The following is a 72089-nucleotide window of genomic DNA, read 5'->3' on the forward strand; positions in this document are numbered from 1 at the left end:
TTCAGTTATTGTATGTTTCTTGTCAGTTAGTATCAGTTTATGTTTCAGTTAGTGTATCTGTCATTTTTGTTTAAGTTTTTTTTTTCATATTTTAATGCAATGCAGGGTGATGGCTCTTATTCTTCTCTTGATCAATCATCATACAAATTGTACATACCTAAGAATCATTCAAAGTCAAAAATTCTTTCAACACCTGAATTATTGAAGGGGTGGGACTCTGACTATAATTCGGAGAAATCTGAAAAAGTTTCGAGAGTGGAGGAAGAAGGTGATGATTTTGAGGATCGTGATTTGGATGAAATAATTGACAAGATTGCAAAATATGGAGCTGATTATGAAGAGCCGAAAAAAGAAGAGGATGTGAAGGAAGAGATGGAAGACGTAGCTGGTGTTGGTTCTTCTTCTGCACCTGGTTGCAGGCTATCCCTGTCAATAATCATGGCCTAATCTTGTGTCGAAGCTTTGTGTTGCTGGTTGATTATCTCTTCTACAATGAGTTTGACGACGTTTCAAGGCTCTCATTGGATCCAAATTCTGAACCTACAAAGAAGAAGAATTTGATTCTGCGAGATGCACTACAAAGTGATGTCATTGTGGACTTCGAGAATCACGACAGCAATTACTCGATTCAGTTGTACAAGTTCGACGTTGTTAGCATGCCTAGTCATGGTTGGTTGACTAGTGGAGTTATTGATAGATGTGCATATATGTTTAATAGGCAAGAAGAGGAATCACCTTCTGCAACGAGGAGATTTTGGTTTAATTTGATGCCTTATGTAAGTGTTTCTATCTAATATAGTTTTATTTTTTCAGTAAATTTTTCAATTCTTTTTATTTTTCACTTATGTTGATGGTGTACTATGTGGTTAGTGTTATGGCTTAGTTTTATTTGCTCTTATTTTTATTTCAGTTGGTCATATTCTCTTTTCATTTTGTTTTATACATCTGCTTTAAGTTGGTCATATTATGTTTTTAGTTGGTCATATTCTGTTTTCAGTTGGTCATATTCTGTTTTCATCTGTTTTCAATTGGTCATTTAGTATTTGTTTTCATTTTGTATCGATTGCTTGTCTTATTTGTTGTAGAACTATATGAAATCGATGTGTGAAGAGAAGGAAAAAAAGGTTGAGTTTGATAGTGAAATTGTTCAAAATGAGATTATTTTGAAGACGTTGGAGGGCACTAGTGAATATGATGAGAAATTGAAAGATTGGGAAGAGAAGAAGAAAAAGATGGTTACAAAAGAAGATGATTTATTCTTCAAGCAATGTAATGACGCTCTTTCTTCATGGGTGAAAACATTTTCGAGGAACGATATTCGACAAGCTGATCTGGTTAGTGGGATTGTATTTTTGTTTAACATTTTTTTTCTTTTGATTTCAGTTAGTTTGATATGTTTCAATAATTGATAGTATTATGCTTACTTCTAATAGTTTTGTAATTGTTTGAGCTAGTTATAGTTTTGATTTCATTTGGTGCTATTTTTGTTTCATTGAATTTGCTTCTTTGTTTCAGTTGACATCCTTTATTGTTTCAATTGAATTTATTACTGTTGTCATTTGGATTAATTTATATTTTAGTCAATGTTTTCAATCTTTCAGTTAGTCCCAGTTTCTGTTTCAGTACTAGTGCCACCACCAAACCCTGGGGCATCTTCTGGTCTGCATTGTGGAGAGGATCCTGTGTTGCAACCTGAGAACAAGTGGCCGAAATTAGATATGTTCCGCATCATTTCCTGGAGGAGGGCCCGGTTTGACTCTTCCAGTCGTACTGCGACCTTTGCATCCACTTCTTCCATCCGTTCAGCGACCTTTGCCTCCACCTGTGCCTCAAGCTGAGAAAAAAGGGACGGCTCATATGGTTGTGAAGAGTCATCTCCTCGCCCAGATGAAGAGTTGTAGTACAACTGATCTCCTTGACCCAACCCCTTCACTTTTCCTCTATTCCTCCCACCAACTGTATGACAATACAACAAATCAGGGTTCGGCTGTGACCCCTGAGTTGTACAATCATCCAGCTTCTTGTTGTACGTCTCCTACATTTGGTTAAATAACGTACTCATATTCATGGATTCTCGAGCAATATGGTCTAAAATGAGCTTAAACGACCTATATTTGGTTCTAACTTGCCTATATTTTGTAACCTCAACCAAAACTACAATCCAACATATTAAACAAAGTATATATATGATGTATGAGGTGTTTATAACTCAAACTAACTTAAAAATACTCATATTCATGCATTCTCAAGCAATATGGTCTAAAATGAGCTAAAATGACCTATATTTGATTCTAACTTGCCTATATTTTGTAATCTCAATCAAAACTACAATCTAACATATTAAAATAAGTATATATATGATGTATGAGGTGTTTATAACTCAAACTAACTTAAAACTACTCATATTCATGCATTTTCAAGCAATATGGCCTAAAATGACCTAAAATAACCTATATTTGGTTCTAACTTGCCTATATTTTGTAATTTCAATCAAAAATACAATCCAACACATTGAACTAAGTATATATATGATGTATGAGGTGTTTATAACTCAAACTAACTTAAAAGTATTCATATTCATGCATTTTCAAGCAATATGGCCTAAAATGAGCTAAAATGACCTATATTTGGTTCTTAGTTGCCTATATTTTGTAATCTCAATCAAAACTACAATTCAACACATTAAAATAAGTATATATATGATGGATGAGGTGACCATAACTTAAACTAACTTAAAACTACTCATATTGATGCATTTTCAAGTAATATGGCCTAAAATGAGCTACAATGACCTCTATTTTGTTCTAACTTGTCTATATTTTGTAATCTCAATCAAAACTACAATCCAACACATTAAACTAAGTATGTATATGATGTATGAGGTGTTTATAACTCAAAATAACTTAAAAATCATACTTCCGTGCCCCTTAGGATTAGACATGATTACCTATAAAAAAACAACAAATATATAAATCATGGAAATGTTTAATAGCATGCTTGAAAACACATACTTCCTTTGTTTTAAACACGTGCAATCAAACTCTATGAGACCTATCTTTAGTAGGATTATGGACAATGCAAATGAAAAAATTAATAATAATAATTTGACATTGGTAAAAGGAATCAAGTTATTATGCGTACATGTAACTTATATTGTGATTAATTTTTTTGCTATCCTATCAATATCCTCGTAAAAATTATGTATCAAGAATTTTGATTGCAAGTATTTTGAAACATAGAAAATATATTATAATACAATTAATTTGTTACATGACTTTAATAACCAGTAACATACAAAAAAAAAAAACACACAAAATCAACACTTAATTAACAAAGTTTATTCAATCAGAAGATGATACCATTCTTTTTTCAAAAATTTTCAAACCTTGATACCTCCCTAGCATCATGAGTGTAGCCCTTCAAAGATAAATAAATATTTGGGGATATACAAGGATAAACACAAGGACACAAGGTTACCAATAAATTCATTGCTTTTACCATCCTTAATCGCCACTTATCATGAGGACCATTAGGGCTTTCTAGTGACTGTTGAGGCCGACAATTGAATTATATGTTACAATTATGTCATTATGTGTACCATTATTTATTACATGTTATTTGTTAGCTGCTTTGTGGTGACTGCATAGAGGTGTGATTGTTTGTCACAGTTAGGAGAAACAGGAGCCATATACGCAGTAGTGTTATTGTAGGTTTCTTGAGCAAACTGTCTAAACTAGTAATATTAGCCATAGCTTCCCACCTTGTTTTATGATGGATAATATAAGTAAATAATGTAATAGCAATACTGCATATAACTTTGCACTCTACATCAGTGGAGGATAAAAAGCCCGTAAGTTGCTCTTTGCTTTCCATGTTATGGATTGCGACCAAGAAAAATTAGAATCCACATACAGAGTTTCCAGTATGCAGACGAGCTACACAAATTAATCACAATAAGTAAGGCAAGCAATGTAGTTTTTGTCATCTACGAATTCTTGCCTGATTACATGGAGTGTGGCTATGTTGTCTAGACCATGATGTCTGACAGATTCAAGGCTCTCCAAAAGGCTCCATGAATTGGTGACCAAGTATGTATGCGAACAAAATGTGTTGTTTTTTTTTTTGACATCGAAGAAATTGTGCATTAATGAAACACGAAAGTACAACCTAATGCTAAAAACAACCAAATAAACATAAAAAAACTAAAATGAGCGGAACTCGCTCTTACACAACAACCGAAAAAACATAAATAACATAAACTGAAATAAAGCGGCTCAATCTGGTGGATTACGCTTCTGCTAGTAGATGACGATCGCCAGAAACCGGCTAAACGAAGTAGGAGGAGAGAGCTCATGTCACAAGCGGGGGAACTAGGTACCAGCGAGATTATGAACTCGCGACAAGACCAATGCCAGGGACCTGCTGTCACCTGGAATTCGGTGGTCGAGTTGGTTGAGAAAGTCACATTCTTGTGTGACTTAATACCCTGTTGGAAGGGTATTGCAGGCTTCTCCTGTGAGGAGAAGCTCAAATAAGTTGACGCGCTAAAACCCCAATTGATATATTGGGGGGCCGCCTTCAGATTTCGTTTTGTCAAGTCAATGATAAATGAAATCATTACCGAGCGAGAAGGAAATCTAACCAAGGTTAGATCTCGAAGAACCATCCGATTATGAAAATCACAGAAAACAAACCCCAAACATGATATCTGTTGCCACTCAAACCCTAACCAACGACATAGACAGACTGAAGTAACAATTACCACCACCATAATAAACAACACCAGACGACACCAACCAAAAACCGCGACAATTGAAGCAGTTAAAGCCAGAGAAACTCCAGGAGAAGGGGGATAACAGCACCACCACCGTGAGAAACTACGACCACGACACTAAGGGGGGAGGGGTAGCCAAACACCAACAGCAACACTAAGGGGGGAAAAGGGGAGGGGAAACCCTGTAATTTTGCTTGTACCATGAGATAACACTAAGGGGGGAAAGGAAAGGGGAAGCCCTGTATGATTACTGTATCCTTGAAATACCACTAAGGGGGGAAGGGGAGGGGGAGGCCCCAAAAAAAACCGACAAAAAGGGGAAGGGGGAGGGGGAAACACTAACTAAAATAACCCTAAACACGAAACAGGGGAGAGGGGAAGGGGGAGCACAAACTAAACGGACTCACGATGCACGGTGGAGACGGCGGTGATTGGCTGGAGCTAAGGCGAGCAAGGCGATCGGAAAGACGTGAGCGACGGAAAAAGACCAGGAAAAACCTAGGCGACGTGAGCGAGGGAAAAAGATGAAGCTGAAGCGTTAAAACAAGAAAAATGGATGGAAAACCGACAGGAAAATTCGATGAAAAACGAAGGTTTTAACTCGCCGGAAACCCTACGCGGCGCCGGATCTCCGGCGAGTGCTAGGGTTAGGCAATTTTGTTGTTTGTTGTTTGTAGAGAGAAGGCAGAGGAAAAAATTTAGAGAGAGAGTCTCGCGTTACAAATGCAAGTTATGGGCCAAAATGTGTTGTTATGGCAGTAAAGCTAACTGACTACAGTAGAGAATTAAACTTGTTGTATGTTGTATTTACAGTCTCAAATGTACACACCAATGCGGACTAGTGAAGGCCACGACCTCTCTATTCTTGTGTGATCATTTTGAATTTAACATTCATGAAATTTTACAGATTATATCTAAATACTTGAAAATTATAATTGCAATTCAATTAGGAACAACTATGTGTAATAAACTTCATTACATGGGTTCAATCCAGTTGAGCATAACAAATTCAGGAATCATAATACAAAGTAAAATAAAGAAAAAGAAAAGCAAAACTCAATAGGAACAACAGATTCAGGAACACAACAACAACAACAACAACAACAAAGACAAACGTGAGATTTGAAGAGAGAGAGAAGGTACAGAGTGGACTGAAAGAAGTTGAGCACGCAGCGGCGGCGGCTGAAGGAGAGAATTACGCGGCGCCGACAGTTAATGGTGTGGACACTTATATCCGAAAAACCCAATTTTTAGGGTTTGGTCTGTAACAAAAAAAATTTTAAAAATAAAACATCGAGCTTTAGAAATTACCGGCAAGGAGAGTGAAATGGTTTGTCGCCGGTCGCAATTGGAAGAAAGTTCATTTAGTTGGCAGTTGGAAGGTGAGCGAAATTACCGAAAACGACTGTATTTTGTTTTGTGTTTTGATAATACATGTGTTTGAGTGGGAGGATTTTTTGAAGTCGTAATATTCAACGACGACTTTTTTTGTAACAACGACGGCTTCAAGTGTCGCCTACCTAGAAAAAATCTAAAATAAAAAATGGTAACTTTAGTGACTGTTTTAGACGATCGTTGAGCATGAGCGTCCGTTCCATCCGTCGATGTTCTCCTTAAAAGTCGTCGATACTGACAACGATTTTAAACCGTCGCTAATTTGAAGAAAAAGGACTGTTTGGCTGGTCGTCGCAGTGAAGCTGTCATTGATTTGGCATTTTCTTGTAGTTAAATAAATTACGTTGATTTTAGTTCTCATGAAAGCCCACAAGACCCGACCTTTTTCTAAAGATTCTCGTGGTTTTTATAGCGTCATCAAAGGGGTTTCGGGATACACATCAATTGGTATCATAAGTTGGATGTGGGTTGTGTTCTTGAAGGTTTCGAAGTTTTCAATTCACTCGCAGAATTCCAGTTTCAGTGGTCAATTTGTTTTGCTTCGATCTCCTTCGTTAAGGAAGATTTTAAGGTGATTCTTTTTAAAAAAAACTGGTTATTTTTATGTGTAATTTTCTTCTTTGATGTTTCAGAATTTGTCTGCTAATAAACTGGGCTGCTTCTCGTGAGCTGGTCTCACTAGTAGAACAAATGCTATTTGCTGCGGTGATATTGCTGCGGTTTTACCCATACGCAGCAATATATCACGTAAAAAAAAAGAAAAAATATAAAATAACTATATTGCTGCGGTTTCGGCCGAAAACCGCAGCAATATGGTTTTAAGCGAAATTTTTCTTCACAAATTTGACTATTTGACCAAATATATTGCTGCGGTTTCTGACAAAAACCGCAACAATATATTATAATAATATTAAAATATTATTAGAAGCTATTGCTGCGGTTCCTAGGAAAAACCGCAGCAATATGCTTTTAGAATAAATATTAAGATAGTGAGGTGCTTATACGTTATTATGTTATTAACCCAACTAGGGTTTCCCCTCCCCTCTCTCTCCTCTTCTCTCTCTCATTTTCACGCCTCCTCTCTCTCAGTTTCAGTCACGCTTCCCCTCTCTCTCTCCTCCCTCTCATCCGTTGCTTTCTTCTCTCTCCTCCCTCTCATCCGTTTCTTTCCTTCTCTCTCCTCCATTTTAGGTGCCGTCTTCATCCCCTCATTCTCGTTCTTCGTCGTCTTCAATCCTCCCTCACCAGAGGAAGACTTCGTCAAGATTTCTTCTCGTTGGTCGAAGACATCGGCGGTCGTCGTTCTCAAAAACTCACCAGTCGTAGATCTCGCGCTCAGTCGTCCTTCCTCAAAAACTCACCTGTTGAAGACTTCGCGCTCGTCGTCGTTCAGATCGAAAACTCGACCCTTCGAAGTCCGCGCTCGGTCGTCGTTCCTCGCGAAGCCTTCGTCGTTCCTACAGCAGCAATTTTTCAGTTTCTGTCGAAGATTCACTTGAGAAATATAATTTTTCAGTTTCTTATTTTTTGTTTTAGGGTTTTTTTATTTTCAGTTTTTTATTTTTTGGGCTTTGCTAAACAACGCCCTACAATTTCCTATTAACGCCCTAAATACAGTATTTTTATACTGTATTTATATACTTTGTATTTTTTTCTCTCTCCTCCCCTTAACTCACTTCCCTAATCCCTCCTCTAATTTCAAAAGTTTCCTTCCACCACCAGCAGAACCACCATCAGCAGAATCACCATCAGCAGCACCACCACCAGCAGAACCACCACCAGCAGCACCACCACCACACGAGCAACACCACCACCAGCACGTCCACCACCTTACCTCGCTTCTTCTCCATGTTTTTTCTCCATTTTTTCTGAATTTTTTTTTTTTAAAAAAAATAACGGGGCGCCCACCAAGGACGCCCCACCATCGGTGGAGGCGTCCTTGGCAGGCGCTCCACCACATGGTGAGGCGCCTGCCAAGGACGCCTCCACCGGTGGTGGGGCGTCCTTGGTGGACGCCCCCTTTTTTTCAAAAAAAAAAAAATTCAGAAAATAAGGGGGCGCCCACCAAAGACGCCCCACCACCGGTGGAGGCGTCCTTGGCAGGCGCTCCACCACATGGTGAGGCGCCTGCCAAGGACGCCTCCACCGGTGGTGGGGCGTCCTTGGTGGGCGCCCCTTATTTTCTGAATTTTTTTTTTTTTTTTTTGAAAAAAGCAGAGAAGAAAACAAGGAAATGAGGGGTACTACCTAATTGTCATTGCTGCTATTCGAACGTATTCTGCCAAGTAATCTCGCTTACAAATTGTGTTATGGTTTCTTATAGTGGTTTGTCAAATATTCATGTAACAGTAGGTTGACATGAATGGAGAATTACCCTTTATTGCCTGAAGATATGTTGCTTTCTCTTTGTAACAGTAAGTTGACATGGATGTAATCTCCTTCAGTGCATTTTCACACTGCAAAAACAAGCAATACTACATACATCAAACTCTTGTCGGACTTTCTCTATCGAAGAACAAACTTATTTAAACCAGAAAGGCTAGATATTGAAGTTGGTATCGGTTTTTGAAGGTGTGGTGGTGGTGGTGTCATATAGAAGAAGGTGCGGTGGTGGTGCCATGGAGAAGAAAATGGTGGTGGTGGTGTGTCGGGTTTGGTGGTGGTGGTGGTGCCGTGGAGAAGGTGGTGGTGGTGGTGGTGGTGGTGGTGGTGTAGTGGGGAGTGAACTTTTGAAATTGGAGGTGGGTTTAGGAAAGTATATAAATACAGTATAAAGATACGGTATGTAGGGCGTTAGTAGGAAATTGTAGGGCGTCGTTTAGCAAATGAGTATTTTTTTTAATATATTTTTTGTTATCATATTCTTTGTAATGGGTTATTAAGCTGTAACTATTTTTTATTTTTGCTGTACTTTTTAATTTTTTGTATTATTTATGTAAATAGTTTTTTTTTATTTTTATATATCAATCAGTTCATATGTCATTTTATCTTAATTTGTCTGCGAATTTGGTGGATAGTGGATGAGTTACTTGCTTGGTTTTACTCTTTTCAAATTTGAAAGCAAAAAAAAAAAAAAAAAATTGCCTGTACCAGGGCCTATTGCTGCGGTTTCTAGCCTAAATCGCAGCACTACATTGCGCGTTTTTAATAAAAAATATATATATTGCTGCGGTTCTGGGTAGGAACCGCATCAATATGTTCAAATATTGATGCGGTTTAAAACCGCAGCAATATTATTATTACCTATTGCTGCCCTCTTAATTGTTGCGCGCCCAAAACCGCAGCAATAGGGCACTCTTTGACCGCAGCAAATAGCATTTATTCTACTAGTGTCTAAAACCGGTATATCTTAGACAAGTTTTGGGAAAAACAAAACTGCAAACGAGTGGCTTCTAGTTGTTTTGTGAAAATTTGATCGAGTGTTGGAAACATACAAATCTAAGTGCTATTAAAATTTCAGAAGATTTCGAGTTATTTTGGTCGGGTTATGAAATTTGTAACTTTGTTGTAGTTTAGAGTAAATCTGGTGCCATGGTTTGTATAAAATTGTGATATTTATGTTTGTTTTGACTCGACATATGCAATGGGGAGTAATATAGATGAATTTTTGTACTGTTTTCATGTATTACAATGCACATTCAATACGCAAGATCAAAACTACCAAAAGATGTATGCCATCATGAATGACATAAGATCAACGCTTGAAGCAATGCAACAGCAACAATGCAACGAAAGTAAGAACAACAAAAAGAGATAGGTGTTGTTCTGACGGATCTCTCCAATGAGGACGAAGTTACACATGAAGTTGTTATTGATGATTTTTCTAGCAGCTTGGAAAGGGAAGATGAAAATAAACTATAACATGAATATTTGGATTGTGCAAGTAACAAAGATCTAATGTTGGATGTTAAATATGCGAAGAAAGCTAGAAAGGAGCGTTGGGTACATCATTATGCAACCTCTTCTACTCATTTTTGCTGTCGTGATGTCATTTTTTGTCATACACATCCACACACCTCATGGATTCCACTTCTATTTCTCCTCCGTGTACTCGTTCTTATGGTTCATGGTTATCGTGCGTGGATGATCGCATGGTTACATCAAAACTTTAGGACAAGGTTTTTTTCAAAAGGGAGAGTATGATGTGGAATGAATAGTATCCCTATAACAAATTCTAGTTCTGTTAGGATTTGTTTGTTTTCCCTAATTCTATTTGGAATGGGGCTCTTGAATCACGAATTTCGAGGGAGCACTTTTTTGGACTAAATACCCAACGGGGGGTGCCAAATTATTTTGGATAAATTTCATCAAGGAGGATCAATCTATCAATAATAGGTAGGTAATCAATCTAAGTGCTTAATAAATAAATAAGAATGTTTGCTATTCTATTATTGTGAAAGGAATTGTTTAAGAATACAAGAGTACTAAGTAGAAGTAATATAGTATAGCTAGTGAGAACTAATGTCTTATACTTGGCTACATAAGATCTATCTACAATTAGAAATTTGACTAAGTTACCGTTATTGGTTGTTACAAATGACAAAGATTCTAGCTAGATATTTCCGAACTTATCGCGAGTTTTTCCCTTATTTATCTCAACTGCTCCAACGGGTTATGACTTTGTTCAACGCTGGATTCTACCACGTGCTTGCCGATCATGCAGACGAAATCAGAACATGTCCTCAACTCTCGTTATGTCCCTAAATCTTGTTTGTACAAGTCAATTTTCACCGCACAACAAATTCTAAGTTATTTAGAATTAAAATTCAATCAACCACATAAACTTCATTCACAAAACTTCCGATTCATAATAAAGAAAGTTACTAAACCATAGTGGCACGAACTGATGACAGTGAAAATAGGTCCAGCAGCAGGGGAAAGAACGGAGAGAAAAGCAGAGAGGCTCCATCCGCGAAGGAGAAACCGGCAAGGTCCGGCAGCAGACAAGGAAGGAAAGAAAGGTGCAAGGGGAGAAGAGGTTTGACAGGGGAAAGAAAGGAGCACGAGAAGAGAAAAAAGAAAGATCTCCATCCACCTTAGTCATGGGCCTTCTCTTGATGGGCTTGTCTTTGGACTACATAAGTATCAAAATAATTTAAATAATAACTAAATTAAATAAATTACAAAAATACTTAACGATACGCAGATCGTATTTAAAATTACAAGAATACATCACGATACGCAGATCGTATTTTCCAACTTAATTTGGGCCATACTAGTCATACATAGCAAGTATATCAAGATATAAAAGCCACATGATAATATCACATATTATACTTGTCAACAATTAAAATATCAAATATTCTTAATTAAAGCAAGAGGATAAAGAATTTAAGTAATTCCTAACCACATAAAGATTCTATCCTATAAAATCTAGCCGACTAATTTTAATTAGATTAAAGAATCAAATTATGGATTTAATTTAATGACCAAGTCATTAACATATTAACATAATTGAAATTCAATTAGCTTTCTCAAAATCTGTTTCTAAAATTTCCAAAATAAAAAACTGCATTTGCCCAAATATATAGGCAGATTATTAGTCACGTTTTACTTTAACCAAAAAAAAAATATTTTATAATTTAATTTTTTTTTATAAAAAAAAACGTGAAGCGACAGCAGCACAAGGCTACTTTACATCGTGCCCAGAAGTATGTGAAACCAAAAAATATACCGACGACCCATTCAGGCCATCTCATCGGCAACTTCGTCGGTCGAGTCCTCCTCGAGCAAACGCCAGAGGCCGGTGTTATCACCTTCGGCAGCGAGCAGCTGCTCCGCACGTCGAATGTGCATCGCGCGTGGCTACCGCCACCTACTCCTTTGTCGACTGCCCAACCGGCAGTTGCGCTTCCCTCACCGGTTCCTCGTTGGCAGATCACTGGAGCTGTCACGGTTCGTGGCTGCTCCTCTTCCTCCATCCTTCAATTTTTTTTTATTATTTTATTTGAAAAAAATTAAAACTACAATCTTTTGTAAAGTTAATTTAGTTATCTTGATTAAATTAAACATGAACTCTTTTATGCCTAATTCAGAAAATTAAATTAAAATCTCTATTTTAATTAATTTTTGAGTTATTCATATAAATTAATCTCTAATTCATATAAAACACTTTTCACATTAATTGATTTTCATACATAAACAATGTTAAACATAAAAATTAGATTAATAATATGAATTTAATATTCGAAAATTAGAGATCTAAAACAGATTTTAAATTTCGAAAAATTAGGGTTGTAAGGATGGAATTTTCAGCCACTATTAAGAGAAAATAAGTAGTTAAATCTCCATTTAACCAATTCCAATTAATTATTCAATCCATAATTCAATTCTTCTCCTTAATCAAATTAAAATTAGTCAAACACAAACTAAATTTGACGACCAAAATTTTATATGCAAGAGGCTAAAATTGATACCACTGTAGGATTCTAAGTACTATAAGGGGAATTTCATAAATCTAATTCATAAGCACGTTAAATAGAATCACATGCATATACAATCAAGGATCACATAAAAGTTTAGAATTAAGCTTTGTAGCGTGAATTCTACAAAGCTTGTTATAATCCGAAGAAAGAACCGTAACTGTGATTCCTCTACTTGGTCCACCAGCCCGGATCAATCACTCCACCAATGCTAGTTGGAAGGAAGAAATTCTTCTCCAACTTTAATGGAGTTTTTGTGACTTTAGGAAAAGAATATGAGAGAAGAATAATAAAAGATATCTTGTATATTCTTTGCATTGCGTGACTAAATATATAAATATATTTAGGTTAGAAGGACTTCCCCTCTTCCCTCCTCTTGGCCGGTCACCCTAGGGCCCCTTGAGGGCTCTAGGTTTCTTTTGTTGATCCAAGGTATTATGTGTGACCTAATAGGATACACTATATTGGGTTTCGGATTTATAATATCCTAACTCAAAGTTCTATAGACGACCCAATATAATGAATTTATTATCTCCGTAATACGATCCATAATATAATTAGTAATTGCATTTTAAGTCGAGAACATAAATCATTCAATAGTTACTCCCAAGAATTTCAATTATATAAACACCTTTAAAAATTATTTTGTTATATATTTTACCTTTTCTTTCCCTCTATTCATCAATATCTGAGTAGGGACTTCTATCTTGCATCAATTGGACGTGCTATCCTATTCCGAGCATTTTCTCAAGAGCACGCTTCTACATTTAGTAAGCAATATTTGCACTCTACTTTTAATAATCTAGTTCATTTAATTGTAATATCAGCTGGCAATACATTTTGGCAACACTATTTACATTACTAAATTTGTGGATTCATTGCCACCTGTAAATTTACCCATTTTCATTGAGGTTTCTCACATTACTGGTGTTAATTTTTTTTGTTCTTGTTCTTTTATTGTTTTCCATCATTTACATAGTTATTCTGGAAATATAATATCGTCGATGTAGTCCCCATTCAATTGACATCATTAAACTAAAATCGAACCAAACCAAGTATGTATTATTTCTACTATATTTACATGTATTGACCAAAAATCAAAATAGAATACAGATTTGAGTAATAGATCTAAGAATGAGTAAGCATATACATTATTCAAGAAAAAAGAAATACATTTGCAAAAGAAAATCCAAGCAAAAATTTCAAGCATGGGTTTCTGAACATGAGAAGATACAGAATGCGAACAATACTCTTAGGACAAGGAAATATACATTACATAGCAGACTTAGAATATACATTTGCAGCAGCGAATCCTAGACAAACTTCAAAGCTCAGGTTGCTCAACGAGGAGAAAAGCCTTTTTCCAGTTTGAGAGTGAGGATAAAAAACGAAGCCAAAGCAATGCAGAGTGCAATAAGCATAACCCCAGCCATGACATGCAAAGAAATGTAAGGAGTCAGGAAGAAAACGACTGCAATCGAAAAGCTCTGCCAAACCTTCAACTGTGCAAATGCTCCCTCCTGCAATCAATTGAATTGCATATGCCGATGCATCAATTCACATATAAACCAGAAAACAGTCTATGGGTAAACCAAATCTTATCAGGTTGACAAACCTAAAATCTGAACCAGTCTAGGTGGAGGGAGGAGGGTCTGTAAAAAATGAAATTAAGTACGTACCAATTCCCTACCTACCCATTCTACAGACTGCAAAATGAAGAATTTAGCGAAAATTTTTGCTTTTGTTCAGGTCAATAAACTTATAAGTACGTTCATCTTTAGTAGCTTGGTATGATTGTCACCTCAAAGGAAGTCCTCTAGGCAAGATTCTTCATTTTTTCATATAAGTACCCATTTTACAGGCTTGGTATAGACAAGTACGTATTTAATTTTTTCATATAAGTACCCATTCTACAGGCTGCAGGTGGAGCTCAAGTTCAGGTCAATAAACTTACTACAAGTTTAATACAGGTGAGTTTGTTTGATTTTGCCCATGTCTAATACAAGTTTCCTAAGAGCTAATCTTTAGTAGCTTGGTATGACTGTCACCTCAAAGGAAGTCCTCTAGGCTCTAACAGCAATTGAACAAACAAAGTCAATAGTTTTGTAAGAACCTTAATTTTAACAGCATTTATTAAATGCTACTCATAGATGTAAATTCATTCTTGTATTAGATATTCTTATTTTATTTGAGTTAAATTTGAATCCCGATTTTATCATTACTAGTGATCGATTATCTCAATTAGTGTCGATATTCAAAATGTAATTATGTGTATTAAAGTCAAATTTCTAAGTGTATTTATTTCAAAAGTTATCAGTTTAAGTATCTTGCCAATGTTATATTAATTTTGTGAAATAAAATTTAATAAATACAAAGTTCTCTTTTTTATGTAACTATACTTGTGAATTTTTGGATCTGTTACGTCTGCAATCTATTTATTAAATCAATGTTATGACTAAATGTATCACGGATTTTAAGTATTAAAATTAGTTGAATAGTATTTGGCCCAAACTGGAAACCAATTGTTCTTTCTACCTCTCGATGTCGGTTCTCCATTCATTTTGTGCCAATTTTGGAAAGTCACCCCTCCCCCCCCCCCTACTCTTGTGTCAGTTCATATTTGGAAACCCAAAGAAACCCAAACCCTCATTTGACTTCTCTTTACCCCGTGGTCCTGTATCTCTCCTACTGGTATCTCTCTTTCTCCTGTGTCGTCCCCTTTAGCTTTGCGCCTCGTCTTGCTGCCTCAAGCTAGCCGCACTGCTGTCCGCTTTCTCTCTCTCCTTAGTCCTGTTGCTGCGGTGCTGCTGCTGTTCTGCGCCACCGCCGTTACATCACCTAATTTTGTTACTGCGGTGTTTCTGGTGAGGTGGTGGTCATGGTGCTGCTGCTATCGGTACTCAGCGGAGCCACCAGCGCTATCGTCGCTCTGTTTTCCTCTCTTCTGTTTGTACTGCCACCCTGTTTTGCGGTGGTGCAGCTTAATTCTGGCCCATCCTGAGGTGCCACACTCTTCCTTTTGTTCTCTTTCTAGTTCTTGAGATTTGTTTGATATTGTTTAGATTTTGGATTTTGAGTGTTGAATGTGAAATGAATTGAACTACTTTGGCTAGTTAAATTTCAGATATGAGTTTGAACCAACTTGTATATCTTGATTCAATATTACATGTTCTAGGAGCTCAACACCTAATCCTTAAGAAAGATTGGGATTGGCTATGAATTATAATTACTGGATCGAGCTGTTGGACAAATTCTTATTACTAATAGAGGTTTGTGCTATGAATTAACATAGCTTGGACAGATTATAATAATAAAATAGAGAGATTAAGGAAGAAGATGAACTTCGATTGTATAGTAATAGTAAAAACAGCAAATGTAACCGATATTCAAGCTTTCGAGAGGCTTGATTCTCTCCCAATTGAACTACAAGAGCTCACCCAATATTTCCTTAACAATTTTCCACATCCTTTCTTCTCTCTAATTAACCCTATATATAGAGTAATTTCCTTAGCATAACTAACTAGCTTATTCCCTAAGCTACTCATTAAGATAATACCTAATTTACCCTTACCCTAAAATATCAATTCATAGCATGACCGGCCCCCCAAACTTCCACCTTGTCCTCAAGGTGGCAAGTAATCATAATTATCTGCATCACTAGTATGAAGTAAAAAGGCTGTCAAATCTTGGTGCGTGAAGCAGTCAACAATGAGGCATGTCCCACCACCTTTGAAGTAGAGTAGGTGTAGCTCCTCCGGTTCCTTGTTGTGAAGAAAGGGTGTGGGAGTTGAAGAACGTTGGGTTTGTAAGATTAATAGCTGGTGGTAGGAGGTATGTGGAGTGTTGAGCATGTGGGTTCTGAAAATTGGGTTGGGTTGATTAGGTAGGTGTAGAGGGAAAGGGGGTTCAGAAATATGGGCCTCCAAAGTCCAAAATGGGCTCCATCTCATTAATAAGAGAGAATTCAGTCTGTGAAATAAGAGTAGCTGCCAGCATGTGATGTCTTGCTACGTGGCAGCGCCTTTTTTTGGTAATTACAGCATTGCCCTTAGTAATTGCATCAGCCACACTTGGCTTCCTCCTCGAGCTGATCAATGACTCAGCAAATCTTCTCCCATAAGCTTCTTTTGGAATCTCCATTTCTGGAATCTTCTGAAAAATTTCTTTGGAGCAGCCGGTGCACAGCACCACCTACCACGACGCCGCTGCTCGGGCCAGACCTGGATGCGCTTGAATCAGAATGACCCTTAATAAACTCCTCTTCGCCGCATGAAACACCAGTATGACCACCTGTAACTTTGCCAGCGAAGCCCGGACCTCCTCTCTCAAAAATTCCTCCACTGTGGTTGTTGATAGAGACGTCGTTTCGACGTTCTTCGGCGGCCCTACCGGTGTAATCAGCCACAACACCACCCTCTGGTTCGCCCTTCACAAATCGTTCTCGTTCCCAGTTCAAGCCTCCGCAAGTGGTGGTTTCATCACCAAACTTACGATTTCCAACCAAAATACGCGGACCACCCTCGGATCCAGAACCTCCTGCACCGCCTCTCTCGAATACACCACCAATTAAACCACCCGTGAAAACATATTTTCCACCATCTCACCCTCCCTTAGTAACACCCATTGGTGATAAATTCCAATCGCCACGACTTGACCCACCACGTGCGTGACCACCTCCAGGAAAGAAAATTACTCCTTCATTTGCTCCCAACCTCTTTGTGATAGTGACGAATGTTGGATAACCACCATCACTGCTTTTCTTCTCATTTTCTATTCACTCCACCTCTTTCTTTTCACCCACCAGATCATCTTTGTTTTCTTCTAGCACCATCATGCTTCCATTGAGCACACTATCTAGTTCGCTGCCCTTGTCATACCAGCACGTCACGGATGGCTGGACCTGGTGAGTCTTCACCTGTGAAGAGCTGAAACGCCACATCAACTGTTTCTTTAATTACTGCCACTCATTGAACGACCATTGCCGATGTTCTTCAAACCATCGTTGGGCATCACCATCAAAAGCTATGATGGCAGCCTTTAGCCTTGTCTCTCCATCTAACTGGAAAAAATTGAATGAGTCCTCCATCAATAAAATCCAGTCATCTACATCTCTTCCATCAAACCCATGAATTTAAAGCTCTCGCCGGATACGTTTTTCTTCCTTGAGATCTAAAATTCCTCGATCTCGTTGGCGTTTGATGTATGCGAAATCCTCTCTAATCCACCTTGCCATTTGATACGTTGCACTTTCTCCCGCGCATTCCATGGCAGATTCTTCCTCTCTTCCCTTTTTATTTTTTTAAGTAGAAACTCGAAAATCAGAACCCTAATCTCCCAGAATTGTGCTACTCTGATACCATTTGCTATGAATTAACATAGCTTGGACAGATTATAATAATAAAATAGAGAGATTAAGGAAGGAGATGAACTTTGATTGTATAGTAATAGTAAAAACAACAAATGTAACCGATATTCAAGCTTTCGAGAGGCTTGATTCTCTCCCAATTGAACTACAAGAGCTCACCCAATATTTCCTTAATAATTTTCAACATCCTTTCTTCTCTCTAATTAGCCCTACATATATAGTAATTTGCTTAGCATAACTACCTAGCTTATTCCATTAGCATAACTACCTCGAGTAATTTCAATGGCATATTGGTGTTTGGTTATTTTATCTTCAATGGCATGGGAAGATATTTGATTGATTGAGATTTGCCATAGGTGGCACGATTTGATTACTTAACGTCAATGTGGCAAGATATTGAAGCGTCCTCGCTCCAACATGACCGGTCAAAGCTAGAGGCTCAGACGAAATCTTGAGTAGAGGGGTGCGCACAGTCGAGGTTATTGGCCATTGAAATTACTGGAAAACCAGTTATGGTCCCGTATATACATTATGAAATGATAGGCTCGGATTCCTGGGTCTATCATTTGTTATTTAGTGGAATGCCAATTTTTTTGGGAATATTTGATAATTATTGTATCATGAAATGATCTTTAGAGTTGATAGTAATAGAAATTTATTCTTCGTTTTGGATTTGATAATCAAAGTTGAATTACGCATGAGTATGGATTCAACAAATTATCGTTAATATCTAAATATGCTCAAATGTTGTGATCGTTGTAACTTTTTACTCGATTGCTTTGTGATTGTAGCTATGAAACTTATTCATATTCTATTTTGACTCTAATTGTAATCTATGTGGTTTTATCATGGTCTTGTAACTTGATTTAGAACTTCAGGATTATGAACATTGAATATAACTAATTTGGCTTTGAGGTACAAATACTTTAGTGTTCTATTATTTTGAATCGACACAGATTGACATAGAAGTTTAAAAGAGGAGAAGTTGAGATACGAATGTATGTGAGAATTTGAGTTACACTAGTATATATCTTTCGATGCTTTGTTATTTTTGTCTAAGGTGGAGTATTAGTACTCAGGTTTTTGTAATGTGTGCTATAATTGTTTAATTGGTTTTTGGTTGTTGTTCTTTCCCTTTAGGGTTGAACATGTAATGACCCGTACCTTGTACAATGGCGAGCAATTGACAGGTTTCATGTTGGAATCCGAGATGTTTAAAGTGAGGGCAACAATTCATAGAGGAACTTTGTATTCGTAGAGTTTCAAATGTAAATTTTACTTAAATCCATATATGTATAGCTGTATAGGTTTTGTTATTAATGTCGATGTTTTGATTCAAGATCTGTTAGATGGTTTTGTGATATTGAGCTGTTCCATTGAGTTTGAGTTGTTTTGAATGGTCTCATTCTCTCTTGATGTTGTTTCCACAAAAGCGTCGACAATTTTGGTCCTTGTATTGACAATATCTTACTCTATTGAGTTTGTTAACAAGATTAAAATTAGATCCCAATTTTTAGAGGAAACTCTTGCCGAAATTTTGAGTTAAATTATGAGATTATTTGATTAAGGTTTGTATTAATTGAGTGTGATGTTTCGGGGTTACAAATTTGGAAGTCCATATCGATTAATTATTAAAGTAATTACAAAGTATTACAAGATACAAGTCTTCACTACTGCCTCCATTTCTTATTATAACGCATACACTATTTTCAAAAATCTACTTTGACCATTTTATCTCTTATAATTGTTAAATAAAAAACAATTCCTCCGTTATGAAATTAGTGATGCACTTCTCTCAAAAAGCTCACATAAAAGAGAAGAATGTTTCACTTATTTCGGAAAGAAGTATACAATTAGATTCGTCTTAAAATATAATTCATTATATTATTTTCTTATTATTTTTATATCATTATGCATACATAATAGTGGACGGCAAAGTTCAATCTTGTATGTTGTGCGTGCGTCATAAATAGAAAAAGCGGTAGTAAAAGCATTTCTGCTATTATTTCTACTTTTTAGGCGATACCTATAGTATGGACTTCTCAGATCATGATTAGCTTACCCTTATTAGAGACCTACATTGAACTCAAACAGAAACGAAATTTGATTAAAGCTGAGTTGTGGCTAAAGCTTTAACAGAATCCAGCACAAGTGAAGTTTCATTGGACCTGTGTTTTGGCTAAGCCTTAACACTCATTATCACCCCTACTTTCATGACATCGATGATTATCTTGTTTCAAACAACGAAAAAATAATTGAGCCACCAGAACCAGAATTTTTACAAACATATGAAATACGATGACCTATGCTCTACAAAAGTTCTGACTTAACTAGTAGCTGAGACAAAATAACAATCAGAATGAGCTGGCAATATAAAGAGAGAACTTAGAGGCTCATATTCTTTAGGGAATTTGCACTAGACATGCTTTCTAAGAAAAACTTAAAAAACCTTACCATGTCATGTTTGAAAAGCATTCCCAATAAAGCATTGATTTGTGTCATCATTACTCCATCACCAATGCCCAGTGCAGCGGCCATTATGAGTGGGTACACCATCCCAAGGACTCCACTAGTCGTGCTGCATTATAGGATAGATACAGTTACAGAAAATAATCTCTCTTCCATAAAACGAGAGGTTTATACATGAAAGACATTTTACCTGTATTTAAGCAAAATCCAAAGAAGTATAATTGCATGAGCTGAAGATCCACCCAAAGTTATCCAAGTAACAGATGAAACACTAGAAGTCATTCGACCAGCCACCAGGGAACACTGAAAAACAAGTTCAGCAAAAAGCTTATTATTAGTGGCTCGATAATCCTTTGCAAATTTTGGGATACATCTCCAGGTTATAGGGGTGCACAGAAAACTTAAGATCACATGTTAATAGGTAGTGCCAAATTAAAAGAATATTGTAACATCATATGCAGCAGAAAATGCTAAGCAGCTGAATATAGATACAAACACAATCAGCAACTTCAACCCAATTATTAAGGTGAGTTGCTAAAAAGGGGGTGGGGGTGGATGTAAATAATTTAAAGAAATCAGTAGCACTGAGCAATAAGTCAATAACAATAGTAAGGAAAATTTGCCAGAAACTACCTAATAAAAAAATTCAGGGACAAAACTACCTTATAAAATTTAGTTGGGGCAAAAAGGTTCCGATAGCCGGATTCTGGTTGGTTGAATTTACATTCGAGCGTAGACCCACGCACATCTTGCAAGCGTTAGTTAATTTGCCCCATGTTCTTCCCTTTCCCCTGTTGTCTTTCCTTCTTGAAACTGCATTCACTCTCTGAAGAGTTTGGTGAAGAGAATGAGAAAATAGTGGCTGCTAATCAGCTATCATCTTGTATTACTTCAAGGATGATACTAGACAACTATATATACAAAAGAATCTGGATCCCTAGGTTTACACAACCACACAAAATCCTCCTAGCATCCACTAGAAATGTTACAACACATAATGAGCTAAACGACAAAGGTACTACTACCTGGTAGACCTGTTCAATGGGTCGGGTCCCTAAAAAAGGCCCTTGACCCGACCCTTTACTATAGGGTCATGACCCGACCCAATTAAAATAGGGTCGGGTCGTATAGGGTCTGACCCTAATGAGACATTAGCGGGTCGGGTCAAAAAAGGGTCGATTTGTTTTGTGGTTGCGCACGGATCATACTTGCATGTTTCTAAATTAACCTACTGTGATCAGCCCTGAATCTGCGTATGACAAGATCTAATGATATGATCGATTATTAGCCGGAAGTAGTAATCAACAAAACAAGGGAGCTAAAAAGGGAGCTGAAGAAACTATGTGAAATCACTCTTTCATCCATGTTCAATGGAAGACCTGTCAACATTATTGGTATCCGAGAAATTGATACCTTGTAACTTGTCAAGTAGTGGTGCAACAGTATGATCCTTGTAGCTTTTCCACCAGTGTTGGGATTAGGATGTAATATGAACTAGGTTGACTTCACATTCTTTCTAACACTATATCATGCTATCATTTGAGGTTGGATATAAAAACTTCTTGATGTTTTATTACTCACGTTTGTAATATATACTAATGTAGTGAGCTTCAAGTTTTGATCAATTTCTGACTTTTCCATTTGGATTAATTTCTTTCTCTGCTCATCACTAATTGCTTTGAAGTCTAAATTCAAATTGAGTCTTCACTCTTCAGGAGAAGATTACGAGAAAACAGCAGTCACAAATCACTATATGAAAATTAAAGCATGAAGGATTGACATAACCATACTAAGAAACAGAATATGATTCATGTAAATTAATCCAGGCTCCATGATCAGTTACTCAGTACTCTGCTTTTAATCCATTTGATTTTTATAAATAGGGTCGGGTCGGGTCAGTCTAGCCCTTGACCCGACAGTAATGACTTTAGATCCGAACCGACCCGCAAACAACATGACCCGACCCGACCCAGACCCGCCCGTTGAACAGGCCTACTAGCTGGTATAGAAACTAAATAGCTGAAAACGACTAAGTAAACTACTAAGGAATACTCCTTTCTTCACTCCCCCTCAAGCCGGTAGTGGGTTGAACTGCTAGCTTGGATAGAATGTAGTCTTGTTGAGCAATAGAGATAGGTCTAGTGAAAATATATGCTAATTGCTCCTTAGAAGAAATATACTGAGGATCAATGGAAGCATTTGAGACCTTGTCTCTAATGTAGTGACAGTCATTCTCTACATGCTTCATTTGTCTCATGATGTGTTGGAGTGACTGCAATAGAAAGTGTTGCCTTGTTGTCACAATTAACTACCATAGGATGAGTAGCTTTAACACCCAGATCTTTAAACAATTGTGTGAGCCATGATATTTCACATGTAGTAAGAGCAAGAGCCCTATATTCTACCTCAACATTTGATCTTGCAACAACTTGTTGCTTCTTTGACTTCCATGACACAAACTTGTAGTGGACTTCCTTGTCATTGGGCACCCAGCCCAATCACTATCACAATAGGTTGTTAAGACAACAGCAGATTTTGCAGCCAACAAAATGTCTTGCTTTGGTGATATCATGAGATACTCTTTTAGCAGCGTGTAGATGAGCAGTTGTGGGCCATCACATAACCTGACTTAGGATGATATGCAGAGTAGCTAATATCATGGTGAGTGTCAAATACAACAATTTGCCTACTAGCCTCTAGAAGATAGCAGGATCAGGTAGAGTATCACCTAAGTCAGGTGTAAGCTTAGTCAAAGGATCCATAGGAATTCTGAGCTTCCTAGTATTACTTACTCCAAACTCTCCTTAATCATATCCAGGGTGTACTTCTTGTGAGATGAAAATATCCCTTGAGCTGATCTGTTGACTTCAATACCCAGGAAATATCTTAGGACACCTAGATCTTTCATGTGGAAGGATGAAGCAAGGAACTTCTTAGTTTGATCAATGAGAGGGCTAGAATTTCTTGCTAATATCAAGCCATATACATACACCAATACTGCTATGTGCCTTAGTAAAGAGTGTATGACCACTTCTGGATTGTGCATATCCAAATTGCTCAAGAGTTGTTGAGAGTTCAAAAAACCACTGTCTAGGGGCCTGTTTTAGCCCATATAGTGATTTTTTCAACTTGCAGACCTTGTTGTGAGGCACAGGCTCCCCCCGTGTGCAAGACTTACTCTACACCCATGACCTACATATCCCAAAGGTAGCTTCATATACACATCTTCATGTAAATCACCATGAACAAACACATTCTTAAAATCCATTTGGTTTACAATCCACACTTCAATTGCAGCAACAGACAATAAAGATCTAACAGTTGTCAATTTGGCAACTGGAGCAAAAGTTTCTCCATAATCCACTCCATATTGTTGCGTGCAGCCTTGAATGACAAGTCTTGCTTTAAGTCTTTCAATATTGCCATCTAGCTTTAAATTTGTTTTGTAAATTCACTTTGATCCAATGGCTTTCTTTCGACCAAGTAGCTCTGTAATGTCCTAAAGTATCATTGGGTTCCAAGGCACTCAATTCATGATTCGTTGCATCCACGCACACTTGGTGTGAACAACTTGTTTGTAAGTTACCAAATCAACCTCTTTGATTAGTTAATCATGGATACATAGAAACACAAGACTCAAATTGACACAAGCCACATTAGCAGCTGAGCTAGGTTCAATCCTTGTGGTGTCTGCTCATCCAAGAAGGTGGTCTATGAACTCTTGTTATCCTTCTTAGAACTAGAGGAGAAGGAATTGTTGTTTCAGGGGAAGGCAACTTGCTTTCCAGTAGGTAGTGAATTAACATCTTCTCTTCTTCATTAACCGTGGGAACTAACATCTAGAGCTGAGTCAGTTGTTTCTTCCACATGATCTCAACAACCATGTTGAGTTGTTTCTTCCTCAAAATCATCCCATAGTGTAACCTCTGAGGAAGAGACATAGGTTGGGGATGATTATATTGCCTCTGCTTACTTGTATGATTATGAGCGAAAATATCTTCATGAAACTTTACATCCCTAGACACAAACACTTGGTTAGTAACTAAGCTAAGTTAAGTAATTTGTATCCCTTCTGATTATGTGGATTTCACAAGGTGCAAGGAATACCTCTTGCTGAAAATTTATCTTTGTTCAAAGCTAGATTATAAGCCAAAACCGTGACTGCAATCAGGCTTCTTTTTGAACAATTTTTCATATGAGGATACATTGTTCAAGGTGAGGGGGCCTATTAGTAATGTACGTTGCTGTCAACACACAATTGCCTACTTGTAGTCTCAAAGCCCTACTCATCTCCAAAATGCCATTTTGTTGTGGTTTATCCACACAAGTGGTTTGATGAATAACCCCCATTTCAGCATACAATCTTTTACATATGTGATCATCAAACTCCAGTTAATGATCTTATTAGTTATTACTTTCACCTGTTTCTTAAATTGATTCGTTACAAATATAATAAACGTACATAGCATCATAAGAATCAGACCTCAATTGCATGAGATACACCCAAGTTGCGTGGTGTCATCAACTATTGTCAATAAATACTTATGTTTGTTCGTGGTTTGAACCCTATAAGGGTCCGAAATGTCAACATGCAACAATTCAAACTCATTTTTAGCATGTGAAGCACTTAAGTTGAATGACAATTTGCAAAATTTTGCCATAGGGCAAGTTAAACATAATCCCTAATCATTCTAGGTTTTAGGTACACAACCAATCTGTTTCAACTTATCTACATGTACATGGCCTAGCCTATTATGCCACAAAACATATCTATCTTGTTGAACAACATTAACGACTACAATTATCTCCTTAACATCATCACTTCTCTTCTGCTTCTTTCTTTTGTGTTGTAACTAGCATTAAAGACTACAACTATCTCCTTCACATCATCACTTCTCTTCTGCTTCTTTATTTTGTGTTGTAACTCCCAACTTCTCTAGTTCTTCATCTACTAGATAGTAAACTCCATGCCTTGCCACACCAAAAGCTCTAGCCTTTTGTGAAGGATAGTCGTGAACAATACAAGTTTGTTAACAAATAACATATTATGTCTGAATCCAGGAACATATAGAACATTTGACAAGTGTATGCCATTTTTCAAAATGACATTACCATTATAAGTAATGGAAGCAGTTTTACCATTTGGTAAATTGATTTTTGGTGCAAAAACAAGTTTGGGTTTGTATAATATATTAATGCAACTGACCATGTGCTCAGAGGCACCTAAGTCTAGAATCCAGGTCTTTGATTGACGACAAGAATTATTGCACACTGTGTGCCATCTCCTGATCACCATTGCTTGAGTTTGAAGGAATGAGCTTGAGTAACTCTTCCAGCTGAGCAGTTAAGCCAACACTCTCATTGACTTGAGCATTAACTGCCCATTTAGCACCTGGCCATCGGTCTTTCCTCTGTTACCTTTGAAACCTTGGTTAACACTGCCACTAGAAGATGTTCCTTCTCTTTGCGTCTTCTTGTAATTGGCATGCCACTTTGGATATCCTACTACCTTCCAGCATCTCTCCTTTTCCCTTGGCAAGCATTGTTGAGCCTTGAGTGTGACTATGGCTTGCGTACATCACTGAACTTTCTATTTCCATTTTATTCGCCTTTAACACTTCACTATGAGCTTCTTCTTGTTGTAATCTAGCCCAAGCAGTCTCCACATATGGTTGTGGTGTTATCATTAACAGTTGACTCCTCTCAGTAGTGTATGTCTCACTCAGGCCATTTAAGAACTGAAATATATGCTCCTCTTCCTGCTTCCATAGAGCATAACTGCATAAGGAAGGCTCTTGTCTCTTGAGTCACATTAGTGATTAGCTGGATAGTTTGTTAATACTTCAAGCTCATCCCATAATGATTTCATTGTGGTGTAATACTCACTAATGGATTTATCAGCTTGCCTAAGATCATAAATATCTTTGCTTAGCTTATACTTTCTAGTCCCATTAGTTTGAGAAAACCTTACTTCAAGTTAATACCATATCTGTGTGGCACTTTGTACAAACATTACTGACTCCTTCACAGATGGTGACATAGAGGGTTGTTAACCAAGCTATCACCATAAAGTTGCAAGTATCCAGTGCTCTTGTAGCTCTAAATCCTCAGGGTGTCTCTACAAAGCTCTTGTCACCAGGCCTAGCTTGTGTTTTGATGCAAGTGCTATCCCCATAGAATGCCTGCAAGAAGGCCCAACAAGCTAATCTGAAATGTTGATACTGAATGGCCCATCACATGGATGGAGATAAAGTGGGTTTTGTATGTCTGAGAGACCTTGCTTTGGTGCCATTTTCACAAAGATTAAATCTTTGAAAGGAAAAAGATTTTATATTTCTTAAAACTCTATGACAAAGATTAAGGTTTAAGAAATGAAAGGCTCGAACTTTGATGAAGAAAAAAAAAACAAAATGATGATAGGAAAGCTAGAGGAGGAAACACATCACTCGATTTTGCTGATTATAACACACTCACTCACTGTAATGGCGTTGAGCAACCGTAGCTATGCTACCATGAAGAGTTTGGTGAAGAGAATCTTTCCACTCTCATTCGATAACCCTACATGTATCTCCAAGAATAATAAAGGAAATGTCATGAGGGTGCTCATTTTTCCGTGTTAACTTCAACCACCAATTTTCGCCTGCCCCCACCGACAAATTCATCACCACCCTAAACCACATCCTCTTGCAGCTCACCTCCCCGCAAATCTGTACCTCCCACCCCCATTTCTATCAACTCCAGTCTATCACCCACTTCTGGAAAATGATTTATTTCAACTTCCCTTGTCTGGAAAAAATTCATGCGTGCTAGTTATTCGTTAATTGAAAGATGGCTAAACGGTTCGCTCATTTCGTGACTTATGCTTATTATCTTTAGGCCGTGCGTTGAACGACCCAATTAGACAGATTTTACTATGTTGATTTCGTTTCTTTTTTTGTGAAAAGTGTTTAGAAAAGCCTGCTTTGTATTTTTCATTTCGTTTCTTCTCAATCATTGCACTTGTGATTTGTCGCCCCTTTCTTTGTCTTTTTAAAATCACTATCAATTTTTTGTTGCTTTATTTTTTATTTTGGAAACTTTTAGTAATTGGTTCATTGGTTGTATAAATTGAAATGATATTTCATACTAGAATACTTGGATTAGAAGTATACTTGATAAAGTACTTTCACATTTACCAATTTTATAATTGAATTATTCATCATTTTTGTTGTTTAATTATTTGTTCTTTGTTGTTGAAAAAGACTCGTTTGGGTGGTCTCCTAAGGCGACTAGAGCCTTCGGGAAATTAAAGCGAGCTCTCACCCAAGCACTTATCCTAGACATGGCAGATGTCACTCTTCTATTTGCCATAGAAACTGATGCTTCTGGCTATAGATTGGGGAATGTCCTTCTATAACAGGGGCACCTAATAGTCTACTACATCAAGCTTCTAGGAGTCAGGTTAAGAACCAAGTCTATATATGAAAAGGAGTTGATTGCAGATTGGCAGTGGTGCTTTAAGTCCGAAAATGGAGGCATAATTTGTTTGGGAAACATTTCATCATCACCTCCGATCAACAAAGCCTTAAACCCTTGCTAAATCAGACAGAGATTGGCCCTGAGTACCAGAAATGGGTGGGTAAGCTCTTTGGTTTTGATTTTGAGATCAAATACAAGCCTGGGGTAAGGACAAGGGTTGAAGATGTCTTATCACGAAGCCAACCAGCCACCACAGAGTGCAATGCAATTCTCTCCTCACACTCTATAGCTCGTCTGATTTTCTTCAAGCCATCAAACAAGATGATGAACTCCAGCAGCTAACTGCCACAGTTACACTGAAGCATGCCTGTTAAAGTATAAAGGGCGCTTGGTTATTCCCAAACACTCCTCACTCCACGACCATTCTCATGTTGGAGTATCACATCTCCGAGTCTCCCTTGGGAGGGCATTCTGGAATCTTGAAGACCTACCAAAGACTTGCTGCTTGGTAGAGGCAGAGGATGAAAAGGACATCACTACATTTGTGCAAGGGTGCCATGTGTGCCAGCAGCAAAAGACCTCCTCCCTCAGTCCACCAGGACTATTACAACCACCTCCTAATCCTGACAAGGTGTAAAAGGATTCCTCCATGGACTTTGCAGAAGGTCTCCCAAAATCTTTAGGGAGGGACACCATTTTGATGGTTATGGATAAGCTGTCCAAATACAGCCACTACATTGGCATGAGACATCCTTTTACCCCCCCCCCCTCCTCCTCCCTTCTGTGGCATCCTTGTTTATTAAGTAGGTGGTGAGACTACATGGCTTCCCAGCTACAATTGTCTCAGATATAGAGACAAGGTGCTTATGAGCTTATATTGAACAGAGCTTTTCATGCTCCGGGGCACAAAAGCACAACTATCACCCTCAGTCTCATGGACAAACAAACAGAGGTGGTAAGCAAGACTCTTGAAGCTTATCTAAGGTGTTTCATCAGTGTGGGAAGAATATTGGTATAATACCTCTAGACACACATCAAGTCAGCATCCCCTATAAGGTTGTATATAGAAGAGACCCTACTACTTTATTCAGGTTTGAGAGGGTAGTACTTGAGTTTTTTACTTTTTTTAGAGGACCAGCTGCTTGACAGAGATGCCATATTGGATGATCTTAAATTCCATCTTTTGGAAGCTCAGTACATGAAACTCCAGTAGGATAAGAAGAGAAGGGAGGTACACTATGAAGTGAATGACTAGGTGTATCTAAAACTACAGCCATATAGGCAGTGGCTAAATGAGTAAATGAGAAGCGGTCTCCAAGATTTTATGGACCCTTTCAGATAATAAAAAGGGTGGGGATGGTAGCTTATCAACTGCATCTTCCTCCTGAGGCTAAAATCCATCCATGTGTCCCAGTAATAGAAGGTCATTGGTCAAGGCTCAAGTGCCAGCTTTCTCGCCTCCACAACTCACTCCTGATTTGATCTTGGATACTGTGCATACAGATGTGTTGGATTCCAAGTACACCCCACCAACCCCACATTCTGATTCAATGGGCTAACCTGCCTCGGTATGAAGCTACCTTGGAGGATTGTAATAGATTGGTTTAGGGGAAGGAATAATATGGGTAGTACAATATAATTAGGTTGGCTTGGAGAGTAAGTAATTTAGCTCTATATATATAATGGTTTAGTGATAGGAAAGGGGTATGAAGAATATATTGGAGAGTTTATGTTATGTTAGCTTTGGGAGTGTGTCACTCAAGTCACTCGAAAACTTGATAATTATCCTTTATTTTCTGTTATTTCCATTATTATCAATCAAAATCATCTCCATCTTTTATTCTACTGTCCAAGATATCCAGTTCATTATAATTGTATCAGAGCAATAATCCTGAGAGATAAACCCACTGATTTTCAGTTTCAATCCAACAAAAAAAAAAGAAATAAATGGCATTTGCTACTGTAGGAGCAGAGAAGTTAGCTGAAGATTTAAATGAGATAATCAGAAAGGGTTTCGTGAAATTTCAACAAGACCTCAAGAAAATAATAGCGACGCTTTGGCTCCACTTAAATTGGAGCTGAATCTTATTCGTAAGGAGATGGAGGAAGTAAACCAAGTGGAGGAAGAGGAGTATGCAATCTAAAGAAAAGTGGATCTCGAGAATATCCATCCTTCATCATCGCACCAAATGGAAGAGAATCTGAAAAAAAAGCCACATGCTGTAAACCAGTTGGCGGTTCCAACGTTTTTGTGGTTGGATTTAGCGGTGTTGGTCAAGGTGGTTTTTCCGACCGAATGTCTGGTGGGGCCCCTAGAGGAGATCGTGGAGCTTTTGATGATGGCCAATCTGGTGGTAGAGTTCCGGGTCTCGCAGGTGAACTGACAAAAGAATTTTTTAAGTGAGGAGGTGCCCGAAGTGCAGGATTCGGTGCTGGTCCGGGTAGCTTCACCGATAGGCCTAGTGGGGAAAGATGGTGGCGAACCTCAGGTCACTTGCCGCATAGAATTCCAGAGATGGAGAATGAGAGAAGCTCCAAGGACTTTGTCAAGGCCAATAGCGATATTTTGGAAGATGCTAGTAAGGGCTTTTTTTGTAAAAGTCCTAACATTAAGTGACAGCACGCCCAAAAGGAATATGCTTTATTCTTTCTGTCAAAAAGCAAACCCTACTTTAGTGAATGAGAGAAGGTTTGAAATTGATTTTCTCTATTCTTCCCAGTACAAGGAAAAGAGAGAGAGGGCATAAATCTGATACTAAGTCCCAGCCAAATCTCTCCTCCCATTTTTTCATTCCCCACTATTCATCCGTAGAGCCCAAACTGCCACCATATTGCAAACCCAATTTTGAGAACCTTGCATCTAAAACTAAATTCACCACTTTCAATCCCAAACCACCCAACTCACCTCTACATCTCAAAAGTTAGATATTACTCCACAATTCCCTTCTCAATCTTATCAACCCACAACCTTCCAATCCCAAGTCACCCAACACTACTCCCACTGAAACCTTGCTGCCTCATCATAGCGACATCACAGATAATCTCTTCCTCGCTGCACCACCAAAGGAAATACAAGGACTTACCGATGAGGAGCTTAAGCGCCAATGGAAGCTCGACATCAATTTTCAGACGGCCAATGTCAAGTACTGCGGAGGCCAAGAATTCAGTGCCAATTACTATCCACCTTGAGGACAAGGTGGAAGTTTGGCAGCTGGTATTGTAATATATTGGTTTAGGAGGAGGGTAATATTGGTAGTACAATACAATTAGGTTGGTTTGGGGAGTAAGTAAGTTAGCTCTATAAATATAATGGATTAGTGATAGGAAAGGGGTATGAAGAATATATTGGAGAGTTTATGTTAGTGTTAGCTTTGGTGGAGGAGGAGAATATTCCGCATCCATAACAGAATTCTCGTAATCACATAAGAGAGAATCTAGTAAGAGAAAGTGGTTTTGTATATAAATAGGAGATTCGGTCATACAGGAGGGTATCCAGAAATTAAGAGAGAGTTTGGTGTAATTTGGATGTGTTCCTTACCTCTCGAAGGTAAAGATTGTAAGGAGTAGGATTACTCTGATCTTGCTTAAAACAAATCTATCTTGCTGGGTTATCATGTTCCTTTATTTTACCTGCTAATCAGGCTAAGAAAACCTAGTTCCTAGCACCTTCCTAGTACCTTTCAATTACCAGTATAGTTTTGCACCAAAACTCTATGGTGACACCAACTGAGATAGAACAAAGCTAAAGGATCTAGTAAAATTAATGTATTCCTCATTAATGTCGATTCCAAAAGCCACTCCAACCATGGACATCATGGTCTTAGTACGAAGGAATGAATTCCGATCATGGAGACATGCAAAATAATTGAAAAGATAAGAACATTGCCACCAATGATTAAACTACCTAGGGGCTATTTACACTATATACTTCCTCCGTTCTTTTTCTATTGCAACAATTACCACTTTGGGTGGTTTCAGATCAGCAACAACTCCACTTTTTTGTAAAAAAAGTAACTTTAGTTATAAATATTGCCCGTACTTTATCTTACTAAAATCACCATTAATTGCTCACTTTGCCTCATAAAGTTGCTTTTACTTTATTAAGGATTTATTTCTCTCCTACTCTGATTATTAAAAGGTACCTTTGTGCTAAACTACCGACCTTGTTCGCTTCTTTAAAAATTGTGCCCAAACCCATTGTTGCAATAGAAAAAGAACGGAGGAAGTATATGATTAGATACGAGGGTCCACCATCATGTGCGTTGAAAAAATAAGGCTAATGTTGAAAGCAGAATAAAAAAATAAAAATAGATTGTAAGAACTAACAATAGCATCTGCAGCCCCATATACTGCCATTGAACCACCAATACCGGACTCTCCAAGAGCTGGCTTTACAATTTTCTTGGTGAACTCAGCCCTAAGAAATCCAGAATAAACAATGATTATTATCAAAAAGCCCTCAAATATAAACATATCATTAGTGGCATCGTATTTACCAGACAAATGCTTGTTGTAATCCAGAGTAAGCAAAAAGCGGAATAATTAACAGAATGCGAGTATCAAACAAAGGTGTCACAACTGATTTTGCCACAAAGGCCACAAAAGAGAAGCAACTGATGGAAGACTCATTCGGTTGTTCAAGTGAGACATCTCTTCTACTCAAAAAGCACATTAAGATGCAACCAAAGGTCAAAATGCAAAGGAAAACAAAGAACAACATAGTAGCACCACTGGTATTTCCCTCCTGCAACAATAAAAATTGAAAATCAAGTCGTTGCGGATGTGACCATAAGCTATAAGATACACGAGAACTTAAATTTTGAAATACTAAACATGGTCATGTTCAACAGACAGGTTACATGAGTAACATGACCACCTAGGTTTACAGCATCAAGGTTAACATAAAAGGAATAACATATTCATAACCAGGCATAGGGATAAGCCTAAAATAAGGAACTTAACCATTGCCTTCTAAATTAATGTTTTACAAACATTCAAATGCAAAAAAATTCTTAGATAAAGAACTAACTAGTAATAAAATGAACAAGCAGTACAAAGGTATAGGGAAAATAAGTACTCTAGAAAAAAAATTGACTGAAAAAGGGGTGCCCGTGCAATAGAAGAACTTCCCAAGGGAGCCCATCTTCTTAATATTCTCACAAAGCACCAAATCCTATGAGATCTAGAGCATAAGAATTGGTATAATCACAATCAACAACAAATTGTTGTCCTTTCTAAAGATGTACCTTAACTCCATTCCTTTAAACAGTTCCAAAATTCTCCTGCCCAAGAGAGAAAAATATATGTACATATTCCTTGCTCAAACTCAACATTATGTGACTATCTGAATCTGCAAATCACTTTTCGTTTACAACGTAATAGGATGGAGCCTGACAAAAGAAAGCAAAATAAAAAAAGGCAAAAACAAACCATCCAAATAAAGTAATGGGGAAAATAGCAGGCCAAACTGCAAATCTGGCTTTACATCACTTAACAAACTTCCCCACGCAAACAACTTGATATAAGCACTAAAGGATTACAGCATCATGAAATTCACTACTTTCAATCCCATAAATCCTGCTGACCTACATAACTCTGATCCGATAAAATCTATCAGTTCTCTCAAAACCCAAAATCACAAAAATACGACAAACAAACAGAAAGCTGACTAGGCTTCATCTCATTGTTCCCGCTAAACTTCAAATAGGAGACTTGTCAATGTGATGAGATAAAAGGCAGCCAAGCCCGATGCACCCATAATTCCAAATCTAGTAATGGAAAATAAGACAAGTCCTGTCCACATCTCACAATCCCGGGGCAAAAGCACACGTCAAGAGAAGTGCACCAAGTACGTTGTCATGTCTACATTTTAACATTAGCGTCAAGCATGACCAAACAGGCAATCTAAAAGATGGCTTATATTTTACAAAAATGTTAAATTTCTAAATTTTGGCAACAAAAGAGACAGAAATGTTACTTGGAGAAGGGGGTAAGTAGTTAAGGTAGCTTTTAAGATAGCACTTACCTCACCATCTTTCAAGAGAAAGAGTGCTAAAAGATTTCCAATAACCTGGAAAAACAAAGCATGCAGAATGTCAATAAGAAGAATAATCTTTGTACAAGAAAAACAATTACAAAAGCACCTGATGAGTAGCATATATTCCCCAAAACTCTCCATTGAAGTTACCAATTACAGTTCCTTCGTGTAAATTGCAATCTCTGGCATGACTGCGAGCAGCGGATGTCAAATATGTTCCCTGGCAGCCCAAGAATAATATCAGAGAACAATCTGAACGTTTTAAAGTCGTCAATCAGTAAAGGAATCAAAGCAAATAAATTAGAGAAATCAAGCGGTCAAATACTCCCTCCATACCAAATTTATCTTAGGCTTTGGCATTCATATAAACCCCAATATTAAAGTTGATTGAGAGAAAACTAGGAAGAGAAACTATATAAATTGAAATAGAAGAAAATTAGACATTAGGGAAAGAGAAACGCAGCCCAACTTCATATGTAAGTAGTAAGTTTTTAGTTTCTTTTATATTATAGGTAAAAGGGACTCTACATTGGCACATCAAAATTGTTTGGTTGAAGATGAGACAAAGGGAGTAAAACATTCAGAAACAATAGTCAGTATGACATGCATGAATACCTGTCCAACCCATATTATTGAAGCACAAAATCCCATGTAAATAGAAGCAGGGACCATTGTGTACCTGCAGATGCAAATCAGTGGAACTCAAAAACATTGTATGACATCTGAATAGTAAAAGTGAACCGCATTGCCTGTATATGATAGACATGCTTAATTTCAGCCAAACATAAATATTGGATGGAATGGGTGTTTGATTGAAACCTGACCCTGCCCCCTCTCCCCAAAAGTATCTCACGCAATAAACAACCTATTGTGGAACCAATGAAATATGTGCACAGTGCACCTTCATCTCACACTCCACATTTAATAATTCAAAATATTTAAGTAATACTCTCCAGGTAATCAAAATAAACAAAATACTGCTATGCTTTGCTTATAGAGATCCCTCAAAGTTGCTAATAGGCAGAATGCCATTACTAATGACAGAAAGATAGCACCCATTATTTGAAATTTATTGCCACCTTTCTCTGTATGTATAGATAGAACTTGTGAAGCTGGCCAAGAGAGGGTAGTCTTCTCCTAGGAGCTGAGCCTTCCCTTCTATGAAGCTGGTCAGACATCCTGGCAGTACTGGATGTCCACGACAAGTAATATGTAATATGGATTGTGCTTAAGTATCCCAAAAGATGCCTCTTCACCATACTGTTATGAACATCAAACTCTGTAATCCTAGTTACTCTATGATCTCGCATGCAGTTAAATCCAAGGCTAAACTGCCCAACCTTGGATAAGCCTGTAACAAATCTTATTTATTATTATAAATAAACCTATAAATTGGAAAAATTATATGTAATCAAGTGCTTTTTTGGCTTGTACAACAAAATCTTTAAATGTTATTTTTATATTGTCGTCATGTTCTAGATAAACTTATAGAATGTACTTTGCATTATACTACAAAGTAAACTTCAAATATTAAAAGAACACCAACAAAAGAACATGATATACTACTGTCATGTTCTTTATATATATAATAGAAGGACACACCCTAAAAATAATGAACACACGGTATAAAATCAAAGCACATGACTAATCTCTATCCAAGTGAAAGAACATACCACAAAACAGAACATACAATTTGAAATCATTGAAGACGTCTACTATTGATTCATAAAAGAACATACAACTTAAAGGACACACTTTTTGGGTAAAAAGAAGATGTCTAGTTTATAAAAGAACATGGGCCGTAAAAAAATATAGTAGAAGCTACAATTAAAATAAAAATTATGCAATTTTCATAATTTACACTCAAAGAACACGTCTAATCGTATAACATAAACAAACAAAAGTAGTAAAAAAATAAAATGTAGTATATAACATACTTTAAAGAGCACATTGTTCAAAATCGAAGAACATCTTTAATCATTTACACACAAAAACATACAAACAGAAGAAAGAATATCATAATCTACCTAAGGTAACAAAAAATAATAGAGGAACATCATTGTCTACACTATCTACAAATCATAAAAATAACTGAAACAATTATAAACTCTTTTTCTATGACAATTTTATTGACCCTCTAAAACTCTCTATCTAAAATAATATATATATATATATATATATATATATATATATATATATATATATATATATATCCGATGAAGAAAAAGAGTCAAAGTATGGAAAGCTATTATCCAATTAGTTTAAGTGATTTGTAAAAGTTTGTAATTTTTGAAGTGATCCAACTTCCATTCATTCCTTGTATGTTTAGGAAGTTTCATTTTGGGAAGTTGTGTCATTTGAGGAAGCTTAGGTATGTCTTAATCATTTTCAGTTGTTTTTTTAAGCAAAAAATAAAGGCTGCCATTTTACTTTGTGGAGACAGCCGTCTGGTAGCAGGTGGACAGAGAGGTGCATCTACTTAATTGCGGAGGAATAATCAGTTTGGATTTCCAAACAGTCTATTACATTACTGTTCTGGAGCTTCGGGCCAAACATCAAAAAGTAACAATTTTAGTGGTGATGTATGTCAGAGGGATATAAAATGACCTGGCAGAAGCAATATTTTAGGATTTTAGGATTTTAGGGAGAGGAGTTGGTCGCCGTGAATCACAGTGGTGATGATCTATGAAACTCTATGGCCCGGTAGCTTTTAGACACCAGTTGGAAAAAATGAAATTCTAGAAGGGTGAGAAGAGTTAGCAACTTAGCATAGAGAGTTGCAGAAAAACCCATTAGGCTAATAGGAATTGAAAAAGTGTAAAAAAAAAATTGTATAAATATAAGGGTGAAACAGGCACAGGAAAAAGAAACGAGAACAGTTGAAACCCTATGCCGTTCCTGACTACACTAAACCAAACTACCCAGCCCCTCAAATGCTTGATATGTCGTGGATGTATCATTAAAATGCAATTGCTTGTAATTAGGATAGCAAATATCAGTATTAGGTGTTTCTCAATTATGTCCAGAAATCATTTGAACATAATTTTTAGCAAAAATCATTCTCTTGCATATCAAAACCCCAATCAACAATCTACACAAACACGAGTGCTGCCCAATGCATATCTAGGATGAATTTAACTTGCATATCAAAACCTTTTTAACTTATATTCAACATCGTATACTAAATCAACTTGACTACGGACTACCTATTTAAAATCAAAGTCACACTTTAATAATAGTTTCCTTAAACTACACACCCCACTTAAGAGAACCAATCTCAATTCCTTTTTCAGCCACAAAATCCGCCAACAAGTGACCAAATCACCAGCAGAACTCTTCAGTTCAACTATATAGCAATTTTATTCATTCTTAATTTGGATAAAACAGTAACTTAAAAGCGTCAAAGCACGATAAAATTTACCAGTTCGGCTTCAAATTTGCAGCAGTAAACAACCAGTACCCTGTAGTTCCCAGGAGCAAAGCCTTCTTTGAGCCCAATTTTCGAACAAAGAAAGACGCAAACAATGAAAATATCATGAATGATACATACAAAATTCCCAACGATATAGTCCCCAGATCACCTTCCTGGAATTACAAAAGAAATCCATCAATAATTACAGAAAAATGTACCAAAAGTCAAAAGAGAGAGAAACTCACATCGTTGACCGTACTCTCGAGATTTTGCACAGCGCCATAAGCTGAAAACACGAGCAAGAAACCTAAGCTCAATATATGAACATCTTTTGAATGACTTTTTGGGTGGTTTTCCGGCGCATTTGGGTCAACCAAAGGTAAGTTTTCGTCAGGAGAAGTTATAGACCCCATTCAATTTTGAGCTCGTCAATTCAATTTATCTTGGATTTGAGCTAATCAAGCAAGAAATTGCTCAATTATGAAGCTGAAAAGCTAGGGAAGAACATGGAAGGTTGGAAATGAGTATTATGGTGACAAAGATTTTAAGAAATTATACATGTTTTGTTGAGGCTAGGGTCCATTTTAGATTTTTAGGAGGAAGAACCTACCAAAGCATATTTTGCTCCTATGAACTCGATGATACTTTTTGCTATGTTTGGGAATGAGCATTTCATTTCTAAATGTGAAATCGGACCAAATGATATGTTTGGGGAATCCAAAAATTTGGAATTGGAATTGGCCCAATTCCAACCAAATTCCAACCTTTATAATAATAGCCTAATTTTAAGAATTCTCAAATTTCATGTGCAAGGGTGTCATTTGCAAATTCTAAACCTTGACTATTTTCTACTTTCCTCTTTAAGTGTTCAACATATTCTTAACTTTCTCTCTCCTCAATTATAAACCCTAGCTTTCTCTCCTCCATTAACGAATCTCTTAGCTTTCTTTTCCTCCATTGATGAATCTCTAGCTTCTAACTATTCAATCTCCTCTCTGTAAATTCCATGGTAAGCCAAACAATGAAGATGGATTTCAAATCCTAAATTTGAAATTCTTAAGTTTACCAAACAATGAATTTTATTTTAGATTCCATGATTTGAGAATACAAATTTCAAATGACTCATTTCAAATGAAATGCTTATTCCCAAACACTACCTTTAAGTAATCACAGGAAGAGGCGAAGAGCCCCTCCCTTCAAGAAACCTAGTTAGACCACCGCGCACGCGTTAGCCAACTTAAATTTTTAATAATGGTTCGAAATTTATATGCAATAATTTAGATTTTTTTTTATCCCTTTTTCTTCCATCGTGTTTGAATTGCTTACAAAAGTTGAAATATCGAATTATTGATTTCTACATTTTTAGAATTTACAGATAATATGTTAAAGTGAAAGTATTAGGTCAGACCGTCTGACCCAATATTCTCGTCAGACGGGCTGAGCCCAGTTCTCTCCTCTCATCTTGCTACTTACTTTTTTTTTTTTACGGGCATCCTGCTACTACCTTACTCCCCCATCAATTCAATTTCATGGCAATTACGCAACTCTTTCGCAATCTTCATTACTCCTCTCAGTCTCACCCATCATCTTTCTCTCTCCTCTTTAAACATCTCTTCGCAATCGTTCTCATAGGTGAAGGTCGGTGTTTGTTATCATTGATTCTCGTGGAGAAGGAAAAGAAGTGGTAATGGGGAAGAAGCAATCGTACATAGGTATAGGAAAAAAACAAAGTCAATGTAGCACCCTTAGCTTAAGCATAAGGCTCATGAAGAATCCTAACCCATTCTTGTGGTTCATCATTCTCTTCCTCGTCGCTTTTCTTGGGATGACCCAACTTTACTTTAATCTCAGTCTGCAGCCCTTGACCCAGTTTTTCCCCGACCACTGTAACCAGCTACTTCTCAACAACAACATCATAAACAACAACAACATCATCAACAGCACGAGTAACAATAACACAAAGCAGGTGGATTGTGTCATGAGAGTAGTTGCGAGGCAACTTCATTAGAGTAATAATTTAGATCACTTCATCTTTTGGACGTTCTCATGGGACGCGTCGAACACTCAGACCAACAGACGATGATAGATGAAAGTGGAGTGAGCATATGAAAACACTAAATTTGGAGGAAAACCAGGGCTTTGAATTTTTTCAGTTCTAAGAGGAATGAAGAAGAAGGAGAAAGTGAGAGAAAGCAGAGGTTAGTGTTTTGTTTTCTTTTCAGTTGGTCTTTATTTTCTTTCAGTTGGACTTTCTTTTCTTTCAGTTAGACTTTCTTTTCTTTCAGTTAGACTTTCTTTTCTTTCAGTTGGACTTTCTTTTCTTTCAGTTGGACTTTCTTTTCTTTCAGTTAGACTTTCTTTTCTTTCAGTTAGACTTTCTTTTCTTTCAGTTGGACCAACTGAAAGAAATAATGGGCCAACTGAAAGAAATAATGGACTAACTGAAACAAAATGAAGACTACCTGAAGAAAAATGTAGACTACCTGAAAAAGAATAAAGACCAACTGAAACCCAAGTAAGTCTAACTGAAGCACAAAAACCCACTGAAAAACAAAGAAGACTAACTGAAAACAAAATGAAGACTACCTGAAAAAAAATTGGAACCACCTGAAAAAAAATGAAGACTACCTGAAAAAAAATTGGAACCACCTGAAAGTCGTCCGACCAAGATTATGGTCGGACGAGTCCGACACAATACGTTCTCTATGTTAAAAGGTTAATTGGTGCGAGCAGCACCAACTATTAGTTTGGTGCACAAAACAACAACTGAACGAGGTGTTGTTGACAATACAAACTTCATAAGCTGGGTGCACTTAACAACATAAATGAAACTTTTGGCCTGAGATTCCATATATGTCGGGGAATCTTTAATATTTTAAGATTTTTAGGGAATCTATCCTACTTAATCCATTTCTGTTTTATTTTCCCCCTTTTTTGCTCCCAAAATCACGTGATCTTCATTTCATTAAATCCCAAAAAAAATTACCCTTTCATCTTTATCATCTTCCTCTGGCATGTGGTTTTGGGAGCAAAAGAGGGGGAAAATAAAAGGGAAATAGATTAAGTGGGAGAGATTCCCTAAGAATCTTAAAATATTGAAGATTTCCCGGCGTAGATGGAATCTCAGGCCAAAAGTTTTATTTATGTTGTTAAGTGCACCCAACTTATGAAGTTTGTGTTGTCAACCACACCTCGTTCAGTTGGTGTTGTTTTGTGCACCAACTAATAGTTGGTGTTGTTACTTGTTCGCGCCAATTAACCCTATGTTAAATGCTAATAATATAGTTGTGGTTTGAAATTGTATGTAATTTTTTTAGAAAATTTTTGTATACCAATGTTCATGACAATGCTTTTCCACTCCCAAATACTCTTCTACTCAAAAATTTCATTATCTTATGTCACCATTCCACTTTAATAAACGTGATAATGAGTAAATCAACTATCTTAATGCAAAACACATTTACGATCAAATTCCTTTAGAATTTCCTTAAGAAAATTATATATGAACTCTTTATCATTTGTTCATTCATTACCACCTATCAAAAGGATCATTAATAGACGTAAAAAAAACCTTTCCAAATTTAATCATATTGATCATTCTGATCTCTTCTACGCCCAGGATGTTGTCTAAGTCGAGGAAAAAAACCAAAAAGAAATACAAAGTAAGAAATATTCCTTGAATACCCTAGCTAACGCAAATTTATGCTAGCCAGTCAAACTTGTTATATTTATATCTTTGTTTTTAGGTTTTTTTGTTTTTACCACCTTATAAATAGGTTGTTTTACACTTTACAACCTTTTCGTTTTTTTTTTTAATTTTACCACCTTGAACTTTCCAACACACTAAAAACTACCACCTCACTCGTGCCCTGGTCAAGAATCCGGTGAATGAGGGCCCAAATGTCAGATCAAAAAAATTTTCCCCCGTTCTGCTCTCTCTCTTCTCGATTTATTTCTCTTTCTTCCTTCACCATTGCATTTCCTTAAGCAAATCACATTCTTATCTTCAATTCCCTATCAACAACTTCTCTGTAAAAAATCATCAACTCCTCTTTGATATGTGCAGAGATTATTTTACCCTCTCTCTCCTTCACTTCAGCAAAAAATCCAGAATATCAAGCTTCTCTCTCTTCTCCTATTATTTCGACTTTTGCACTAAGAGGATTCCTATAGTTGCATTTTTTATGGTTTTGGGAAGAAAATTAAGACATTATGGTCCTATAATAATGAATGAAAACCAAAGCAAGCATTATTGGAATACCCCGAATTTTCAAAAGTTATTTTATTATTTATTATGGTTTAATATTATTTTCACTCAAAACTTATTTTATGATAATGCACTTTTATTTGATAACTATGTTTATTAAAATAATGATTTCATTTAGTTTGATTTATTTAACAAAGTTTAAAATAAATCATTTACTTGTTTTATTATTCATTTCATTATTTCTAATTAATCAAACTCCTTAAATTTGTTTGTGAATATCTTTGTACTAGTTGTCCATCCATCCAAAGCCCAAATTCAAGTCCAAGTCCTTACCCATTTACCTTTCAGCCAAAAAAAAGGGAAAAATAAAATGAAAACAAAACAAAAAAAGGAAAGATGATCTTCATCCTCGCTCGTCCTCTTTCGTCCAGTTCAGGGCTCAAGAACCAAAAAAAATAAATTCAACACCTCCCTCCTCCTCTTTCGTCCAGTTCAAGGCTCAAGAACCAAAAATTTCAACACCTCCCTCCTCTCCCTTCTCCTTTGTCTGATTCACGCACACACACAAACCAAGAATTCTTCAAAAGCTAAACTCACCATCCACCATTACATATCTGTCCAAACCCCTCCTATAAATACTTATTTCACTCTCATTTGATTTACTTAGCATATGATTAGCTTCCGCTGGAACTTTGAAACACTTAATTAATTAGCAATGTTTAACGAACGATTTACGTTGGTTGTAAGGATTAATGAATTTGAGTTTAGTTTGTTTTTAATTTAGCCTTGCATTTATTTTCAATGAGATAAGTGTGGCGGTAGCGCCACCCGTCGAGTCGAACCCTCGTGGATTTATTTTCCCCCAAAACCCAAGTTTTATCGAATAAGGAAGGGTTCGGGTCGGCGGGGGTGTTACAATTACACTAAAGAACACCATAAATGCCCCAATTTATGCCTAATTTACCAAAAAAATCATAGAACATGAAATGCCCAAAATTGAGGAAAAACCCTAGCCTATTAAACTAGACAGAAAAATCATAACTATAACAGTGGCAAAATCTCGATTTCTCCTTTGATTAAGGTTGAAATAATCAAAAAACGATAAGTCTAATTTGATTTAGGTTTTCGGCAAAGAAATTTGAGTTTTCAAAGAGATGAAAGATAAAATTGGGGTTTTGAAGAAGAGTAAATGAAAAATCGAGGGTAAAGGGAAAAATGGGGAGAAACTAAATATAAAACAATTATTTGGGATCCCCCATCGCCAGATTCTTCGTCGGAGCTGAGTTAAGCTGGTGATTTTTAACGAGTTGGAAACTTTAAGGTGTTGAAATCGAAAAAGAAAAATAAAAAGGTGGTAAAGTGTAAAACGGGCTATTTATAAGGTGGTAAAAATAAAAAAATACATTAAAAAATCAAAAACAAGCTACGGTTTCAGTGCACGAAATTCCATTGCTAGGAAAAAGAATGTTGTCACGTCTCGAGGTGATATGATGAACACTCTACGCACAAGCTCGATGGGAACTCTTAGAACCTGCCCTCCTTATCCAAGTGCAGGACCAATCTCAAAAGAGTTACAGAATGCTACATATGCGATTCACCAAGCGGTTACCCCTCATCCGGAACCTCATAAGGATGTCCTTGAGACTCCTAATGAAACAAGGGACAACCAAGACAAAAACCCACCATGGAACAACCTATTTACAAGGAATTGATTTACAGCAAAAGGTACATCTCTAAAATTTGTTCACCTACTATTCGAAATGGTCAATCTATGGCTAAACTTGAGAAAGTAGAAGTTGATAAACTCTCTGAAATCTGGGCTACTTTTGTGATTGTGTAGTGGGTGATACGCCTTCTACAGGTGCTCTCACTAGGTTTATTGCTAAAGACCGAAATTGTGTGGCTAAACCTCAAATTTTTCTTCACGATGAAGGTTTTTGTGGTAAAATTTGCTTCTACTGAAGATCGTAATGAGATACTTTTTGCTGGCCCGCATAGTTTCAGTAGTCGACCTATGATTGTGAAACCATGGACGCCTGATTTTGATTTTAATGAGGAAGTTCTCAAGGTAATTCCTAACTGGGTTAGATTCCCTGATCTTCCTTTAAACTATTGGGGGGTAGACTCTCTAAGTCGAATAGGGAGTTTGTTGGGAGTACCCTTATTTGCTGATGAATGTACTTCTCGCCAATTACGTATTTCTTTTGCAAGAGTTGTAATTGAAATTGATGTAACTCAATCCTTACCTAACTCTGTGAACATTGAAGATCCAAATGGTAAAATTTTGATACAAAGAGTAATCTATCATTGGTTACCACCATCCTGTCAAACTTGTCAAAAAATTGGCGACTCTTCTGATGCTAAAAAAGACATACAAACAACCCAAAAAAATTGTGCCTAAGCAAACTCAGAAATGGGTTCCTAAACAACAGGTTAAACCTCCACATGTGGTTCAAAATCTTGTTGATGTTAGTCCTAAGACAATCCACTGCCAGTTATGATCGCACCTAACAGAATAAAGGGAAGCGCGTCATTATACCATGTAATGACCCTGAAAATCCTTTTGTTTTAGAAGATTTGGAGGAAGAAGAGGAAGAAACTAAGATGAATATTGAAAATGAGGTTCACAAGACCTCAAATCCATATCTCTCATGATAGTGGTCTGTTCTTGGAGCACAAGGGGGCTTCATGACCCTCTAAAAATAAAAGATGCCAAAACTATCCTTGCAGCTCAAAAGATTAAAATAATTGGTTTTCTTGAGACAATAGTCAAAGCTATAAACAAACTGAAAATTTAGAAAATGTTTGGCACTATGTGGTCTTGGATGGATAACTATTCCTATAATCATAAAGGAAGAATATGGATAGGATGGAAACACCATGAAGTTCATCTTGATGTCTTGGCAGACCCCAAACAATATATTCATTGTTGTATTATTGATAAACTCTCCTTATATAGATGTTGCTTCACTGTTGTTTGTGGGTTACATTCAATTACTACGAGGAAGCCTTTGTGACATTCTATTCATCATATTGCAGGTGCTATGAATCATCTAGGATGATACTTGAAAGAAGAATTATGTTTGAGCTGCCCTAAGCACCTTGATAAGTTCTCCACCCCCAAAGCAAAAAGAAAAGGGGACATTGGGTCTCCTTGCCTCAAACCTTTCTTAGCCTGAAAAGACTTGCATAGTTCCCCATTAATGAGTATAGAGAAGGACACACTAGTCACACAGGCCATAACCCAGTTAATGTAAAAACCCAATTCCTCCATTACAGCTTGTAAGTAAGGCCATTTAAGAGAGTCATGAGCCTTCTTCAAGTCAACTTTGAGCATGCATCTCGGGGAAATGTTTTTGATGGAATAACCTTTTATAAGTTCGGTAGCCAGAAAAATATTATCAGAGATATTCCTATTGGGCATGAATCTAGCTTGAGTAAGGTCCACAACTGTATTAATAATCTGCTGCATCCTATTGGTGAGAATTTTTGCTATAATTTTATAAAGGATCGTGCAGTAGACTATAGGTCTAAAATCCTTAACAAAAGAAGGATTATGTATTTTAGGCACTAAAGTAACAAGAGTACAGTAGACTATATGTCTAAAATCCTTAACAAAAGAAGGATTATGTATTTTAGGCACTAAAGTAACAAGAGTACATTTAATAGCATGATAGAGCACATCGGTAGCAAAGAAGTCCTTAACAGCATCATAAACTTGAAACTTGATAATATGTCATACCTTATTGAAAAAGAAACTATTAAAACCATATATCCCCGGGGCTTTGGAATCCTCAAGGGCCCATAAGGCAGCATCAATTTTATGATTTGAGACATCACTAATGAGCATAGTAGAGTCACTAGTAGACACCTGGTTACCAGCTCTAAGGACATCCACATCAGCTGAAGTCAAGCTAGTAGCAGCAGTCCCCAACAATTGCTGATAAAAGGTAGTGACTTCAAAATGAATATCCTTAGCATGAGTAAGATTTTCCCCTCTGGCATTGTATATAATATCAATGCTATTATGCAAAAATCTCTCTTTCATATCATGGAAGAAAAACCATGTATTATCATCACCATGCTTAAGCCAATCAATTCTAGATTTCTGCCTTACAGTTGATTCTTCAATAGCTGGCATCTTGTTCAAAGTAGAAATTGCAATATTTTCATCATTAATGAGAGAAACAGAAGTTGATAGTCTTTGTAATTGAGATTGAATCACACTCAGTTTATCTCTCAACTGACTAATCCGGTCAGCCATATTAGCAAAGTCTCTCCTATGAAGATGCTTTATGTGATGCTTAACAGTCTTAAGCTTACCCCAAATGCCTGCATACTACCTCTATAATGGCCAGAATGCCAAGAATTTTCAACAATGCTCATAAAATTACTATGGTCAACCATGTAGTTAAAGATTTTAAAAGGTTTCCCTTTGCCCTACACTCTAGCAGAACATTGCAACACAAATGGTCAGATGAACCTAGATTCATGTAGTCCACAACAAGATTAGGATACTTAGCAAGCCAAAGAAAATTAACCAAGCACCTGTCTATGCTGTTGCATACTCTAGTATCACCCTGGCCCTTGTTAGACCAAGAGAAAAAGTGACCGGTAGATTTATATTCACAAAGATCAGAATTATAAGTAATTGAACAAAACCATGAGTTTCATAATTAGCAACAGGAGCTCCATTATCCTATCTTTAACTGAAACCACAACATTAAAATCACCCATAGTAAACCAAGGTCCATGAATACCTGCATAAATTTGAGTCAAACCTTACCAAAGAGCTTTCCTATCATCAACAATATGCAAACCATAAATAGCTGAGAAATAGGAACTCTCCCTTGTAAGTTTTCCTTCCAGTAAACAGTGAAGTATTTGTTCAGATTTATGAAGAACTTGCACAACAACACTAGCAGGTTGCTAGCCAAGCCAAATTCTTCCCCTAGGAGAATACTCATAAGTAGTCTCCCACTTCCATTGAAAACCAAACTTTTTCAGAACATTATCTTTATTAGGCCTTCTAACCCTTGTTTCAAGCAAAGCAACAAAAGAGATTTTATTACAACATAAAAATCTTCACTTCCCCTATTTTAGTAGGACTACTATGCCCTTTAACATTCCATGTGCACCCTATCATTATCTAGGAGAGATAGTGAAGGTACTGGTACCAGCATCATCCACCAAGTGAGTAACAACTCTAGGCCCTACAACCTCCACACCATTCCCTTCCTGCCCTCTAGTAACAATATTCTAGGTTGGAGGGTGGGGGGATCCCTATGTTGGCTAGTATCTTTTGCAGCAACAGTAGTAGTGGTAGTACAAGCAGTACCAGAAGCAGGGCCTGTCTCAGGTTCCTTTGGTTCTGGAATGATGACCACTTTCCCAACCTATATGTTAACACCTTTGTCTTTTCTATCTAGTGTTGTACCCTTAGGAACCCACACTTGAGTAGCTTTAGCTCCTCCTTGCTTAGGGCCTACATTAGTCTTCCTCTTTGCATAATCAAGACAATAGTAGAGCATTTATGACAATAAGGAGGGTCTCACACATAATGAATTCTTTGCTCAATAACTATCCCATTAGAATCTTCAATGCTTACTGTATTTGAAAGCTCTTTGGTAACATTCACCTCAATGAGCATTCGAGCAAAAGTAACCCTTTATGGGTGAGTAGTACACTCATCAGCATATAAGGGAACTCCAAGCATACTCCCAATCCTACTCAAATATTCAGCCCCCTAATAGTTCAGTGGTAGATTATGCAATCTCACCCACAGTAGGATACCCTCAATATTTCAGCTTGAAAATCAAAATCAGGGGTCCAAGCCTTAACAATCATTGGATGACTATTAATCATGTGAGAACTAGTTGTAATAGCTCATAAAAGAAAATAATAGTAATAATAGTGATTATAATAATAACAAAAATATAATAATAAGTAGAGCAGTGAGAATAATAATGGTGATAAGGGAGGGTTAAGTTAAAGAACTTCTTATATGTTAGGAATGGAAAATATGTTACAAACATTCCTGCTCTAGTAAGGATAATTTTATTTATTTGTGAGAAATACTATTATTATATTACTAAAGAGGGATAAGCACCCAAGTTAGGTGGGTTATAATGGGAAACAAACAGGAAAAATTACGTGCCAAAGAAAGGAGAAGAGGGAAAGATAAATAAGAACAAGTTGCTAAGGAAATAAGGTACATAAGAACTTTTGATCTTATGGAACTATTTGGTTTAATTTTCGTTTTGTAACTTAAGCTATTTATGGATTGTGTGAATAAATAATAAGATCCTTGTGGATGAATAAGTTATATGTAATGCTGTAGTAACTAAAATACAACGAAATATGGTTGCATGCATGTTTAATCAACATAGACATGGTTAATTGATGAGGTGATTTAGAAAGTATGTTATGATCTTATATAAGAAATGGGTGACGGTTGCAATGATGAATGACGAATGGTAAACCCTATATACCTACTGCCTCAAAGTTATAAGCTTACCTAATGAGTAAGAGATTCCTAATTAAGCTTGGTTAATATGCTATTTTATTAGTAATAGAAGTTGCTTTCTTGCAACAAGAACCGTACTCTTGCTCTTTTACATCATGACTGTAGAATAATGTTTCCTTGATAAATAGACACCCTTAATGCAGTAGATGCAGGTGAAGAACATAGTACTCCATGTTTGCTAATGATGTAGTAAAATAAACTCTATGATATCTAGTCGAAAAGGAACCAAGGATTGTAATAATGATAGGGGAAGATACTGTGATAGCCATGATGAACACATTGTTGTGTGTGTATGTAAGAGGATGATAGGACATGTCCTAGATTAAGTCTTGCAAGCAGTACATAAGTTATTTTGGGAAGACGTTCCCATGAGTATAGAGGGGGCATATCAACCACTCTATTCGTGCCTTCTTCCCCGATTAATTATAGAGGTAAAGCGTTAGGGAAGAACTAAATTGAGAAGAACGTTTCGTAAGATCATAATTGATGGTATAAAGAGTTCTAGGTCAATTTACACGTTAAGGTATTATCAGATACATGTAGCTAAATAATGAGTTTTTCTTCTTTTTATACAAGCACGAAAGTCAATAACCTTTTCTATGTAAATCAAACTTGAGAACTAGAAAAGTTGTGTACCAGCTTTGCGGACTAGGTCAATTTACACGTTAAGGTATTATCAGATACATGTAGCTAAATAATGAGTTTTTCTTCTTTTTATACAAGCACGAAAGTCAAGAACCTTTTCTATGTAAATCAAACTTGAGAACAATAAAAGTTGTGTACCAGCTTTGCGGGTTTGGTTATTATTGTTGTTCCTAAACTTCCCTCTCGGGCAGTGATGGAATCACAGGGCAAGGCTAGGAGGCTGTTGTTTGAAATATGTGAAGCATATGCCACCGTGTTGCTAAACCTAGATGTTGTTATTTTGCTATGTTCATAATATTTAAAATGTAATATAAATATGGGTATCATGTTATGTATTTTGAGTATGTTCCCTATGTAACTGTAATTATTTCCAAATATGGTTTATAATATTTATTAATAATATATTAATAATAAGAAAAGAAGGTTTCTTAAGAAGTTTTTTTTTCAAAAGATATATTTATTTGATTATTAAACTGTGTTATGTTTTCCAACTAAATACAATCTGTTTTGAAAGTATACTTTGAGCAATTATGGAAAGAGATTGGAAATAACATAAGTTAATATGTGTGAAAATGTGAACATGGGTATGTGAATGATGTGATCATATTTAATGAAGTATGTGTAATGTAAGTTATGTGCATGTGTATAGATGTCGATAAATAGGACCTCCAGTGAGAGTAGTGATGGAATCGGGCCGTTTATGAGAGAATCGAATACGTATTACCTTGTGGGTAAATGGTGGGATGATGATTTTGACTATGCATATGAGATCATGGATGACATTCATGAGTATAATCAGATAAAATGAATGAGTAGTCACAATCATTACCAATGACCTGGCATACAAGCTTATACCATCATGGAGACCCTACCAACTTGTGAGCCTTGGGCTAGTTTTCTGCAGACTTATTGGAGATTGATCGAGCAGTACATAGGCACCTGAGCTATCCAGGGGAGTGATGTTAGTATAGAAAATGTACATAAGAGTTTGTTCCGCTGGGAAGGGCACGTTGGTGAAGTTTTTCGCGAGATGAGGATTACTATGGATCGACAGAAGCAGGGTCAATATTTTCGAATGACCCACATTGGGGGGCTATGTATGAATGACTAATGCAAATGGAGGAAAGACGTGAGAGTACGTAATCAAGGAGAGGGCACAATGTGGTAGGCAATATGTGGGGGATAACTCATGTGGATCCAGTTCGGGATCAACACTAAACCCTGCAAATCAGTGCAAGGCATGTGGACCAGATTATGTGGCTGAAACTCTGACCTTCTAGTAGTAGTCATGACATTAGATAATTCTATGATCCATGTAACTTAGATTGAGAAAACCCATGTTTAAGTTTTTTTGTTTGTGTCTTTGTAAGCGTCTATGAGATGGTTGAATAATGTAATCGTGTATGGAGCATGAAATCAAGATTAGTTAATGAATAATACCTTTTTTGTTTTTGGAAGAAGTGTGAATCAGAGAATTAATGTCAATATGGAAATAAATGATAATATAGATATGCAAGGACGCTATATGTAATAAGAAGGCTATAAATAACAAAAAGAAGATGGGGGAAATGCATGTTATGTTAACTAATATGGAGGCATGATAATACAATGTGGAAACACCATTAATGTTTGATGAATGTATTTAGGAGATGGACGAAGAAAACCCTTCCCAAGTTGACGAAACAACCCCGGGCACAAGTAAGGACGATCAAATCAAGGAACTCCGCAAGATGAATGCTAAATTGTTAGCTATCTTGGAAACTCAGGGAGGTAATAAAAATGATGATGAAAAGAAAATCTTTAAGCGACTAGCGGCACATAAGCCGCAAATTACGATGGAGAGGCTGATCTAGTGAAATTCGAAGATTGGGTAAGCTATATGAATAAGTTGCTGGACATAGTAAACCGTGCTGAGGGGATGAAGGTGAGACTAGTGTTCTTTTATTTGGAAGGCCCAGATGATTTATGGTGTCTCACCCTAAAGGAAATCGCTAAGCAATCTGACTTTACATGGGAAAAGTTTGTCGAAGATTTAAGGGAGGAATTCTTTCCTCCAACTCTGAGGAGGGTGAGAGAATGAGTTCTTGCATCTTAGTCAAGGGTTAAGATGACAGTGCTAGAGTATGCTGCAAAGTTTATTGAGCTCTCCCGCTTTGCTAGCGACATTGTAAAATGTGAAAGACAAGCTATGCGGTTTTTCGAAGGTTTAAACTTAAAATATCAGAAGAGGATAGGTGCATACACCTATATGATCGTGCTCTTGAACATGAAGGTATTTGGGTTTAAAAAGCCCAAAACAGAAGCATTTGCTTCACCTGCAAAGGGTTCGATTGGAAACATTAGAAATGATAAGGCAGAATGGAAGTGCAAGAAGTGTGGCAGAGGAAACTTTGGGAGGAGTTGTACTCGGCAAATAGTGTGTTTCAAATGCAAGAATGTGGGGTATCGACTCAAGGATTGCCCGATGGGTGGTGCACAAAGAGTAATAGAGGGAACAACAAAGCCGGGAGGTGCACTGGCAATTAAGGCAGGTGAAGCAAGTACGACAAGGGGGTCCAGGGATGGAGCCTAGCACAAAGGAGGTAAGGGCACGAGGAAGATGTTTACGATCAAGGCAAAAGTAGCAACAGAACCTAAGATGCAGGAAACTGAAGGTGATATGATCATTGGAACATTTCCAGTTTGTATTATTCCTGCTTATGTACTATTAGATATAGGGGTGTCCCACTCTTTTATTTCCCATGCATGTGTTAAGAAGTTAGTAATTCTACCCCAAGTGGAATGCTTAGATATGGTAATTAGTACTCCTAACCAGAGTCTAGTACACTGTTAATGGATATTCAGGGACTGTATCATTCAAATAGCGGGAAAAGACTTGAAGGTCGAATTATTCCCTTGAGTTAAAAAATTATGATGTGATAGATATTAGGAATGGATTGGTTAAGTTAGAACAAAGCCATTATTGAGTGCTACAGGAAGAAGATTAAGCTTGGGTTGTTGTCTTGGAGTAAAGGCAATTCGGGGCAAATAGAGCAGATTAAATCCACTACCCCCATGATAGGAGAGATTCCAGTACTAAGGGAATTTTTGGATGTGTATCCAAAAGATTATCCTAGGTTACCACCGTACAGAGTAGTAGCTTTCCATATAGAGTTTATGCCAGTCACAACACCGATATCTCGAGCCCCGTACAGAATGGCTCCAGTAGAAATGGCAGAACTAAAGAAGTAGCTGGAGGAGCTATTGCAGAAAGGATACATTAGACCAAGCGTGTCCCCTTGGGGGCACCAGTGTCATTTGTTAAGAAAAAGGATGGGTCTATGAGATTGTGCATTAACCATCGTGAAATCAATAAGACCACAATCCAAAATCGTTATCCATTACCCATAATCAATGACTTATTCGACTAGTTAAAAAGGGTTGGAGTATTCTCCAAGATAGATCTAAGATCGGGATATCATCATATGCGAATTGCGGATGAAGACATACCCAAGACCGCTTTCCGAACTAGATATGCACTATGAATTTGTTGTGATGCGTTTTGGGTTGACTAACGCGCCATTAGCCTTCATGGATTTGATGCAGAGGTATTTTAAGCCCTTCTTAGACTAGTTTGTAGTGGTATTCATAGACGATATATTGGTATACTAGAAGGGTCGAGAGGAACATGAAGAACATATGAGGAAGGTGTTGGAACTATTGAGGAAAGAAAAATTCTATGCGAAGTTTAGTAAATGTCACTTTTGGTTAGAGAAGGTTGTATTCCTAGGGCATGTGGTAACCAAGGGAGGGGTCGTGGTAGACCCAGAGAAGATCAATGCGGTAAAAGAGTGGCCTACTCCGACTAATGGTTGAGATTAGGATGGAGTTTCTTAGGATTAGCTGGGTATTATTGGAAATTTGTGAAAGATTTCTCTCGAATCGCCCTTCCGATTACAAATTTGATCAAGAACAACACGAAGCTTCTATTGATGGAAAAATATTAGTATGCTTTCTAGGAACTCAAAAATAGATTAACTAGCGCACCTGTCTTAACATTGCCATAGGGAATATAGGGGTTTAAGGTATATACTGATGCATCTCAGGTAGGACTCGGGTGTGTGTTGATGCCGAATCAGCGAGTAATAGCTTAAGCGATAGGTAATAATTATATTGATGCGGTCAAAAAGTGGCCTATTGCTGCAGTTTTGGGCGCGCAACAATTAAGGGGGCAGCAATAGGTAATAATTATATTGTTGCGGTTTTAAACCGCAGCAATATTAGAACATATTGCTGCGGTTTCTGGGTAAAACCGCAGCAATAGATTTTTTTTAATAATAAAAATAAAGGTATATTGCTGCGGTTTCGGGAAGAAACCGCAGCAATATACGCATGGCAGGTAAATTTTTTTTTTGTTTTTTTATTACTCAAGGCATAAATTTTGGGTAGTTATAATACACTTATAATATAAATATTTTCAAATCCAAGGAGACTATTAAATTACAATAACAACACAAAACTAATTAACCCAAACTGCCATATATACAATAAAATGAATATTTTACAAATCCTAATTACAAACCCTAATTACAAAATATAATTACAAAATATAATTACAAAATACATTCACGCCTGTTAACTCTCGCAATATTGTACTGCAATATTCACGCCCATAAAGATCTAAAAACAAACAGAGTTACAGAATTACAGATAATTAACAAAAAATAAAAAATGAAGAAACGAGGGAACGACTTTGACGAAAAGACAGAGAAACCAAGCTTTTCAACCCAAGCCATTTGATAAAACTGAACATCAGTGTAAGTGAGACGCCACCATCGACGACCTTTGCTTCTCATTCATGGTGGTGGCGCGATTCACAAGCGACAAAGGCCGGCGAAATCCAGCGATCCACGAACGACGAAATCCCGCGAGCCATGAACAACGAAATCCAGTGAGCCACGAGCCACGAACGACGAAGGCCGGCGAACCACGAGCCACGAACGACGAAAGCCGGCGAGCCACGAGCCACGAACGACGAAAGCCAGCAAACCACGACCCGCGAACGACGAAGAATGGCCAGTCACGAGCCACAAAGGACGGCAACCACGAGAGACGGCAAGCATTGACCGACGGTTTAAGGAGACAAAGAGGGCAAAAGCAGCGCCGAAGAGGAGAGAGAGAGGGCGACCGAAGAAAGAGATGAGAGAGGAGCCACAGTGTAATACTCCGTATTTTTAGTAAGTTATTAGTGATTTTTTTTATAAAAGGCTTTATATACTAAAAAGGCTTTTATTAATTATTAAGGCTTTAAATAGGCCTTTGTATTAAATTATGGGGTTTTCAAATAAATTCTAGCCTAAATTATATACTGGGCCTAAGTTTACAACTTGTAATCCAAGTAGTTAGAAGATATTTTAAAAAGAAATTTCAAAAAGGATTTACAAAAGGTTTATAAAAGGAAAAAAAAAAAAATTACTTTATCACAAAGCAAACTCACGCACAGCGTGAAGTTTGTGATTACTTGGTTATTTGTTATCTTTTGGTTATTTGGTTGTTTATCTTTTGGGTAATTAGCATCTAGACTATTTATCTTGTAGAATATTCCTCTATTCTAGCTATATTATCATAAAAGATAGTTTATCCTAGCTAAAATTAATTATCTTTCTCAAAAATCTATCTTTTAGTTCCTATTCCTATTCTTATCCTATTTACCCCAACTAGTATAAATAGGGGTCTCCACCCACCATATTCTTCACACCAAATTTGAGGAATAAATCTCTTTTCTCAAGTTTAAACTCTCTCTCCCTCTTAGCCTACCTTCTCTATTTTTTCCTCCCTAGTAGTTATTATTATTAAAGGTGCGTGTATATGTAGATATTTAAATATTCTAGGGCTGTTAAATTTTTATTGATGTACATGTTTTTATTTGTTTAATGCTTTAACATGAACAACATGAATTTTTTTTACGCACGCATAAGAACTGTTACCACTCTAGCCATCTGTCTTCCATGCATCTAAAGTAATTATATTTCAAGTTTTTGTATGCCGCATATGAATATTTGCGTCAAAACCTGATTATACATTCTATACTATATACTGACTTCTTTGCATCTAAATTAACAATATAGAGTAGTATGCTGGCTGAGTGGCAGTTGATAAAAAAAAAAGATATGAATGCTCATCATGTTTTAGTAATGCTAAAGATTTACATCTACGTGTAAGACTAGTGATATAGATTATTATCAAGAGATTTGTTAGATATGCTCAGTAAGTTATTGCCTTTTTGTTATATAACCGTAATACTAAAGTTGTAGTTATCATGGTTGATATTGTCGTTATTAAACATGATTTTGTTCCAAGGTTATTTTATAAACAAGTTATTGATATTATGCCTCTATATGGCTAAAGTTTTATAAAAGAATTACTATTCTTATAAAGGAGGATTATTTCCGAAAGATTTTCTTAGTTATATGATCTTTATGATCACAATTTATAAAGAGGCCACGGCTTGTTATTTATTAGCAAGAACGGTAGCTATTATATTTTACCCATGTACTTTTTGTATAAGTCATGTGGACAAGGTAGTTCCCCTCGTAATAGACTCAGTAAGGAATACTAAACTTGGGGGGTGTGCACACTTTAGGAAAGGTACTTAGGCAAGGAAAAAGGAGTTTTATTAAAGTTATATACTTTATAGTATACAAGTATCCAAGGAATTTATACAAGTTATTTCAAGTATCCAAGGAAGGTTTATATGAGTATTTTGAATGTTTAGTAAAGTATTTAAATTTTCGCATATACATGTACTCAGTATTTTTACTGACACGCATTTTGTTTGTTTGTTTTATGGTTTTGTCCCTGTGATGATCCTTTTGGTGAGCAGATCTTTCAGGTTGATTGATGCATACTACATATGGGAAGCTAGTGAGGAGTACTACATAGCTTAGTTTATTAGTCATTATTTTTATATTTCCATTTGTCATAGTTGAAACAATAAATTTTTATTTATCAATAAAGAGAAGTTATTTTTATTAATTCCGCTGCATTGTTAAGTTAGTAGTTAGTAGTTTCAGCCTTTAACGTTATCACGTGGCGGTAATACTCTCAAGTTTCTCAAGTGTTTTATATTAAAATATATTATTCAAAAAGAGAGAAATTTGGGGGTGTTACACACAGTTAATGAGAGAGAGAGGGCGAAAAGCCTAGTGAGGAGAGAGAGGAGAGAGGATAGTGAGGAGAGGGAGGAGAATTAGGAGAAACGGCTGAGCTAATGAGAGGGAGAGAGGGAAACACACCCTAGTTGGGCCGAAATTTTTGTTATATTTAAAACAACATATTGCTGCGGTTTTTTATAAGAACCGCAGCGATATATTAAAATAATATTTTTTAACATTATTTTAATATATTGCTGCGGTTTTTTCGAGAAACCGCAACAATATGTTTGCTCATGTAGTCAAAAAAATTTCGTTGAAACCATATTGCTGCAGTTTTCGGCCGAAACCGCAGCAATATGGTTATTTTATATTTTGTTTTTTTCTTTTTACATAATATATTGCTGCGTATGGGTAAAACCGCAGCAATAAGCAATTTTTCTACTAGTGAGCTTATTCGTCTAGGTAGTTGAAGCCGTACGAAAAAAATTATCCGATACATGATTTGGAATTGGCAGCAGTAATATTTGCTTTGAAATTAAGGCGACACTACTTGTACGGAATCGCTTGTCGGATTTACACTGATCACAAAAGTTCAAAGTACATCTTTACTAAAAAATAAGTCAATATGAGACAGAGGAGATGGTTAGAGTTTCTGAAAGATTATGATATTGATATTCAGTATCATCCTGAAAAAGCTAATAGGGTAGCAAATGCTCTGAGTAGAAGGCCACGTCGGGAAGTAAACTCAATAATTTTTGTTCCCCATGAGATGTATATGGAATTAGTAAGGTTGGATTTAGCAATTGTAACAAATGAACAGTTGCAAGGTCAAGTAAATGCATTATCAGTACAACCTAGTTTATACGAAGAAATTAAGTCAAAGCAAATGCAAGACCATTTCCTTATAATGATACGGGAAAAAGTGGCACAGGTGAACCAAGGGATTTCTAGAGACACGATGATGGAAGCATTAGGATAAACGGAAGATGGTATTTCCTTAATGATTCAGAATTAAAGGATAAGATTTTAAAGAAGGCTCATAATAGCTCTTATTTAGTACATCCGGGAAGGGATAAAATGGTACAGGATTTGAAAAGGTATTTCTGGTGGAAAGGATTACAAAGAGATGTGAGTCAATTTGTTGCAAAATGCATGATTTGCCAGAAGGTGAAGTTCAATCGAGGAAGGACGTCAGGACTATTACAACCATACCGATAACAAAGTGGAAATGGGATTCAATTTCCATGGAATTTGTAACTGGTCAGCCAAAAACACGGAAGAGTAACGACACTATATGGGTGGTTGTGGATAGATTGACCAAAACGACAAGATTTATTACAATGAAGGCAGCATGGAACCAGTAGCAGGTGGCTGAAGCGTATGTCAACAAAATACTGTGACTTCAAAGTATACCTAACACTATCATCTCAAACAGAGATCCTATGATCTTGTCTCACTTTTGACAAAGATTTCAGGAACCATTTGGGACAACCCTTAACCTAAGCACATCATTTCATCCTGCCACTGACGCCCAAACGGAACGTACAATTCAAACCCTAGAAGATATGTTGAGAGCATGCATACTGGAATTTGGAGCAACACAGGAAGAAAAGTTACAATTGATAGAATTCTCGTATAATAACATCTTCCAAGCTAGTATCGAGATGGCTCCATATGAAGCACTGACGGTGATGTAGAAACTCCCATTTGCTGGGATGATATTAGTACTAGGGTACCAATGGGTCCTGAAATGGCACGAGAAACCATGAAGCAAGTACAGCTGATACAAGATAAGCTGAAAGTAGCCCAAGATCGACAAAAGAAATATGCAGATAGGAGAAGGAAGAAACTTGAATTGATGTAGGGTGATAAGGTCTTCCTGCTCATATCGCCCACAAAGAGAATCAAACGGTTTGTTGAGGTACATACGAGGGAAACTAAGCCCTAAGTTCATAGGTACGAGGGAATCAAACGGTACGAGGGAAACTAAGCCCTAAGTTCATATACCCCTATGAAATACTGAAGAGAATTGTTGAGGTAGCATATGAGCTTGCTTTGCCAGTAGAATTATCCAAGGTACATAATGTGTTCCACCTGTCGCAACTACGCAAATATATCCCTGATCCAACTCATGTGTTGATATATGAACCAGTGCAAGTTGATGAAAACTTAAGTTATGAAGAGAAGCCTCTAGAAATCTTAGACAGACGTGAAAAGGTATTACGAAATCAAACAATACCACTTGTTAAGGTATAGTGGACTTATCATGGAATTGAAGAAGCAACATGGGAAAAAGAGTCAGACATGAGGAATCGATATCCCCACTTATTCTAAGGTATTATTCGAGTTTCGGGACGAAACTTCTTAAGGGGGCAAGATTGTAATAGCTCGTAAACGAAAATAATAGTAATAATAGTGATTATAATAATAACACAAATATAATAATAACAACATGATTATAACCCAGTAAATGTACATGAATGTCAACAAAGTGTACATGAAAGGTACGTGCATGTACATGCAACTGTAGGTGGACCTAGTAATAAAAAAAGGTACGGCAACCAACGCATAAAAGGATAAATCACAATGTACACTGATGGTCATTACTTTGATCACTGAAAATCCCTAAATGTACACTCGTATATTATTGTACACCAAACCACATGCATTTGTACACTAAAAGAATTGATTCCGCAAATAAATACCATTATTTCCTGGTAATTCATCTTCTTCTCTTTCTCCTCCATCCCCTAAATCTCCCATTGCATTAGAAGGAATAACATTATCAAATGAAATTCCATCATTTTCACTTATATCCTCCATTTTTCAAATTGAGTATCATGAAACATGGAAAGCTTTACAAATGCAAATTAAAACAGAAAATCAAACCAAGTATCAACTTTTGGGAATTTATGATAGAAATAAATGAAAATCAGGGAGAAATCAATGAACAAAATACATGAGAAAGAGAATTGAAAAGATTCTTGATAAATAAATGAGAGAGAAAGAGAGTAAATGATTGACTGATGTAAGTAACAAAGTACAAAATGACAATGCATGGGAGAGCTGGCCCACTTTCAAAAAAAGCGCCAAAAGCCAGCCAAGTTTGGCTCCCCTAAAACCCATCAAACGACACCGTTTAGGGGAAGGTGTAGGATGCTCATCCTACACCCCTCCCGAGGATCTAATTTGTGTTATGATCCTTCTTTCTGGTTATAGACTCTTTAGATGTTGGGGGTGTTTATCATTTTCAAGTCTATAAAGGAAATGGGTATTAATTAAATCATATGATAAAGTTATAGGAAGGGGAAGTCAAGGAGGCAGCATACTCTACTATCTTACTCTTGTTTACAAGAAAAATGGCAATGAACTTGTAAAGTTTGGTAAGTTGGCTTGTGTAAGGAGATAGTGCTCACTGCTTATAGTAGCGAGTAGGCTTTTCTTTCAGATTGTGGATGTGGAAGGTTAGAAGTCTTTGGCACTTTTCCGGCTAAATTTCAGCATAACATGTGTATAAAGAGAGGTTAGTGCGAATCTAATGGAAATTTCCCGCTGATACCGATACTACAACATCAACATTTGCATGACGAGGACAAGGACGAGGATTTTTTTTTTGAAAGAGAAATTTCATTAATTGAAGGCCAAACGACATCTACAATAGGTATTAAAGTAAACAAGGACGAGGATTAGCGGCTCTTGTTTGATCTCATTCTCGGCCATGTCTTAGTTGCTATTAATTAGCTACGTACATTTCTAGGTCTATATTGTAACTCTGGTCTCTGAGTTTATTAATGTAATGGCAATTGCAATTTATTGAGTAGTAGTCTTAATTTCGTCTACTCAATATTAGTGCCAAAGCATTTCAATATCACATACTCCAGAGTCCAGTCACATGTGCCATCTTTCTACTTCCGTTTCTATTTCCGTTTCACTTAGAATTCATGCTCACCTACTCTGTTCATTCCCATGGCCAGAGTAGTAGTTTCCAAGGGGTCTTATTACATTTGATTATCACTTCCTGATCCAGGTCAGTTTGCAACTGTTTTATCAACCATCAGATCTTGTTCTTTTTTTTTTCCCTTTATTTTGAAACACCATCTTTCTTCATTTTTTGCTTGTTTATTTTTTCACTTCTTTTTCGCTTATAAAACATGCTTAGAAATATGCCTGGATTAATTATTGAATGCCATGTCATTATGTGCAGGGTTTGATACGGAATACGTTAGGGAATTGTTAAACATCACCCCGAAATTACTTAAAATTGCTTGAGATTATTTTATTGGACTGTTTTACCCTTCTTCTTTTTTCACCTCCCACCACCTTCCACCACCTACGTCCTCCTGCCACCTGCATCAACACCAACCTAGTGATACATCTCGAAAAAAAATTTGACCATGGGGGCGAACGTCTCGCCTGGACGTTCACCCCATTACACGAGAGTCGGGCCTAGACGTTCGGGTTATGGGGCGAACATCCATCCTGAACGTTCCACCCATGCCCCAAACGTTCAGGCTCGACGTTCGGGCCATGGGGCGAATGTCCAGGCGAGACATCTTGTCAATTTCGTATGCTTCATCTGGCCATAGTGCGTTGGCGGTGAGAGAAAGACGCCGGCAGGAGGTCAGAGAAAGGTGCTCAGGATGTGAGAGAGATGCGGTAGGAGGTGAGAGTTATGGCCATGGTTGGGATGGTTGGCGATGGTCGTGAGAGAAGTCCGACAGGAGGTGAGAGAGAAAGGCCGGCAAAGTGAGAGGTGAGGATGAGAGAAATGCCGACGAAGTGAGAGGTGAGGGTGAGAGAAAGGTCGGTGAAGTGAGAGGTGAGGGTGAGAGAAAGGCCGGCGAAGGTGAGGGTGAGAGAAAGGCCGACGAAGGTGAGAGGTGAGAGAAAGGCTGGATCTGGAATATGAGGTGAGAGAGGGGGCTGCTGGTGGGGGGATGGTGGTGGCATGGTGGTGGCGGCAGCTTAGTAGTAGGGGAATGGTGGTGATGATTTAAAGAAAAAAAAGGTTAAGGTTACAAATGTAATTTTGATATTTTTTTGGGCGATTTTAAGTAATTGTGGGGCGAGGATTAGAAGTTCAGATATGTTATTGTTGGATCTATTTTCGACAACCTCGGAGAATTTACTTGTTATTTTAAGATTATGGATGCCGATTAGATCTTCGCCTACTAAATGATGTACAGCTGCAACATGCAATTTTTATACATCCTCGGTTTTTTTTTTTACTTTGCAACACTTTTTCTTTTCATCAACTCTAATGTAAAATTTGGGTATAGAGAGGGCTCCATGTGATTGGAGAGAGATATAGAGAAAGTGTTGCAAGTAAAAAAAATAATTAATTACTTGCAATATTTTCAACACTTTTTTTACTTGCAACGTCAAATATGTCAACAAAACATCGTTTTTTTTTTCTACTTTTGACATAAAAATGTAATTTAGTCAATATTTACTCTAGTTTTTTTTAACAACATAGTTTATAATGGAAAATGAAACTTATATATATTTTAGGCAACATTTTAACTGTTTCGGGTTCATTTAGGACGAAAAAATGAAAATAAATTTTTTTAATGTTTTGGGGTCAAAAGGGCTGCGGATTTCATAAAAACTTCAGCCCTTACTTATTAAGACCGTGGTTATTGACTGCAACCCTTCCAAATTGTTAAGGGCTGCTATGTCAAGGGATGCGGTCAAAAATCGCAGCCCTTAGGCCATTTGAGACAGCATCCCTTGGTCTTTTTTCCTCTAGTGAAATCCAGGAAATCATCCCATGCTCCTTGATACTCCATGACATAATATCGTAACATATCCTCTAAAGTTGAAATTGTTCGTTCTGTTCACCCTTTTGTAGCCGGATCAAAAGCTGTACTCATTAACATATTAGTGCCTAAAGTCTTCTTCAAACTCTGCCAAAAGTCGGACAAGAATTGCAAATCACGATCCGAAACAATGTCCTTAGACACGCCATGATACTTCAGCACCCAATTCACATATGCTTTAGCCAATTGATCCAGCAACCAAGTATTCTTCAAAGGTTTGAATTCGTAGATTTAGTTAAACGATCTACCACTACCAGAAATTGACTAGGGTCTACATAGAGATGTAGGAATGAATTTTATAGTCCTAAGAAAAAACTTTATTATACGAAGACTTGACTAGAGTTTACATATATAGATCCAAGCTATACCTAGGGAATGAACTTTTATAATCCTAAGACTTAACTTTTATAAACTGAAGACTTGATTAGGGTTTACATAGAGATGCAAGATGTGCCTATGAAATGAAGTTTTGTAGTCCTAAAACTTAATTTTTATGTTCCGATGAATTGACCTGGGTTTACATAAGATGCAAACTAGAAATAGGGAATGAAATTTTCTATTACTAATACATAACTTAGGTAGTCCGAAAATTTGACTAGGGTTTACATTGAGATTCAAATTAGGCCTAGGGAATGAACATTGATAGTCTTAATACTTAAATTTTGTAGTCCGACGAATTCACTAGGGTTTACATAGCGATGCAAACTAGATATAGGGAATAAACTTGTATAGTCCTAAGACTAAACTTTCATAGTCCGTAGACTTGACTAGGGTCTACATAGAGATGGAGGTTGGAAGTAGGAATGAACTTTATAGTCCCAAGAAATAACTTTTGACTTGACTAGAGTTTACTTATAGATCCAAGATAGACCTAGGGAATGAACTTTTATAGTCCTAAGACCTAACTTTTATAAACTAATGACTTGACTAAGGTTTCCATAAAGATGCAAGTTGTGCCTAGGAAATGAACTTTAATAGTTTTAGAACTTAACTTTTATAGTCTGTTTACTTAACCTCAGTTTACATGAGATAAAACCTAGAAATAGGAAATGAAATTTTCTATTCTTAAGAGTTAACTTTGGTAGTACGAATACTTGACTAGGGCTTACATTAAGATGCAAATTAGGGCTATGGAATGACCATTTATAGTCTTAATACTTAAATTTTGTAGTTCAATGAATTGACGACTGTTTACATAGATATGCAAAGTAGACCTAGGGAATAAACTTCTATAGTCCTAAGACTTAACTTTCAAAGCCCGAAGACTTAGCTTGACTAGGGTCCACATAGAGATGGAGATTAGAAGTAGGAATGAACTTTGTACACTACTACAAAAGAAGTGTTATCGCAACTCTTATTGCTTGACGCCACAGTATAGGCGTTGGGCGGGGTAAAAAGTTTGCGCCTCACCTCAGCGCCTAAAAGCGTCGACAAGTTTGACAACGCATTTTCGCGTCCAAAAATCACGTGTGCAGCACGACTTCGTTTTTCATGAAAACCGCACATCATCACTTCTTATATGGCCCAATACAACCCCCCACAACAATATGAGAGCAAAAGCTTGGAACTGCCGGGGGCTTAAGTCTACTGACACCCTGACGGTTCCTTTCCTTAGATGGTTTGTCAGTAGCAATGCTTTAAGTCTTTTATTTTTATCTGAAACTAAGAGCTCAGTGAAGGATGTAGAGCCACTCTTTTCTAGTTTAGGTCTTAGTAGTTGGGCTGGGTACGATTCTAAAGACCTCTCTGGGGGTCTAATTTTGGGCTGGGATAAATCTCTAGATGTATCCATCCTTTTTATTTCTGCAAATTATGTATGTTGTGAAATCAAAGATGAATGTAATGTTGCTTACTACGTCGTTTGTGTATATGGTGCTCCATGCTTTGAAAAACGTACAGAAGTATGGGACACGATAAAGGCTTTCCTCTGGTCACACCCGGGGAAACATCTCCTTCTAGGAGATTTTAACCAAGTCGGATATGGAAACCAAAAGCTGGGTGGTAACACCCAAATAAAGGGAGCCATTGATTTCTCAATTTGGAAAATGGAATGTAGACTCATGGACCTGGATTTCCATGGAGTTAAGTTTACTTGGACTAACAATAGACAAGGAGACAAAGAAATCCTTGAAAGATTGGATAGGGCCTACTGTAATGATGCATGGAAAACCCAATATCCAAATGCCATAACCATCAATTTTCCCATCTTTATATTTGATCATAGCCCAATCATAGTGGATTGTCAACCCATGCTGGAAAAGAAAAATCGTCCATACAAAATTGAAGCGTGATGTCTGGAATTTGACGCAATGGATAAAATAATACAAGATGCATGGAAGGAAACAAGAACAGGTTCTGCCATGTTCCAAGTCCAAAGAAAGCTCCAATCAGTCTCAAAAAAATGCAAGAAGTGGTGCTTGGATTTCAAAGTCGAACATAAGATACAATGGGACAAAATGAATAAGGAGCTAACGAAAGAGCAGGAAGATCTTTCCTCATTGGAAAATCGTGTACAAGGAAGATCAAGCAGGGATAAAATGAGAGCCTCAACGGACATCAAGCTGGAATACTGGAAACAACGAGCAAGAACAAAGTGGGATAAGTTGGGGGACCAGCAGACGAGTTTTTTCTATAAAAGCACAAAGACTCGACAAGGAAGGAATGATATTCGTGCCATCAAAGATGAAGATGGAAATTGGGTCCAAAACCAAGATCAAATAAAAGAAGAATTTGTAAAATTCTTCTCAAAGTTGTTCAAGCCCGATAGTCAGAGGACCACATTTGATGAATATGAGGATTGGTTCAACAACCTCAATCAGCTTTCTGAAACCCAATATGCATACTTGGACAAACCATTCTCACAGGAGGAGATTAGGAATGCTATGTTCAGTATGGCTCCTCTTAAATCCCCAGGACCTGATGGGGTTCCTCCTGTGTTCTTCCAAAAGAAATGGGAACTGGTCAACGATGATATGAGCAACGCCACAAAGAATTTCCTCGACGGAGGATTCATGCTAAAAGAAACCAATAGCATCTACATCGCGCTGATTCCAAAAACTCATAGACCGGAGCAGGTAAACCAATTCAGACCTATTAGTCTTTGCAATACCTCTTACAAAATCATTGCCAAATGCCTTGTTAGATTACAACCGTTAATGGATTCCCTTATTGGCCAAAGCCAAAATGCTTTTGTAAAGGGGAGATCCATAAACGACAACTGCCTGATAGCACACGAGATGCTCTCTTATGTTAAAAAAGCTAGGAAAGGGGCTAACTATAGTGCAATCCTAAACCTTGACCTGAATAAAGCTTATGATAGAGTGAGTTGGCCTTTTATCAAAGAAGCCCTAGCAGCCTTTGGGTTCCCACCACGTTGGATTCAACTTATTATGGAATGTGTGACAACCGTCACATATTCGGTGCTTGTAAATGGTGAACCAACGGGTATAATCAAACCTACTGCTGGCCTTAGGCAGGGAGACCCCCTCTCCCCTTACCTATTCATACTTTGTATGGAAGTGCTCTCAAAGAAAATTTCCCAACAACAAAGCCTTGGATTGATCAAAGGGTTGAGAGTCAATCGAAAGGCCCCAGAAATTTCTCACCTTTTCTTTGCAGATGATGCATTATTCTTCTTGAAAGGAAACATTGATAACATCTGGAACTTAAGGAAACTTTTGAATACGTTTTGTGATCTATCAGGGGAAATGATAAATGTGGAGAAATCCTACACTGTCTTTAGCAAGAATACACCTAGGAAGTTTATCCGGATCTTAAGAAAAGGACTGAAAGTGGGGAATAAAGACAAACTGGGAAAGTACTTGGGGTGCCCTATGGACGTTACAGGCCATTCTCTTCACACATTCAAAGACCTACCAGAGAAGGTCGCTTCCACCATCTCTTCATGGAAATTCTCAACCCTTAACCAAGTAGGGAAAATGCTACTCATTAATAGCATTCTTATTGCATTTGCTTCCCATATAATGGCTACTTACCTGCTCCCGAAAAAGATACTCAATAAAACTACTTCAATTTTCCTAAAATTCTGGTGGAGCTCAAGTCATGGGAAAAAACCCATCTATTGGAGGAAGCGTAGCCTACTGGAAAAACACAAGCATGAAGGGGGTCTAGGACTGAGAAATCTAATTGCACAAAACAAAGCAATCCTATTCAAGCAAGCTTGGAGAATCCAAAACAACCCTAACCTCCTAGTTAGCAAACTCTTCAGAGCAAAGTACTCAGAGAACTGGTTTGAAAATAGCTTGCGTGGGAAGATACCTAGGATTAGCTCTTGGGGAGGTAGAAGTATCATGAAAAGTGTGGAAGCCATGGCGTCAGGAGTGGGAAAAACCGTGGGAAATGGAAAGAACACAAAGATCTTAGACTCAATTTGGGTTGGGGAGAAACAGATATTGTTTAAAAGCTGTGATAATACCATGCAAGAAGATCAACCAATTTGGGTGAGTGATCTGATAACGGGAAATAATCACTGGGATGAAGACATTCTGAATAAATGGTTTGAACCACAAACTATAAAAATGATCAAAACCATCCACATCCCAGAGGAAAATTTGGAAGATGAACTCAGATGGACAGGTACAAAACATGGGAACTACATAACCAAGTCGGGGTACTGGTTTGATATTACGAAAAACGTTGTAGAGCCCAAAACTGCAATATTCTGGAAGAGATTCTGGAGTCAAAAATTCTGGCCAAAATGGAAATTTTTCTATTGGAAGCTAGCAAATGGTGCATTAGCCACCGGAGTAAACCTTAGGAGAAGGAAAATCCTAAGCGAGAGTCCTTGCCCCTTTTGTGGGCGCGAAGAGGAATCGGATACTCATCTTTTTAGAGACTATGAGATAACGAAAAGGATTTGGCGTTGCTCGAACTTAGGGATCAATGTCTCGGAAGCTAACAACCTATCAATAGCACTATGGACTAGGAACTGGCTGTGGTATTTCATGAAGGAAAACTCAAAGGATGATGAAAGAGCGGCTGAATTTATGGGCATCCTTTGGAGCATATGGTTGATTAGGAACAAAAAAACCTTCAATCCTAATAGCCAGTTCATTCCGGAGGAAGCGCTGAATATTGTGGAAAAATAGAAAGAGAGAGTATGGAAAATTGCGTGGGAGACTAGAAAGATAGGGTCTGAGGCAAGAGTGAAAACCACTGAAGATAGATTAGAACAAATTTGTTGGAGCCCGCACTGGACCAGCCAGATGGATCATGCCACTCTAATTGTAGATGGAGCATGGAAGGCAAATGGAAAGTTGAAGGATGACCCAGGAACTGCAGCTTTTGGATGGGTGATACAGGAAAGAAGTGATGAGGTGGCGCGAGGAGGAGAAATCATAAATGCAAGCTCTGCTGCTCAAGCTGAAGCCCTAGGAATGATACTCAGTATAAAAGAAGGCATGAAAAAGGAAATTAGGAATCTGGAAGTTTGGACGGATTCCAAAATGCTGGTAGAAGGTTTATGTAAAACAAAAGATGCGCTCTCATCGACAAAAACAATCCTAATGGATATCAAAAAACTAGCAAAAAACTTTATTTCCTTTAGAATACTTAATGTTAATAGAGACAAAGTAAAAAAAGCCCACCTTCTTGCCGTCAAGGCAAGAAAGGAGGGCTCTAGGATGTAATTTTGTTTTTATCTCTATATTATTATGCTGTTGTCAAAAAAAAAAAAAAAAAAATCACTTCTTATAACTCCCACTCGATCCACGTCTAACACCAAACCCTAGCGTCTCCCAATTCACTCAATTCACTCACTGGCATGTGAATTCATCAACGCTGATTCTTCTCAATTTACTCACCGGCATGTGAATTCATCAGGTAATTTTGTCGTCTCTCTTTGTAATCCTTGTCCTTTTCTTTCTGCATCTTCGACTTTCCATTGAATTCTTGATCTCTTACCTCTCATCAGTCTTGAACCAACTACAAGCTGCGCGAAAACGATCAATTTGCAACCGAAATCTATGAGATTTCAATATCGTCTTCAGTAGGCCAAGGATTGTTGCGAATCGTCTTCAGTAGGCTAAGGATTGTTGCGAATCAACCGAAATCTAGGTTTGTTGCGAATTATCGTAGTTTTTTCTTGAATTGTAAGATTTTAATCTGAATTTAGGAAATCGTCTCTGAATTCTTTGTCCTCAACCTTCATATCAATTAGTGGATGGCTCAAATCACCCGTTGTTTTCCAGCTTGATAAGCTGTTTGATTGTTACAGTGTGATGATGGGAAGCTCGCCAAGATTTGACATGTACGGGAATGAATTTGGGCTCGGAAAAGCAGTTGCTCTTCGTAGTGGGTACGCGAATAAATTTGTAGGAAAGGTGACTTCTTATGAAGGCTACGAGGGTGGAGGAAGTGTGGATTTGGAGATATGTTTACCTCCTGACTCAATGAAAGCTCTTGAATCAGATGAGGAATTTATCAATGCTGTTTGCCTATCGCATTACCAAATACTATAGAATATAGATTAAGGCACAACTGAAGGCCTTGTTCAGAGAAAGAAAAAAAGAGAAAGGTGAAGCATCAAAATCTTTGCTGAGATTAAATAAAACCAACTTTCGTATATAATTGTAATTTTCATATGTTTGACTGATCTGATTATCATCTTGTATTCTGATGTATTAACATCTTGGAAGAATAAGGAGCTTTATGTTGTATTCTCATGTGATCAATCTGATCATCATATAGAATACATAATCAATTATCGTATTAGTAGTGGACAGTTGAGAACCAAAGGCCCTCTACCCTGCCCCAATTCTTTTCAGCGCTTGATAATATATAGGTCGTTTACTTGATCATGGAGAAGGAAAGAAAGAAAATTATTAACCCAGCATAATATATGTTTGTATATTTTTTTTAGTGTGGCAATACATTATGAGGATATATACTCTGGCTGAAACGGGTGAAATCTTTGATAGTACACATGAAGGCAATACTACTTTCTCATTTGAGATTGGGAAGGGCATGATGATCAAGGCATGGGATGTTGCTGTCAAAACTATGAGGGTTAGGCTTCTGATTGCTTCTTTCTGAGCCCCCATACTACCAGTTCCCAAGCAGTATTGTCAAATTAATGTCATTATGTGGTTTTTTCAGGTTGGGGAAATAGCTAAGATTACTTGCAAGCCGGAGTATGCATATGAAACTGTAGGTTCTCCCCCAGATATTCCTCCAAAGTATGTCAATACTCTTTTAAACTTTACTGTTTCCAATCAAATCTATATTGCTTTTGTTGTTGATTAACTTGTAATGCTGATCCCTTCGTTATTGAAATTCAACCAGTGTTTTAACTCTAATCATCTTAATCCACCTCGTAATATTTGACAAAAGAAAATTGCCAAAAGGCTGTGCTGAAACCTCTACACCCTACTAAAATATGATATAAGATGAAATTGTGCAATCTTTTGGATGACCTGAAGATGATCCAATATATTTTTTCTATAAGAGGGAGGGCGTAGGGGGTGGGGTTGGTGGTGGCGGTGGTGGGGTCTAAATTAATTAGTCTTCTTAAATTTATTTTTGTTGTTGGCTAATGGTCTACCTTATCTGCATGATCATAAATATTCTACGGGCTATGTTGTACAATGCAGCGCAACCCTTGTTGCACTGGTATAAGTCAAAGTTTATACTTATATGTGAACTTCTACTTGCTCAACACTATATTTTCTTTAAACAACTATGTAAAGATACGAAAGGTTACAAGTTATAGTCTAATCTATTATGTACTCCAGTTAGTCACGTGAATTCACTTACCTTGTGGATGTTAGTCATGTGATACAAAAGATGCAAAGGTTACAAGTTATAGTCTAAATGTTTTGTAGACTTTAAGTACGTCATTTTCCTCTTGGTGCCTAGGTGATGTTGCTTATTACCTTGATGCTCTTGTTCGAAACTGGTTAGTATATGCTAATTACCTAGTATATATTAGCCTTGTTATATCACTCTTTGATCTGATTTTGGATTATAAGTTGGTTCATTTTAGAGTGTGCAGATTACACAACAAACTAATCAATCAAACATGAAAAAAATAAATCCAGTAGCAACTTGTATAGTTAGGATCATTCATATAATTGAAACTTTTTTAGCTTGTGTATTCATTACATTTCTTTTTAAGATGTAGAATGGTGAAAGTTCTATTTTTTTATAACTAAAGTATAGAGAAAATATTTAGTTGTTTATGTAATAATAAATTACGTATCTTAAAATGCTCGTGATCAAGGTTTTTATAGATATCAATTGACTTTTGTGTTATATGTACTTATTACGTTTTTGGTTTTCTTCAAGATTATCTAAGATGGCGAAGGTGCAACAAGAGAACAAAGGACACCAGTAAATCGAGCTTCAAATTAGCATCATACATATCTAACTAGATGCTCGTTAGCTTTTATAGGTTTTAGTTTTCTTGGCTTAGTGAGTAGATACGGTATACTTATGATTGATGATGTTTTTGACAAATTGAATTTATTAGGATTTTGGCTTGGTTAACATTATGTATATAATATGATTTATACAAGTAGTGATTTCAACTATACTATTGTACATATTTTAAGTTATCAAAGTATAATTATTTTATTTAATCTTCAAGTTTCGTTGTTGGTTTTATCCTAAAGTAAATGTGTGTATATGTATATAGATTTGTTAAATTGGGAAAATAGTAGAAAGAGACTAAAAAAATCGAAACGTTTTTTTTGTGTCAAGAAATTTTGCCAAACAAATATTTAATTTTGAAGCCAACTTTTCTTTACATGACGCCAAAAAGCGTCCAGAATTTAGACGTGGTAAGGTGTAGGTCATTGCTAATGGAGACGCTTTTACGCGTTGAGAAATTTAGGGACTATGTTAGACAGCATCGCAAGCAAATTTAGGGATGCTTTTTGGTGTCGCCAAATGGGTTAAAAAGCGTCGCGATAACACTCCTTTTGTAGTAGTGGTAGTCCCAAGAAATAACTTTTATTATCTGAAGACTTAACTAGAGTTTAGATATAGCTCCAAGCTAGACCTAGAGAATGAATTTTATAGTCGTAAGACTTAACTTTTATAAACTGAAGACTTCACTAGGGTTTATATACAGATGTAAGATGTGCCTATGAAATGAAGTTTTATAGTTCTAAAAGTTAACATTTATGGTCCGATGACTTGACCTGGGTTTACATAAGATGCAAACTAGAATTAGGGAATGATATTTTCTATTCCTAATACATAACTTTGGTAGTCTAAATACTTCACTAGGGTTTATATTGAGATGCAAATTAGGCCCATGGAATGAACATTGATAGTCTTAATACTTGAATTCCGTAGTCCGACGAATTCACTAGCGTTTACATAGAGATGCAAACTAGACTTAGGGTATAAATTTCTATAGTCCTACTAAGACTTAACTTTCATAGTCCGAAGACTTAACTAGGGTCTACATGGAGATGGATATTAGAAGTAGAAATGAACTTATAGTCCCAAGAAATAACTTTTATTATCCGAAGGCTTGACTATAGTTTACATATAGATCCAACTAGGGTCTACATAAAGATGGAGATTAGAAGTAGAAATGAACTTTATAGTCACAAGAAATAACTTTTATTATCCGAAGACTTGACTATAGTTTACATATAAATCCAAGCTAGACCTAGAGAATAAACTTTTATGGTCCTAAGACTTAAATTTTATAAACTGAAGACTTTACTGTGGTTTACATAGAGTTGCAAGATGTGCCAATGAAATGAACTTTTATAGTCCTAAAATATAACTTTTATGGTCCGATCAATTGACCAGGGTTTACATAAGTTGCAAACTACAAATGGGGAATGAAATTTTCTATTCCTAAGACATGACTTTGGTAGTCTGAATACTTGACTATGGTTTACATTGAGATGCAAATTACGCCTAGGGAATGAACATTAATAGTCTTAATACTTAAATTTTATAGTCTGACGAAGTCACTAGGGTTTACATAGAGATGCAAAGTAGACCTAGGGAATAAAGTTTTATAGTCCTAAGACTTAGCTCTCATAGTTCGAAGACTTTACTAGGGTCTACATAGAGATGGATATTAGAAGTAGGAATGAATTGTATAGTCCTAAGAAATAACTTTTATTATCTGAAGACTTGACTAGAGTTTAGATGTAGATCCAAGCTAGACCTTGGGAATGAACTTTTATAGTCCTAAGGCTTAAATTTTTTAAACTGATGACTTGAATAGGGTTTCCATAAGGATGCAAGATGTGCCTATGAAACGAACTTTTATCGTCATAAGATACAAACTAGAAATGGGGAATGAAGTTTTCTATTCTTAACACTTAACTTTGGTAGTACGAATACTTGACTAGGGTTTACAATAAGATGCAAGTAAGGGTTAGGGAATGCACATTTATAGTCTTAATAATTAGATTTTAAAGTTCGACAAATTGACTAGG

General features: G+C 37.0%; 1 protein-coding gene and 1 long non-coding RNA gene across 5 annotated transcripts; one reads left to right on the forward strand and one right to left on the reverse strand.

The window, feature by feature from the left end:
• Window positions 1-13627: 13627 nt before the first annotated feature.
• On the reverse strand, window positions 13628-37978 carry LOC104893652 (UNC93-like protein 3). 4 transcript variants are annotated; one of them, XM_048637442.2, is made up of 11 exons: window positions 37578-37978; window positions 37471-37505; window positions 37342-37381; window positions 34536-34599; window positions 34027-34140; window positions 33909-33953; window positions 32380-32627; window positions 32210-32300; window positions 20616-20728; window positions 20411-20534; window positions 13628-14111 (listed from the first exon to the last, which is right to left on the reverse strand). In XM_048637442.2, the coding sequence occupies exons 1-11, from the start codon at window positions 37613-37615 to the stop codon at window positions 13932-13934; spliced, it is 1092 nt and encodes a 363-aa protein (XP_048493399.1). In that variant the 5' UTR covers window positions 37616-37978; the 3' UTR covers window positions 13628-13931. The 4 variants fall into 4 exon arrangements, 3 of the variants coding, with proteins under 3 accessions (XP_048493399.1, XP_048493398.1, XP_010678084.1); XM_048637441.2 differs by having other exon boundaries at window positions 34027-34172; XM_010679782.4 differs by having other exon boundaries at window positions 37342-37505.
• Window positions 37979-68567: 30589 nt separating this feature from the next.
• LOC130591509 (uncharacterized) lies at window positions 68568-70182 on the forward strand. The gene is made up of 3 exons (XR_008969260.1): window positions 68568-68688; window positions 68779-68858; window positions 69967-70182. It is a non-coding gene; the product is annotated as an uncharacterized LOC130591509 (long non-coding RNA).
• The last annotated feature ends 1907 nt before the right edge of the window (window positions 70183-72089 follow it).

The sequence above is a fragment of the Beta vulgaris genome, chromosome 5, assembly GCF_026745355.1.
Source record: "Beta vulgaris subsp. vulgaris cultivar EL10 chromosome 5, EL10.2, whole genome shotgun sequence".
Classification (NCBI taxonomy): Eukaryota; Viridiplantae; Streptophyta; class Magnoliopsida; order Caryophyllales; family Amaranthaceae; genus Beta; species Beta vulgaris.

What these genes read in the sequence shown, in the direction of transcription:
- LOC104893652 (XM_010679782.4), bottom strand. Translation starts at nt 37,745, where the DNA reads ATGGGGTCTATAACTTCTCCTGACGAAAACTTACCTTTGGTTGACCCA. An exon ending in GCAAATTTGAAGCCGAACTG is followed by an intron (nt 34,600 to 37,341) that starts GTAAATTTTATC and finishes TTGCATCTGCAG; the next exon opens with GTACACAATGGTCCCTGCTT. An exon ending in GAATATATGCTACTCATCAG is followed by an intron (nt 33,954 to 34,026) that starts GTGCTTTTGTAA and finishes TTGTTTTTCCAG; the next exon opens with GTTATTGGAAATCTTTTAGC.